Below are 71,858 nucleotides of genomic sequence, written 5' to 3'. Positions count from 1 at the left end.
AAGGTCAGGTGTACATACCCAGTAGAAACACCAGGATAGGCATTGAGCATGCACCAAATCAAGATCCCTTCCACCATCTCAGGAGTGGGGCTCCTGGATACACAAGCTAAACACATACTTGTTGCTGGGGCACTCTGGCAAGGGAGATAAGAGGGATAATAGTACAGGATAGCAGAGGGAGAGAGAGGAAGCAGGGAAGCAGAAGGGACAAGATGATGTAACCAAGCAATAAAGCTTCTCTAACTGCATAAGTGGTGTCAGACTACTCTGATATCCAGAGACATCGGAGTATTGTAACCAAATCCTAGAATTAACAGGCCAAGGAGAAAATACTACAAGTAGCCAGAAAGAAACAGTTCAAATATCAAGGAGCCACAGTTAGGACTATATAGGATTTAACATACTCTACATTAAAGGATCATAGGGCTTAGGATATAATATTCTGGAATGCAAAAGATCTACCAAAAATTGACTACCCAGCAAAAATGACATAATGGGAAAAAATGACATGGGAGAAGAAGAAAGGAGGAGGCAGAATAGGATAAATTACTTTATATTGTTATGCCACACTCTCCTTGAGCGGATCTACCTCAGTTTCCCTGCACTAGTTTTCCCTTATTGTCCTGACTGAGTTTCCCTGAATTGTTCTGTCTCAGTTTCCTTAACTGTTCTGCCTCAATCCCCCTAAGTTGTAAAACCCTCTGGTTCATTAAGACTGAGGACCATTTGCTCTAAGGTTATAAATTGTCAATGGGAGAATGAGGAGCAGATCAGACATCCTGGCTCCTAGCTCCCTCTGCCTCCAAACAATTTGTGACACTGTCTCTCTAAAATATTCCAAGATATAAGACCATCCCGGATACTTCAATTGACATCCTTACTTCTTTTTATTCAAACATCCTGATTCTGGTTTTCAGTAAGACTTTATTGCCTCTCCCCATGCGGACAGAACCAAAAGGTTCTGTAAGAACTTTTCCCGCTCTTCTTTTCTTTGTTTGAAAGATATAAAAGTTTTTGTCATTCTCCCATTCATCGCTGGATATTTTGAGACGAGAATCCTGTCCAGTCAATTAAACTCTCCAATTAATAAAATATTAAAAATTCTCTAATCTCTATCTTGCCTCAGTTTCTCCAGCATTACAATATGAAGAGGCACAAAAGACCTATTAGAGTAAAAGAAGGGAGAGAATGATCATTATTTGAAGCTTTCTCATCAGATTCAAAAAGGAAATAACATACACTTAGGTGGATATAGAAATTTATCTTGCCTTTTAGGGAAGTAGAAGGGAAAAGAGGAAAGAAAAGCTGATTGAAAGAGGGCAGATTGAGAGAGGTGGTGGTCAGAAGTAAAACAATGTTGAAAGAAAGGGGAAAAGAAAGAAAAGTAATAAAAGGGAGAGGGAAAGAGATAGAATGAAGGAAAATAGTAATCATCATGATGAGGACGAAAATGAGGCTTTAAGAAGATGGGTCAGTCCTTCCTGGCTGTCTGTCTGATTACCTCTCTCCCTCCTCCTTCCCAAAGTACCAAGGGCCAAGTTCATTTAGCAAATGAATTCACTACTCAATACTGTATTAAAACAAAATCTTTATTGATTAGTAAAAGGATAGACAGGCAATTGGCCTCCAAGGAGAAAGGCCAGACTGCCTGAAAGGGGATGGTGCAGCAAAGTTGGCGGGCAAAAGGCAGAGAAAAGCCTAGTGCAAGGAATAGAATTTTGGAGATTCATTTTATAAATGAAACAGGATCATAAACAAAGTTTGTATTTGAAAAGGACTTTTCTGCTTCCTTCGGATATAGAGATGTTTGTATATCAAAGAGGTTCCTGAGAGACTTGTAAATAAGACAGGAATTTCTCTTAAGGATGTAAAATTCTATTAATCATTTGTGTCTCAGGTTATCGCCTTTAACCTCGTCTAAGACAGGAATTTCTCTGTTAATCATTTGTGTCTTGGGCTATCTCTTTTGACTTCTTCAATCATTGGATGAACTCTTCCATAAAATGGAAGCAGATAGCAGAGTGAATTACTAAAATCCTACAATATGTTATTTGCAAGAAATACATTTGAAGCATAGAGATACATACAGAGTAAAGATAAAAGACTGAAGCAGAATATATTATGATTTTTCTGAAGTAGAAAAAGCAGGAATAGCAATCTTGATCTCAGACAAAGAAAAAGTAAAAATAGATTTAATTTTAAAAGATAAGGAAATTACAACTTGTTAAAAGGTATTATAGAGAATGAATAAATATCAATACTAAATATATATGCACCAAGTGGTATAGCATCCAAATTCTTAGAAGAGAAGTTAAGTGAGTTACAAGAAGAAATAGCAAAACTATGCTAGTGGGGATCTTAATCTCCCCCTCAGAACTAGATAAATTAACTACAAAATAAAAAAGTTAAGAAAGTGAATAGAATTTTAGAAAAGTTAGATGTGATAGATCTATGGAGAAAACTAAAAGGGCATAGAAAGGAATATACTTTTTTTTTTTTTTCTGAGCAGTACATGGCACCTACATAAAAACTGGCCATGTATTAAATGGACATGAAAAATCTCAATCAAATGCAGAAAAACAGAAATACTAAATTCATTCTTTCCAATCATGATGCAATAAAAATATGTGAAATAATGGACCCTGGAAAGATATTTTAAAGACTAATTGAAAACTAAATAATCTAATCTTAAAAAATGATTGAGTCAAACAACAAATCATAGAAACAATTGAAAATTTCATCAAAGAGAACAACAATAATGAGGCATTACCAGAATTTATTGGATGCAATCAAAACAATACTTAGGAGAAATTTTATCTTGGAATGCTTACAATGAACAAACCATAGAAGGAGGAAATCAGGGGCAGCTAGGTGGTGCAGTGGATAGAACACCAGCCCTGAACCCCAATTGCCTAGCAAAAGAAAAGAAAAGAAAAGGAGAAAAAAAAGAAAAAGAAGATCAATGAATTGGGCATGCAACTAAGAAAGCTAGAAAAAGAACAAATTTAAGACTTTCACTTAAATACCAAATTAGAAGTTCTGAAAATCTGAATTAAAAGGAAAGTAAAAAAAACCAAAAAAAAAAAAAAAAACAAAACCAAAAAAACACTACAGACTAATAAACAAAACTGAGAGCTAGTTTTATGGGGGAAAAACAATCCAGTAAAATACATAAAACTTTGGTTAATTTGATTAGAAAAAAAAGAAGAAAACCAAATTAGCAGTATCAAAAATGAAAAAGGTGAGTTCACCACCAATGAAGGGGAAATTAAAGCAATCATTAGAAGTTATTTTGCCCAACAATATACCAATAAATCTGACAATCTAAGTGAAATGGATGATTATTTACAAAAATATAAATTGCCCAGATTAAAAGAAGAGCAAATGGGATTAAATATTTTATTTCCTTTTTTGTTAATGAACTCTAAGAAAAAATCTCCAGGGTCAGATGGATTTATAAGTGGGTTTTTCCAAACATTTAAAGAACAATTAAATTTCAATACTACACAAACTACTGGAAAAATAGGTGGAGTTCTACAAAATTTCTTTTTATGACACAAATATAATACTGATATCCATAGCAGAGTACTCAAAACAGAGAAAGAAAATTATAGACCAATTTCCTTGATGAATAGTAATGCAAAAAAATTAAATAAAATATTAGCAAAGATATATTACAGCAATTTATCACTAGAATAATACACTATTATCAGATGAGATTTATACCAGGAATGCAGGACTGGTTCAATAGTAGGAAAACTATCAGCATAATTGACCACATCAATAGCAAAACTACAGAAATCATATGATTATCTCAATGGATTCAAAAGCTTTTGACAAAATACAGCACCCATTCGAGTATAGGAATAAATGGAATTTTCGTTAAAATGAAAAGCAGTATCTAAAACTATTACCAAACATTATGAGTAATTGGGATAAGCTAGAAGCATTTCCAGTAAGATCAAAAATGAAGAAGGATGCCCATTTTCACTATTGTTATTTAATATTGTGCTGGAAATGTTAGCTTTAGCAATAAGAGAAGAAAAAGAAATTGAGGGAATTAAAATAGGCAACAAGGAAACACAACTATCACTCTTTGCAGATGATATGATGGTATACTTAGGGAATCAGCTAAAAAACTACTTGAAGCAATTAAACAACTTTAGCAAAGTTGCAGGATATACAATAAACCCACTTGAATAACTGAGATTTCTCAAAATGGATAATTTTGATTACATTAAATTAAGAAGATTTTGCATAAACAAAACTGATACAGCTAAGATTAGAAGGGAATTAGAAAACTGGGAAACACTTTTATAGCCAGTGTTTCTGATAAAGACCTCATATTTTTATAAAAATGTCATTCCCCAATTGGATATCCCCAAAGAATATGAACACATTTTCTCTCTTTCCCTCTCTCTTCCCCCCCCCCCCTTCTCTCTCTGTCTCCTCTCTCTCTGTTTCTCTCTGTCTCTCTCTGTCTCTCTCTCTCTCTCTCTCTCTGTCTCTCTCTCTCTCTCTCTCTCTCTCTCTCTCTCTCTCTCTCTCTCCTGAGGCAATTGGGGTTAAGTGACTTGCCCAGAGTCACACAGCCAGGAAGTGTCTGAGGCCAAATTTGAACACTAAGTCCTCCCGACTTCAGGGCTGGTGCTCTATCCACTGCACCACCCAGCTGTCCCCAAATATGAACAATTTTAAAATGAAGAAATTAAAGTCATTTATAATCAAAAGACTCTAAATCATTATTGATTAGAGAAATGCAAATTAAGACAACTGTGAGGTACTATTTCATGCCAATCAGATTGACTAAGATGACAGAAAAATATAATGACAAATGTTGAGAGGGATGTGGGAAAAACTAGATCACTAAAGTGGTGGAGTTGGGAAATGATCGAGCTTTTGATTCATCCATCCCCGAATTTCACATGATGTATTCTGCATATAGGGGCAAGGACCTTGGAATCAGGAAGATGAGTTTTTCTGAATTCAAATCTGACCTCTGACACTTACTAGCGAGGTGACCTTGGGCTAATCACTTAATCCTGCTTACCTCAGTAAGGAAAGAAATGGCAAACTACTTCAGGATCTCTTCCAAGAAAATACCAAATGGGTTCACAGGGAGTCAGATATGGCTGGAACAATTCAACAACAATTTTACATTTAAATTAAATAAGGGACAGTGTACAGCCTAATCCTACTTCTTTTCCAATCTAAATTCAATCAGTTGTTCCATGTTTGGTTCCAACTATTGTTTCTTGGCCCACATTTACTTCCTCAGGAGACAAGTATCATACTCTGGTCCTCCCAGCCCATCTTCAAACTTCCAGTCTATTATTTTGCTCACTCTGCAGCTAGGTGGTGCAATGGGCAGGGCACCAGATTTGTACATGAGAAAAGCTGAGCCCAGCTCTGAGGCTTCCTCCCTTGACTGTGGTCAGGTCACTGAAACCTTTCTGATTAGACTTATCTGTGAAATAGAGATAGCCTTCGCACCTGCTTCCCAGGCTATTGTGAGGTTAAAATGAAAGAAGGCCCACAAAGTCCTTTGTAAACTTAAAGAGCTGTGTACAATGCTAGCTATTATTAACAAATACTTGTATCCAGATTTTACTCTGGGTTCTTAATTTTTTGTAGCTAATTGAAGATTCAAGCACTTGAGCTCAGTACTACTTGTTTGCAGTCCAGCCAGCATCTGTCTAACCCAGAAGGTTAGGGCAGAGATTTTCTTTCAAAGTCTAATATCAACAACAAAATACACAATAGTAGTTCATAGCATCCATACAGATTGATTTTTGCATTTTCCTTTTAAAAAAGGTGCGCCAGTGCTCTTTGTTTCATAGGTTATACAAAGACAGGGGTGGAGATGGGGTGGCATCCTGGGTACTTCACAGGTGTCCTCTCAATGTCAGGAGAAATTGAGAAAGGTCTCCCCCATGGCGAACTTATGGGAGATCATGGACAGGGAATGGGCAGTAAGCTATATGGTTGGAGAAGCATTCACCTTGATGGGCTCATGGAATGCTTGAGTATATGAGTGATAGTGTTCTTGGCTGCCCCTTGGGATCTGGAGTCACTTCATCCTGCTGCTTTGCACACCTTAGGTGCAGGTTAGAATAAGATCCAAATCCTGGGAGGTAATAGATCTCTCTTTCCTTAACTCTCTAAGAACCAAGTCCTGCTGAACTGGTTTTCATGATAAACAGTGATAACTTCCAGTCCTAGCCCCAGCCCAGCTCCAATCTTTGTCATTTGCACAAATGGAAGTTGCCAAATACTTACACAATGTGATTTGAGAATTCCCTCTCACAAATCACATCTCTAAGTAAGCCTCTATTCCTTTCTACCTAACATACTATTTGCAAAATTTGTTTTTTAAGTGATCTTTGTTACCAAACTTGAGTATTTCAATATACAAAGAATAAAAAAGAAGTTTGAGTATGTTACACTGACATTTTGGGGTTTTGAAGAATATTGAAAATTCAACATGAATGTAACACAAGTGTCCTGGTTCTTTGTGTCCCCTTCTGAACTTTCTTCTCTGTACTTTTAAAAAATGTTTCATTGATTTTTTTCTTTTCTTGTTTTATCTGTACTACTCTCATTATGTACCCCTCCCTCCAGAAGCCTGTCCCATTCTTGTGGAAAAGTAAAAGTACGGGCATGGTTTCCAGAAGCCCTACCTGTCTCACAGAAATTGTTTCTCTTATATCTTAAGATGACATCAAGTTTTGAAATGTGAAAGTGCTCTACAAGTTTAAGGAATTATTTGATTGTAAGAATATTGGGGTATAGAAGTTTGGCATGATGGATATAAGGAAAGAAGGAAACAAGCATTTAAAAAATATTTTATTTTTCCAAATACATGCAAAGATATTTTTCAGCATTCACTTTAGCTAAACCTTGTGTTCCAAGTTTTCCCCCTACCAAAATAGCAAGCAATCTGATATAGATTAAATATATATAATTCTTCTAAACATATTACCATATTCATCATGTAAGAAATCAGAAAAAATCAGATTAAAAGGGAAAAAATGAGAAAGAAATAAAAAACAAGAACAACAAAAAGGTGAAAATACTATGCTTTGATCCACATTCAGTCTACATAGTTCTCTCTCTGGATGCAGATGACATGTTCTATCATGTCTATTGTACCTGCCTCATTGTTGAAAAGAGCCAAGTCCATCACAGAGAAACAAGCATTTATTAAGAGCCTACTATGTGTCAGGCACTGTGTTAAGCACTTTACAAATATTGCCTATCTCATTTGATCCTCATAACAATCTTGGGACATAGGTCCTTTTATTATCTCCATATTATAGTTGAGGAAACTGAGATGTAGAGATTGTGACTTGTCCAGTGTCACAGAGCTAGAAACTGTCTGAAGACAAATTTTTGGGAGATTTTGAATTCCAAATTTCCTTCCTTTTCCCTTTCCTCCCTCTCAATGACAGCAAACAATCTGATTTAGGTTATACATATGTAATCATGGAAAAAACATTTTCACATTAGTCATATTGTGAAAGAAGAAACAGAATAGAAGGGAAAAACCTCAAAAAACCAAAAAAAGTGAAAATAATGTGGCTTGATTTGCATTCAGACTTCATAGTTTTTCTCTGAATGTGAGTAGCATTTTTTTCCATGAATCTTTTGGAATTGCTTTGCATCATTGAATTGCTGAGAAGAGCAAAGTCAGTCCTAGTTGATCATGGCACAGTTACTCTTAGTGGGTACGATGCTCTTCTCGTTCTGCTCACTTCACTCAACATTAAATAGCACGTCATACTCCTATTTTGCAAGCGAAAGGGACACAACTGCAACAACAAAGGAAGCTGGCAGTCTAGTGATGACGAGGGAAGCAAAGGCCTGGTTAGGCTGGCTCCCCAAACTCCTAAGCCAGCAGTTTGTGGTTACATTGTGTAAGAGCAGACTTATTCCCCTCAGTAACTCCAGGTCATTACTGGCCTTTGCTTCCCAATTCTAAATGCTATATAAATGTCTTCTATTTATTATTATTATCATTATGATAGCTGACTATCATGATCAATGTCCAAAGTGATCCTATTAAATAAAAAACCCTAAAATCCATTTGTTTTTCTCTGCATAGAATAAGGAAATAAAAAAAAAAAAACTATTTTACAAAAATTTTTATTAACAGTTAAAATTGATTATTTTTTTTGAACATTCAAAAGAACAACTTCTAGGCATTTGGAAATTAAATGCTGTAAAATATATCATTCATATCATTGGTTCATATGTTTTGAATTTGAAGGGACCTTCAAAACTACCTAGTCCAATCTAATCATTACAGAAGAGGAAACTGAGTTAAGTGACACACGCAGGTCAAACGACAGTAAAAGGCAGAGGGAAGACTGAATGTAGATCCTTTGACTTTAAATCCATTGCTCTTTCCATTCTAATATACTCCCTGTGTGGCTCCTGGGGACAAGAAACCAAAGGGAACATTTCAATATGAAAAGCCAACAGGCCTATGGAGGAAGTATGATGTTCAGGGAGACTCAGACTGCTTGCCTATGGGTCCCTCAGAAAAGACTTCCCAGGATCAAGGCCTCTGTAAGTTTGTCTCCCTACAAAACTGCAGCTCCTGCCTGTGTGTTTACTAGTCAGCTGTAAGACAACATTATCTTAAAGCAGAAGACCTCGAAGAAATTGGGTGGAAAGAAAAGTAGCAACACACCTGGGGCCCACTCTCCCACCAATACACATGACCGACCCTCTGTACTGTAATCTCTCAAGAGGCTTGGGGTGAGCAAGATCGAACAAATAAAACAAATGAACCCATTCGTTATAAGAAAACGTACACCTCCTTTTTAAAAAAAATTTTTAATTTTTAAATTTTTTAAATTTATTTTTTAATTTTATAATTATATATTTTTTGACAGTATATATACATGAGTAATTTTTTTTATAACATTATCCCTTGTATTCATTTTTCCAAATTTTCCCCTCCCTCCCTCTACTCCCTCCCTTAGATTACAGGCAATCCCATACATTTTACATATGTTACAGTAAAACCTAGATATAATATATGTGTGCAAATACCATTTTCTTGTTGCACATTAAGTATTAGATTCCGAAGGTATAAGTAACCTGGGTAGATAGACAGTGGTGCTAATATTTTACATTCACTTCCCAGTGTTCCTTCTCTGGGTGTAGTTGTTTCTGTCCATCATTGATCAACTGGAAATGAGTTGGATCTTCTCTATGTTGAAGATTTCCACTTCCATCAGAATACGTCTTCATACAGTATTGTTGTTGAAGTGTACAGTGATCTTCTGGTTCTGCTCATTTCACTCAGCATCAGTTCATGTAAGTCTCTCCAAACCTCTCTGTATTCCTCCTGTTGGTCATTTCTTACAGAGCAATGATATTCCATAATATTCATATACCATAATTTACCCAACCATTCTCCAATTGATGGACATCCATTCATTTTCCAGTTTCTAGCCACTACGAAAAGAGCTGCCACAAACATTTTGGCACATACAGGTCCCTTTTCCCCTCTTTAGTATTTCCTTGGGATATAGGCCCAATAGCAGCACTGCTGGATCAAAGGGTATACACATTTTGATAACTTTTTGGGCATAGTTCCAAATTGCTCTCCAGAATGGCGGGATTCTTTCACAACTCCACCAACAATGTATTAGTGTCCCAGTTTTCCCACAGCCCCTCCCACATTCATCATTATTTGTTCCTGTCATCTTAGCCAATCTGACAGGTGAAACATACACCTCCTTGAAAACCTGTATTCCACCACCTCTCTTCGAGAAGGAGGAAGCATGTTTCACTATCAGTCCTCTGAAATCATAGTTGCTCCATTAAACAAAGTTCTGAAATTTTTCATAGTTGTTTTCCTCCTATACATGATTGTGGTGACCATATAAATCACTCTTAATTCATTCTACATAATTTCATATAAGTCTTTCTATGTGTCTTTGAATTCTTTGTAGCTGTTGTTATTTTATGACATAATAACACATCATTACATTTATTTACCATCATTTGTTCTATCATTCCCCATTTGGTGAAAACTCACTTTCTGGTTCTTTGCTTTGACAAAAAGTACAGTTATAAAATTTGTTTTTTTTCATATTTGGGATCTTTCCTTCTGTCTCTGACAGTGTTCGAATATATGCCTAAAAGCAATAATAGTATTCCTGAGTCAGAGTACATATAGGATAATAATTTTTTAGTAGAATTTGTTAGTACAACATGCTTCAGGGACCTGAGATTTATTCACTGAGAAACTATTTATAAATTATAGTGTTGGAGAGTTGCTGAAGACTCAGAGAAGAGGTGACTTGCTTATGGTCACACAGAGGTGTCATAGGCAGAATTTCAATTCAGTCCTTTTTGACTTCAAGTCCAGGATTTTATCCATTAAGCCACATTATCTTTTAGTACAATATGAATGATAGAAAAAGGAAATATATTTTTCTTACAAAACAATGCTTTACTAATCTATCAAAGAAGATAGGTGTACAAATATGCAACCTGTTCCTATTCTACCTGCAAATTCCACATCACTCAGATATGAAATTAGGCTCAATAATGTTGATATGGGGGCAACTAGATGGCACAGTGGATAGAGCACCAGCCCTGAAGTCAGGAGGACCTGAGTTCAAATCTGGTCTCAGACACTTAACACTTCCTGGGCAAGTCACTTAACCCCAATGGCCTCAGCAAACAAACAAACAAACAAACAAACATAATAATGTTAGTATCTTTTGACAACAAAGATCATAGAATAGAGAAGTAGATCAGCAAGAACCATGAAACATATTTGACACATTGAGCAACTGAATCAATTGTAAATTGATGTCTGGGATGGATGGTTTTCCCCTAAAGAGGATGGGGGGTGGGGTGGGAGGAGGGTGTGAAACCTTGATTATTGCTTAATTTTATCTAGCAAATGCTAGATGAGACATTGCTGCTTCAGTAAAATTGTAAGGACCTGCTTTGGCTACCTTATTCATGAAACTGTGGTCAATTAATTTTTTACCGAAGAATATCTTCATCGAGTTCTTAAAATGGTTTCAGACAGTTTTATATAATTTGGTGTTTATTTCTAATTGGAGACAAAAAACTAGATTAGTTTTTTTTTTTAAGCTCCAAACATGTTTTGAATGTAATCTCTGAGCATTACAAGACAAGGTACTCTGCCAATTTAAGAGAGCCCAATGGTACAATAATAAGGATCAGGAGTTAGAATTTACTAGGGGAAAAAAGGAGAGCTGGTTATCATTGATCTTAGACAAAATCAAACTTAAATATTCAATTAAAAGAGAAATTGACATTATATGTCAGCCATATTAATATTGTTTTAGATGCATGTCTGTATGTGTAAATGTGTATGTATGTAGGTGTATGTGTGGGTATACATGCAGGTATGCATATACATATATATGAACATATGTATATATGTATAGTTAAGCACAGATATATTTATGTATGTACATATCATACAACTACTAACCTTCTTTGTTTCAAAATTTTTGCTGCTATGAAAAATACAGCTATAAATGTTTTATTATATAAGAATACAAATAATGTATGATATGTGGGGTATATAAATATATATATACATACTCTCCCTCCCTTTGGATATAAGCCCAAGAATGAGATCTCTGTAATCAGTAGCCTCTCTTCCCTCTCTGGTGGGCCCTTCTCAGACCACCTCGTCTCCTGGACTCTCCTGAGAGGGAAGAAAGATCAGGGCACTTCTGGACAGATAACCTCTTTCCCTCAGAACTAGTCGCCTGGTCCACCTAACTCATGGGAAAGTTGAGAGCAGTCAGTGCTTTTTGTCCCCCCACTCTGCAGTGGAGAAGAATCCATACAGTGATGATTTTCAACAAAGAGAATGTGAAGAATCTAGGTCAGTGAGTTTGATTTCAGTTCCTGGCCAAATTCTAGAATGTTTTTTATTAAAAGAAGTGAACTTGTAGGAAAGGAAATTATGATGACAAAGCACCAATTCTGTATTCAAACGATAGGTCATATAAGACAATAGTCCCCCCCCACCACTTTTTTTTTTTTTTTGACAATTCTGACCATGTTTAATCATGTCTGACTCTTTGTGACCCCACTTGGGGTTTTCCCGGCTGAGATACTGGATGGTTTGCCATTTCCTTCTCTAATCCGTTTTACAGAGAAAGAGACTGATGGAAGCATAGTTCGTGTTTGAGGCTAGGTTTGAACTCAAGTCCTTCTAACATCAGGTTTGGCACTCTATTCTCTGTCACCTACCTGTCCGACTACATAGACTCCCATGATTCTCTGCTACCTCCAGGATCAATTATGAAACTCTGCTTTTGACTTAAAATCTTCCATAATCTGGGCCCCTCCCATCCTTCCAGTCTTCTTTCATTTTGCTCCTCTCTGTACTCTATGTTCCAACAAAACTGGCTTCCTGCAGGTTTCCCTGTGGAATGTGAAGCTTTTCACTAACTGCCCCAAGTCTGGAATATTCTCCCTCTTCAAGCCTTTTTGATCTCCCTCCCTTTCAGAAATCACCTCTAGTTTACCTGCATATATTTGGTAGGCACAGAGTGTTTGTATGTTGTCTCCCCAGTTTGCATGTGAGCTCTCTGAGGGTAGGGACTGCGTTTTTGCCCTTCTTTGTGTCCCCAATCCAGGGCTTTGCACATAGTAAGTATTTAATAAATTTATTATTATTGATTTGGCTTGACAGTTTTAAAAGTTTGATGGATTGGAGAAATGTGGTGGATATGGTTTACATAGCTTTTATTTAAACATTTGATAAAATCTCTCACCCTGTTCTTGTAGAAAGATGAACAGGTATAGGATAGATTATACTATCAACCAACCCAATCAATAAGTATTTATTAAGCACGATGCTGGGTGTTAGAGATGTAAACACAAAGAAGGAAACGCTCCCTTCCTGAAATGAGATTGTGTTATAAGGATAAACAAGAAGTATGTATATAAAATTATTTACAGCATAAGTATGTTAACACATACACAAAGTAGATAAATACAAAGTGTTTTGGGAGGGACAGCACTAACAGTTGGGGATTCAGGAAAGACTTTTGGTGGAATTTGATTCTTGTTTCATCCTTTTAAAAATTTATTTAAAACTTAAATAGAAAAAAAATAGAAAAAGAAAAAAACATTGTCATGTATACAGCAGAATATAACATTTCAAAATATCTTACTATAAATTTCCATTTCATGAAAGTATATATAATAGAACACATTGTATTCAGAACTGTTTACTTTTTCTTTGCTTCCTTGTAATTTTTCTCTTTTTTTTGCTTCCCTCCCACTTTCTACCTCTCTCCCCTTATTTCCCCTAAGCAGGCTAATATTAAACATGAATATATTTATGTTTACATATGTGTGTGGGTGTGGGTATGTATACACACATATATTTGCATTATTTCTTATTTCCTATCTTTGTTAACTCTTCTACTTCTTTCGACTAGCTTGTTTTATTATTATTTAATCTTCTCTCTCCCCCTTGATCTCCAAGAATCCATCCTATGCTCCCTCACCATTCTTTCCTTCCTTCTTTGCCTCTTTCCCATTATTCTGCATACCTTATTCCATGCCCATTAATTCAAATATTCTTTTATACCCACTATATTTTATTCTATTCTCTCCCCCTCTTATTTTTTTATAAATAAATTTTGGAGGGTGTTATGTACATACATACATACATAATACATGTATATATATAGTTCCCTTTTTAACTCATTCTAATGTGAATAGGATTTCCGAACCCCCAGCCCTCTTGCCCCCTGTAATTCCTGTCTGTTATTGTTCTTGCACCTCATTTGCATAGCATAATTACTGTTTTTACCTTTTCCTACATAGTTTTGCTTTTTAGAATTACATCATGCTCAGCTCTACCCCAATCTTTTCCACTAGCACCTGAGTTTCTTGGATGGGAGAATCCCTAGTCACAGTAATCAGGGTTGGAAATGGGAACATTCCCTTCTAGGTGAGATTCTCAAAGTCCCTTTCCCCTAAGAGGTTTTTATAGTCTGAGAACAAATAAGGCACTACAGTAAGCATTCTCATTTGATATGTAACTCTTGAGACAAAGCAGCCTTCCATGTGCAGGGTGCTTTATCTTGAGGTATCCTCCGAAGAGAATATTTGTTTATTCCTTTAGGATAACTACATTTACTCAGGGAATTAGCCAGATTTCCAAGGCAAACACAAGTCACCAAAAAAGGAAATTTATTAATCAATGCACAGGGAGGGTAGCTTTCCCTTCCTATGCTTCCTGGCATTCCATTAGATAATTGCAAGCATGTCCTCATGTTATCACTAAAAATTATATATGGGAAATGGCTGAGACTCACTAGGATTCCTTATACCAATTACTAATGATAATCTTAGACATATGGTTTACATTTTCACATATAAAAAATATAAACAGTTTGTCCTTATTGAGACCCTTGAAATCAGTCTTTCATGTTGGCTTTTATATGTCAAATTTTCTTTTGAGTTCACATATGTTTGTACATATATGATATATTTCCAAATATAGATTTGTTTGCAACAAAATCCTGACAGTCTGACAGCTATTGAATGTCCATTTCTTTTTTCATTCAATATTATATTTAATTTTGCTGGATATAATATTTTTGGCTACAACCACAGTTCTATTGTCAACCTGTATTATAGCATAATTATATTCCACGAGCTATTGTCCTTTATCGTAGCCACTTGATAGGTTGTGTATGATTCTAATTGTAGCTCCAGCATATTTGAATTAAAAAAAATTTGGTTGTTGTTATTACTTATAAAATTTTCTCTTTGATCTGGGGACTTCAAAATTTAGCAATGATGTTCTTGTGTGTTTTCCTGGTAGGATCTCTTTCAGTTGGTGGTTGGTGGATTTTTTTCCCCCTAATTCTACTTTCCCCTCTTGTTTTATCACTACAGGACAATTTTCTTTTCTTTTTTCCCCTCAAAATAATAACTTTTTACTTTTCAAAATACATGCAAAGACAGTTTTCAACATTCACCTTTAAAAACCTTTTTTTTCTAATTTTTTCTTCTCCTTTCTCCCCCTTCCCCTCCCTTAGACAGCAAGTAATACAATATAGGTTAAGTATGTGCAATTCTTCTAAACATATTTCCACATTTATCATGCTGCACAAGAAAAATCAGCTCAAAAGGGAAAAAAAAACTGAGAAAGAAAAAAGCAAGCAAGAAGTTATAACAACAAGAAAAATGGTGAAAATACTGTGCTGTGATCTGCATTCAATGTCCATAGTTCTCTTTCTGGTTGTGGGTGGCTCTTTCCATCACAAGTCTATTAGAATCACCTCATTGTTATAAAGAGCCAAGACTTTCATAATTGATCATCTCATAATCTTGCTGTTGCTGTGTATAACATTCTTTTAGTTCTACTCACTTCACTTAGCATCAGTTCATATGAGTTTTTCTGAATTGACCTGCTCATCATTTCTTGTAGAACAATAATATTCTATCACATTTATATACCACAACTTATTCAGCCATTCCCCAAATGATGGGCATCCACAGTTTCCAGTTCCTTGCCATTATGAAAGGGGTTGATAACAAACATTTTTGTACATATATTCTTTCCCCTTTTTTATGATCTCTTTGGGATATAGACCTGGTAGTAGCGCTGCAGGATCAAAGGTTGAACAATTTTATAACCCTTTGGGCATAGCTTCAAACTGCTCTCCCAATGGTTGGATCCTTTCACAACTCCACCAACCATGTATTAGTGCAGGACAATTTTCTTAAATTCTCTCTTATATTATAGTATCAAGCCAATTTTGGGGGGGGACATAGCTTTCAGATAGTCCAATTATTCTTATGTTTTCTCTTCTTGAAATGTTCTCCAGATCTGTTGTTTGTCTTATGACATATCTTTTTTTCTTTTAATAGTTTTTATTTACCAGATATATGCATGGGAAATTTTACAACATTGACAATTGCCAAACCTTTTGTTCTAATTTCCTCCCCCCCCCCAGATGGCAGGTTGACCAATACATTTTAAATATGTTAAAGCTTATGACATATCTCGCATTCTCTTCTACTGTTTTCATTCTTTACATTTTGTTTTATTTCTTGGTCTCTTATAACTTTATTGATTTCCCCTTGCCCAATCCTAATTTCAAAGAGCCTTTCTTAATATTCTGAATTTCTTTTTCTAGTTGATTGATTTTTTTTCCCCCATAATCTTCTTGAAGGTTTTTCCTAGACTTTTGTTATTTTTAAAAAGTTTTTCCTCAGGCTCCCTAATTTGATTTTTTAAATCATTTTTGAGTTCTTATATAAATTCTTTTTGGGCAGTTAGCCATTTAACATTACTTTTTGAATTAGGAAAGACTTTTTTTTTTTTTTTTTTTTTTACTTCATATCTTCCTCTGATAAGGAATCCATGTTTTCCCTATTCCCATAATAATTTTCTATAGTTGGGTTCTTTCAACTTTGTCTACTTATTTATGAATTTATTTTTTAAAAATAAGAGTTTGTCAGTGTAATCACTTCAAGACCTAGAGTAGGGGGTGGGAGGAATTTTGCCTCTGGCTTCAGATCTTTCTTCAGTTCTCCCCCTCTGGCCTGAAACCCCAAACCACTCCACTCTCCTGTAAGTGGTTGCTGTCCCAGCTTCCCTGCCCCATGGCTTCTGCATTCACCAGACGTCAGCTGGTTCCTTTTGCACGGGGCCATGTGTCAGCTGCACCGCTGGGCCTGATGTTCCATATCAACAGAGGTTCCCTCAGGCTTCCTGGATTCACAGACTTCCCACACTGTCCGGGAAGTGAAAGTTCCCATTTCTGGGGCTGAGGCTACCTTGCAAGCCAGGGGTCTACGCCTGTTTCTGAGGAGCTACCCTGGGGATGTTTACATAGTACAGGTCAAATCTCATCCTCTCAGGCAGTTAGTCCCAGGAGGACTACTGTTCTGCTCCTACTCACTTGTTTTGCTTCATTCTATGTTCACCCTGAGGAATGATTGTATTTTGTTTTTGGGGAAAATCTGGAGAGCTTGCAATTTTCTGTCTTACTCTTCCCAGAATCTTCTCACTTAAATTTCAGTTTTAAAGGAAGTGAAGAAGACCCTTTTGTCTCTCTGAGGTTGGAGGATAGAGAGAGTATGTTCCAGGCAGGGGAGACAGTGAAGAGGCAAGGAGGCTGGAGATGGAGAATCACTTGGGAAGATCAGAAAGAAGGCCAGTTGGACTGCCTTGTAGAGTATGAAAAGTAAAATAATGTCCAACAAAGCTGGAAAATAGGCTGTCAGACTGTAGGACTTTAAAAACTAGAGAGGCAACAGGAAGTCACTAGAGTTGGAGCCACATGAATCTGCTTTTAGAGAAATTGCTTTTGGCAGCAGTAAATGGGAGGAACAGGAGTGGGAAACATGTGACGCAGGGAGACCACTTAGAAAGATGGTGCAATAATGTAGGCAGGAGGTGATGAGATCCTTTCCTGAGGTAGTAGCTGTATGAATGGAAAGAAAAGATTGGATGCAAGTCATGTTGTGAAGGTAGAAACAGCAAGCTTTGACATTTGATGGGAGAGGTGGGGTGAAGGAGAATGAGGAGTCAGTCCAGTTTAATGCTGAGATTACACTCCTGCAGTCTTGGAGGGATGGCAGTGCCTTTGAGAGAAATAGGGATATCTGAAGAAGGTGAAGGTTTAAGGAGGAGGAGGATGAAATTGATTTCAGACATGATGAGCCTAAAGCATCTCTGAGACATCTGGTTTGAAATGTCCAAAAGACAACTGGTGATCTGACCCTGAAACTTAGGGAAGAGCCTGAGGCTGAATATATATGTATATATTATATTTGTCTGCACAAAGGTGATAATTAAACCAATGTCAGCTGATGAGAGAATAAAAGGGAGCAGGGAAAAAACAGTAAAAACCCCCAAGAACACATGATCCAGCAAAGAGGACTGAGGAATGGCCAAGCGAATAAGAGGTGAAGCTAGAGAAAATAATGTCAGGAAACTCAGAAAGGAGAGATTTCTAGGAGGAGAGGTGGTAACAGTGTCAGAAGCAGCAGACAGGTTGAACAGGATTAAAACAGGGAAAAGATCATCAGATTCACTAATCAAGAGTCACTGGCAATTCTGGAATAGTTTTAATTAAGTGATAATGTCAAAAATCAGATTACAAAAAAAAGTCAGTAAAAAAAGAGGTTTGAATTGAGGTTCTCTTGACTCTAGGGCCAGTTGCATCGTTTATCTGCCCTGTAAACATTTTTTTTTCAAGGAATTTGACTGAAAAAGAGGAGAAATATAAGGCAATGTTCTAATAGTATGGTAGAGTTTGTTTTTAAAGTGATAGGAGATATTTGGGCATGTTGGAAAACAGTAAAGAAAGAATGATTTTGTAGGGGAGAAGTTGAAGATAAAAGTATAAGGTCCATGATTATGAAATCTGTGACATACAATTAGGAGAAACAATTAACAAATTGGGGAACAGAGTGAAGATCTAGAAAGAGCTTGAAAAATTAGAGTGATCCATTAGTTTGTGAAGTGCCTCTTTTTGTATTCTTAGAATTTAGCAAAGTGTTTGGTACGCCATTAATTTATTTTGCTTAATTGATAACATGAAATTGGGTGAAAAAAATCTGGATGAGAGAAATAGAGAGCAGATGTTTTGGGAAAAATCTCATGGGATTTTAGTAGACTGCAAGCTTAAAATGAGCTTGTAATGTGATATGGCAGCTGCAAAAGCTATGTTTCCATTGAGAGGCATAATATTTAGAATGAAGGAAGTGACAAGTCCTGTACTCTGGTTGGACCATTTCTGGACTGCTTCCTTTTATACATTTCTTCTACTAACAGCATTTATCTCAATTTCTAGCAAATTAAATTATTTACTTTGTTTTAAATAATATTTTATTTTACCTCTTTAATTATATGTAAAATAATTTTAAACATTCTTAAAAAATTTTTTTTTCATATCCAAATTCTTTCCCTGCCTTTCTTTTCTCCCCTAAACAGACAGCAATTTGATATAGGGCAGATGTGTGCAATGTGATTCATAAAGAAAAGGAACAAAATGTATTTTCTTTTATCTAGATGATCAGTTTGGGGTGCCACATTTTAGGAAGAACAAGCTGGAGATTTTCCAGAGGAGGGCCAGCAAGATAGCTGAAGACCTTGAGATAATGCTTTGTGAGGGTTAATGAAGGAAAGGGGAATTCTTTAGGTTGAAGAAGAGAAGATTTAAGAGGAAATGATAGCTATCTTTAAGAACTGGAAGGATGTTATAGCTGGAAGGGATTAGATGAGGTCTTGGGTGCAGCAGACTAAACTAGGAAAATGAAAGGATAGTGCAAAGAAGCAAATTTAATATTATTGAAAAGAGAAACTCTTTAACTTCCACAAAAATAGAGTGGACCACTAATTGTTAGAGGTCTTCAAACATAGGCTGTGTGACCAGTTGGGCATATTACACAGGGTGTTATTGTTTATAGTTTAGACTTTATGACTTCATAGGTTTTCTAATTACCTAATTCTATTATTTTACCACATTCTCTGGTACTACTGGTGGGGTCAACATCATGGTGAGAGAAGCAGGAATGTATTCAAACATAAGAGAATGGTGGAATCTTTGGGTGAATCGCTTTGTAGTTTTCTCTACTGAGATATGAGGGACCTCAAAACTCCCCTCTTAGGAGTCTATTCAGACTAGCCTTCAACTGATTTAAAGAATTTTAGGGTTGGAATGGTCATCTGGTTTAAGCCAAATTGCTAAAAAGAATTCTCATACAAGTTCCACTTGGAAATCTCTAGCAAGGGAATCCTTCCCTACTTCTAGAAGTAGCCCCTTGAACTCGTGGATGGTTTTGATAATTTGGGAGGTTCTCTTGGACTCAAGTCTGAGTCTGCCTCACTTCTAGGGCTTTATAGAACAAGTCTAGTCCTTTCACAAGATGGCCCTTCAAATATTTATTGCTATCAATACTAACTCCTCTAAGTTTTCTCTTATTATGTCTAAACTTCCCCAGTTCTGCCTGATCCTTATCTGACACAGACCTTAAGGTCCATCCTGGTCAGGTAGCTAGTGGTGTAGGAGACAGAGAACTGGGTTTGGATCAGAAGAATTGAGTTCAAATCCAGCCTCAGACATATACTAATTGTACGACTTTGGCCAATGTCTTGCTTCAATTTCCTCAACTGTAAAATGTGGATCTTAATAGCACCTATCTCACCTTGTAGGAATCAAATGAGATATGTCAACTTCTTAATGCAGTGACTGGTACATAATAAGATATTAATGCTTGTTTTTCTTTCTATATTGGCCTTTTCTAGTTGATTTCCAAAGTCTTCCCAAGGGATGATTTGAATGCCCAGAATTGAATCCAATTCTGAGATATCATTTGACCAGGGTAGGTAGGGTAGAGAAGGAAGATTAAGCTTGATAAAACTTCTCTCTCAATGTGTAAAAAAAACCCACTGACTTTTCTAGGTGTTCATTACCTATCACTCTTTAGTAATTCAATGTAGAATTTTTTCCAGGAATCTAAATTAAGCTCACTGGTTTATAGTTTTCATTTTATTTCCTTCCTTTTTTTTGAGAAGTGAATCAACATTTCTCCTTCAGTCCTCCGGTGGCTCTTTTATTTGTCACATTCTCTCAGGTATCAATGCTTGTGTTTCAATAATCACATGAGCCAGTTCATTCAGTACAAGACTAAACCAGATAACTTGAATCTATTAAGGACAGCTACGTGCACTCTTAGAATTTCCTTATTTATATGCAAATATTAACTCCCTATTTCTTATTGTGTTCTTCTTGGCAGAGAAAATAGACTGGAATTTAGAACTGAGCAGCTCTGCTTTCTTTGGTGTCTGTTATCATCATCCTCTTTGCTCCAAACAGCAGTCTTCTCTTTTCTTTGATTCTCTGGATTTTCCCCAAGATAGCTTTAAATGCAACAAAGAACCCAACTCTTTTGTTGATCTTTTTCTTATCAGTCAACTTATCTGAGTATTAGCACTCTTGAGACATTTTTTTTTTAAATAGGAGAGTGATATACTTTAGCAATCTCTTTTTCTTCCCTGTCCTAGCTTCCATCTACTTTTTTTATCTTTTTCAAATCTAAATTGCTTGGTGAATTCTTTGTGAAAATGCCAACTTTTCCTCCTCCGCCTCAGAATTGTTTTCCTTTGTGTCTGCAGAATTTCATTCTTATAAGTTTCCTATACTCATGAGCTGGTTTCCTCTATAGAATTTTATTCTATATATCTTATTTATTTGTTGCATTTAGTCTATGGAATCCTACCTATCTTTTCTCTGAACTCAATTCATCCTCCTCAAACCTAGGGTGTACATAAGATCATCCCTGTCTTTCACCTCTTCTCTTACACTAACAAAGAAATAGTGCTCACTTCTTCCCCAAAGTTCCCATCATTTCTGCCTCAGAAACCAGTTCCCTTTTTTAAGTGAGAATCAGAAGCAGGAAGAAGTTTCCCCTTGTTGGTTCCTCTCCCTCAGCAGTTCCCTTCCATTCCCCACCTTAGCCCAATTTTCATAAAATATGCATTATGTGCAGGATTGTGGGGTTATACAAGAATAAATAGCATAAGGTCTCTATCCTTGGAGAGGCTGCAATCTACTAGGGGAATAGGACATATAAGTAAATACTGATGATGTATTAAAATGTGTAAGAGAAACACAAAGTATTTTTTACATCTAAGCAAGAAGAAACTGACTGAATAGGTTATGGAAGGATTAGTAGAGGTATCGGTGTTCAAACTCAGTCATAATTTTACAAAGTAGATGTGGGGGAGAACATTCTGGGAATAGAGAATGATGTCAGTCAGTAAAAGGGCAGAAACAGGAGATGTGTTGGGGACATTCAGGAGTATGAGTTAACCAGAGCAAAGAGCATACGGCATGTAGAGGGTACTTAATGTTTGCTGAATTATGTAGGGGAATCAAGGGAGATGAAGCTGGGAAAGCAAGATGACTCTGCTGGGGGGTGGCCTTGAATTCCAGGTTAAGGAGTGTGTTGCCAAGGGCTGCTAAGGCATAGGAACAGAGCCAGGGCCTCGTAGCGGGTGAATTTCTGCCACCCCTGAATTAAATGAGACAAGGTTTTAGATTAGGCTGGAGCTTCATTCATTGCTGCCAGTACTCCATCAAGCTGGGCTTTCAGAAGATTCATGGCAAAATCAGGGTGTGGGAGAAAGAAGGGTCTCATGAGGGTCAGGAAAGCCAGAAGCCAATTAACGGATGTGGTCTGGATTTTTGTTTTTTATCCTTTTTTGGGTGTTTGAAGTGGCTGCCACCAGAAGGTCTCACAGTGTGTCATCCACCTTGTCCTTTCCCTGCCAGGGAGGGCCGAGAGCATATGCTGCTCCGGGACCACTCTCTGTCCCTCGTACACGTCCTGTGCATTTTTACCACTGAACATACAATGGCAATGATGGTATGTCTGGAGGATCTGACAATGTAAAAGCAGCTAGCATTTATTTATATAGCCCTTTAAGGTTTGTGTATATTATCTTGTTTGATCTTCACAATTGTGTAAGGTGGATGTTGATATTACCCCACTTACTGATGAGAAAACTCATTAATAAATGAGGAGGTTCATTGATTTGCTCAGTCACCCAAATAGTAAAATTTGAATTCAGTTCTTTTTGGTGCTAAATGTAGTGTTCTGTCCCAGCTTACATTCAGTCCTTTGTTATCTGAAGAGTGCCAAACAGTGAGCATTTTTCTTGAGAAGTGAATGGGGGTTCAAACCCCTTTAAGTATTTGGGGAAAGGGGGTTACATTATATCTATTCATGCCATAGATTAATTTGAAAGTGGTATGAAGACAGTATTGAATGGGGAGGGGAGACAAGGACCATTTAGGAGACTACCGTAATAGTGGTAGATAAGGACAAACTAGACTAGGGTGGTAGTAGTGGCAAAATAGGGGTGGCAGTTTCAAGAGATGCCAGAGGCAAAACTGATTTTGTGTTATTGGATCTGACTTTTTGTGACCTCATTTGCAGTTTACTTACAAAGATAACAGATGGGTTTGCCATTTCCTTTTTTAGTTCATTTTACAGATGGGGAACCGGAGGCAAACAGGGTGAACTGACTTCCCCAGAGTCACATAGCTATTAACTGTCTGAGACTGGATTTGAACTCAAGTCTTCCTGACTCTGGGCCTGGCATTTTGTCCACTGTGTGGGCCCCACTTAGCTGACCCCAAATTGGTAGGTTGTGACAACTGGATGTGGGAAGTGGGAGAAGGAAGAACTAAAGAGAACACCAAATACTCAAACACTGGTGACTAAGTACACAATAGGGTAGCCAGCATAAATAGGGAATTAGAAATGAGCTTTGGGCAAAAGATCACCATTTTAGACAAGGTCGGTTTGAAGTGCTGGTGGGAAATCCAGGTGTGTTTGGAGCCATGCAGATAGTCAGGACCGAAGATTCCCCAGGAGGACGCATTTGACGTGCACATTTCCAAAGCAGCAAGGCCAGTTGAGAAAAGCCCCTGAAGCCGATGGCAGCAGAAGCATATCCTTGATTGATAGTGACTCTTTTCTGAGCATGGACAAGTGGTTGGTTCTTGATAAACTTCATGGGAGTCACTTGGCCACAGCCAGGACAACTTAGAGCTGTTTTCAGGAGCCTTGAATGTCAGTTTGGGTAGCTTGGATTTTATTCTTGTGAACAATGGAGCACCTTTGGTGATATCTGATTAGGAGTGTGATGGATTACAAATAGTGTATTTTAAGGAGGTTAATCTGATGGAGACAACAGGAGGGATTGGGTAGAGGAGAGATAAAGACAGAGAGACCAGTTATGTTCATATTGTCATAATCTGGATATAAGGGTGTGATGGAGCCAGCTTGAACCAATTTACAAGATCTAACTGTTAAATTTTCTGGGTGAACATTTATACCTTGGAAATCTGCAAATGCTACAATCAGGGCTTGCTTTGTTTTGTTGTTTATTGACTTAAGAAAGTAATGGATGAAATGTTAATAATCTATATTAAAATTAAGTGTTATACATGCTTCTCCCCCCCCCCCCGGGGCTAGATGCTAAACATTTGCCAACAAATCCTATCTATCTAAACATGAGATAATGAAGGCATGGACCAGTATTGGGCAATGGGAATGGGGATAGAAAAGGGAATAAATAACATAGGCATTGTTACAAGGGAGAAAATTGTTAGAACTTGGTGACTCAATATCCCAGAAATGAAGCAGATGGGAGCTTTACACATAATGATCAAATAATAAATCTTTTTTGAATAAATGAAGGTCAAAGATGACATCAGGGTAGTGAGTCTACTGATCCAGAAGACTGTAGATAAAGGAGATATCAGGTGAAATGCTCTGAGAATATTTGAAAAGGGAGAAATAATTACAATTGCAGGAGAGTATCCACATAAGCACTTGAAATGGGCCAAGATAGAAGAAAAGGCAGGATGTACCAAAGTGGAGATGAGGAAAGAGTACATTTAGACAGGGGAGATGCTTTATTTACTTAAGATGCACACAGATAAGAAATGGCTGTCATGAAACAATGATTCTGTTTGCTTGAAACAGAGTTTGTGAGGAGGTAAGAATAAGGAAACCGAAGCCCAGAAAGGCTAATTGAATTGCCCTTGCCCAAAGTCACACTGGGAGAGTGACTGTAGTGATGCAATAAGCGTATACTCCTTTATTTTGTTTACATCATTGTTTTCATTATACTGGGTTTTTATTTCTTGATTTTACTATTTTAATTACGTGGATGAATTTTTTTTCAATTCTCAAGTCACTAAGGGGTATATTTTCTACTCATACATTTTTTACCTCAAGAAATTTTTCCCAAGTGGTTTTATGCTGTTTTTTTTTCTAGATTGAAACTGAACAAAAATGAACATTAAACATCTTTAACTCATCCACTCCTTCACAACCTTCTTTTAAAACAAGTTTAAAATAGCCTTGTTCCTTCTTACAAGCCAGAAAATATCCTCGGTACAATGAAGACTCAAATTGCATCTTATTGTGCCCTATAACCTTCTTTTGGTAGAATATATAATCACTTCTTGCAGCTGCAATATGATTTGGAACAGCACCTTCCTATGGAGAAAGAAAAAAAAAAGTTATACCCTACACTAGGCTCCAGATAGCCTCAATGTGTATAACTTATATATAAACACCATACTGATTCAGAGTTAAGAAAGCGTATCTACTATAGAGAAAAACTATTTCTGTTCACAAAAAGTACAACTGTTTTTAAGATACCCTCTCACCAATTTATTCTTCATAGAGCTGTCAAACTGATATTCTTCAAGCATAGGTCTGACCATGTCACTGTCTTCCTCAAAAAATTCCATTGACTTTCTTTTCCTCTAGTATAAAATACAAACTTCTCTGGCTTTTAAGATCTGTCACAATGTTTCTTTCCAGACTTATTTCACATTGATCTTTTTAATATACTTTCTGTTCTAGCTAAACTGGCCAATTTGCAATTCCCTATTTGTGACATTTTATCTTATGTCTCCATCCTGTGGCACATGATTTTCTCTTTCTTTTGGGACATACTCCCTCCTAATCTCCATAGAATTTCTGACTTATTTTTTGTCTGAGGCAATTGGAATTAAGTGACTTGCCCAGGATCACACAGTGTTAAGTATCTGAGGCCACATTTGAACTTAGGTCCTCCTGACTTCAAGGCTGGTGCTCCATCCACTATACCACTCAGCTGCCCCTATTTCTGACTTCTTTCAAAGCTCATCTCACTCTCCCACACCCTCATGAGTTGCTTGTACTTCGTATCTTGTTATTTATATCCAGTATTTGTTAACATTTCATTTTTTCCTGTACACATGTGTGTTATTTCCTCATTAGAATGTAAGCTTCTTGGGGGGTGGGACTATTTTATGTTTGTCTTTGTATCTTGTAGCACTTAGTAGGGTGCCTAGACTAGAACTGCTTCTTCTTAATTCCAAACCTTATTTGCTAGTTTACATCCTTTCTTTCCTCGCAATGGGAATACCTTTCAGTCTCCAAGTTTACCTTGATTTAGGCCTAGGACATTCTCAAACCTAGCTAAATTTGCATCTCCTCTGATACCCAGACAAATTCACATCTGTTCAGGAGGAGAGAGAATCCCAGCAAGCGTGACAGAGGCTTGGGTTAAATAAGCTCTGTGTCTTGCAGACTGTAATGCCAATCCCTCTCAGCAGCAGTTCAGGTGACCATGAAGGTATATAGACCTCTTCCTTGCCTTTCCCCTCTCCATATGCCATGTTTATGATCTAGCATCTTAGCCAGAAGCAGATATGTTTGCCAGGTAAGAGAAAGTGCAAGAAACATGTTTCATTAACTGTTCTTTTATCCGAAAGTCCTGGGAAGTTTGGGAAGGCATATTCTTAATATTAGTCTATAACTACAAGTGACTGTTGGTTAGCTAGGGAAGAAGAGAAATAGGGTGGATATTTTAAGAAAATAAGGTTAGGCTCAATTCCTAGAAATATTTTATGTTTCTTTTATGGCAGAATTTCCGTGCTAACTATCTTTTACTTAATATTAAAATGAATAAATACATGCCAACTAAAATCTAGGAAGGTTGATTAGAAGTAAGGTTGGGAGTAATAAGATAGTTTGGAGGTTTATGTGATATTGTGGATAATTCATAAAATAGACTATTCCTATGGGAAAATAGTCAGAAGTGTACTTGTAAATATTCAACAACCAGAAGAAAAATGCACATGCTACAAATTTAAAAATAGTCTGCATTATAAATATTTTCTCCATTACTGTATTGTCTAGATATCAGTAAAACAATAAACAAATCCCATCTTGTAGCTTTTGCTGATATCTAAGATGTTAAATACTTCCATTGAAAATTTAATAAGTGGTTCTCGAGAATTGGTTTAATCTAGCTCCAGTGCAAACCTGGAGATAATTAAGAATTGACTGTATAAAGAACAGGATTCCTTCCTGGAAAAGACATATTCCAGACTTAGTATAACATGGTAGCTCATTGTATGCTTTATACCTTATTCAGCAGTACTGTATGCTTTATATCTTATATCAACATATCAACATATACCAGGCTGCACTGAAGTCCACAAAACTCCTGAGTGCTTTCTGAACCAAATTAAAATGTATTTGGGAAATATTTAAAACAATATGTAACTATATTATAAAACATAGATAATGTTAATATATGATTTTCTAAGTCAATATGCAAACCATAGAGATCTTTATGTATGGGTTGGTGGTCCCATTTTTCTTTGACTTGGACACCGCTAATATACAGTATTATTGGATGCAGCCACAAACAATGCACTTGTTAGACTTAGGAGTTCATGGCATTTAGATTTGGAAAGGGATCTTAGAGCTCATCTTGTCTGGCTCCTCATTTTACAGAAAAGGAAACTGAGGCCCCCTAAAATCAAATGACTCACTCAGCATCACACAAGGAGTAAACAGCAGGATTGGGAATCAAATCCAGGTTTACTGACTCAAAATTTAATTTTTTTCTCCATACAACATTAAATCACTGAACTGTGCTGGAGCCATCTCTAACCAGCTGCCAATTGTGAAATTTTCAATGTATTTATTCAGAAATCTCTACAAAGCAGAGCTTAATTTATTGTTCTGTTGATTATCTAGATTTTAAAAAGTAATGGAGAAAATGTTAATAATGCACATTAAACTTAAATGTTTGTGTATACATTCTACCTTCCATCCCCTCAAGAGAGTACATTTGTTAAACATTTACAACTATATGTTGCTCTATAAACATTGCTTGAGCTCAGCAAGAACAGCAGGAGGTCAAGAAAATGAAGTCTATCACTAGATTGGAGGCTTTATGACTGTATACTAAATATAATAAAAACAACAATATTAATAATCTCATTTAAGCTTTATGACGTCCTTGTTCTCTACTATTAGGCTCTCTGCCTCCTGTTATTTCTTTACTTGGTATTAGGTTAGGATTCTTGAACATTTTTGTTCATAATTTATCATAATTTTCCATCAATAAAACAAGTGTAAGAGGCCCAGTCTTACCTTAAATCGAACTTCTTTATTCTGGCAGGATAGACTATAAATCTGGTTTTTATTCTTCACCAAGATGGCTACTGCCAAAGCGTAGGGTACAGTCTCTTTATAAGCTTGTATTATGAATGTAGTTTGGGATGCATTTGCTGAGGACAAGTATTTATATATAAATTAGAATCCTATTTAGAAAAAACTGTTTTTAACCAAATCCTTAAGGGAAATTCCTACAAAAACCCTTTTCCAATCTTATATTATCTTATTTCAGCAACCAGTATGTAGTTAGTCAGAGATATAAAATGTATTTTGCAATAATTTTTGTGAAAGATTTGTCCCCAACTTGAAGAATATGACTGTAGCCTTCAGGTAGGCCATGGTTTCATTTCCAAACTCAGAACTACTCTGCAAGTCTCAGTGTTACTTCGTACTGGATCTCTGAGGGACAAACTATTGCATAGGTTGGGAAAAATCATTGTATCCATCAGCTCTTTCTGAAATTCCCAGATGAATGGAAAAAATAGGAAGCTTACTTCAGTTTATGAGGAAAATTAGGCTCCAGTTAAAAATAAAATTATCTGAAATGTTGCTGTACTTTGATTTTATTTTATAGCCACTTTAACCCAAGGGGCCTACTTATTTATGGAGGTTTACTGTCTAAAGACCAAATATGATGGGAAAGGCATTAAGAAATAAGTTCTACTATTCAGGTAAAATCTCATTGCAATGAATAGCATTATAAAGAAAGGCTCAGCATGCTAAAAAAAGTCTAATAAGAGCAATTTTTGTTCTAGCTTTTATAATTTTGTTACTAGCTAAACTTTATAATAGGTAAGATAAGTAATGACCTGAGCCTACTACATTTTGACATGAAGATTCAATACTTTGCTCAATCCAATAAAACTGGACAACAACCCAAAATTGAATTTCTGGAGAAGTTTATCACTAATACATGTAACTTATTTTCCATTATTTTTAGTGAAAGTGTCAATCTAAGAAAAGCTTAAGTAGTGAAATAGAGCAGGAAGAACCAAGGCAGTGATGATAGTAATAATAATTTTTAAAAAAGGTACCTTGAATCTCATGATCAGTCATGGACTCCAACACCGCTATGTCCATCCCACTTTTTTTCATGACAACTTGATTGTTCACGTTTCTTAAAATTACATTTTTGGGCTCTTCCAACTTATGGAAATCATCTGATTCCAAGTAATCTACAACATGCATTGAATACCCATCATAGAAATGTGAAAAATTTTTTACAGCTTCTTATAATAATCATCAGTAATGATGTCACTTATTGTTTCAATTGCTCTAAACAAGAGACCTAAATATAGAAAGAAGTTCAGTCTTTAAGAACTGCAAAGGACGAGTACAGAAATACAAGTGAGGAGAAAATTTTCCCATAGATTGTGATTCTCTTTGGCATGTGGTATAGAGAGTGTGGATGTCTAAAGCACAGAGGGCCACTGCTTCTGTGATGAAGGTGATAAAAGTACTCCAAACTGCCGATTGGGCACCGCTTGTGGAGCTGGGCATGTATTCTGGCTTCTTTCTATGAGGGTCTGTCCCCTTGCTGATAGTTCAAGAAAGAGGAATCAAAAGAAAGCAAAAGAGATTTTTTCCTTGTTATACACTACAGAGTGGGCGGCTTCGTCTGATTCAGTGGCCAGCTGTCTTGGTTGCAGCCAGCATCACTGGTGATCAGTCATTCTAGAGCCAGCGCACAGCACACACACATTTCACAGAAAGAGGTCAGAACTCTTGCCTCGAGCTAGGAGAGGCAGCCCAGTGCCAGAAGTTGGGGAGTTTCGCCCTCTTAAATTACTTTTAGAAAAAGGAATCTGGTCCATCAGTTGGGAATGGTTGAGTAAGTTATGGTATATGAATGTAATGGAATATTGTTGTTCTATAAGAAACAATCAGCAGGATGATTTCAGAGAGGCCTGGAGAGACTTACATGAACTGATGCAAAGAGGAATGAGTAGGATCTAGAGAACATTGTACACAGTAACAATAATATTATGTGATGATCAACTGTGATGGATGTGGTTCTTTTCAACACTGAGGTGATTTCAAGGCAATTTCAATAGTCTTGTGATGGAGAGAGCCATGTCCAAGCAGAGAGAAGACTATGGAGACTGAATGTGGATCACAACATAGTATTTTCACTTTTTTGTTGTTTGCATGCTTTTTTTCTTTTTGATCTGATTTTTCTTGTGCCACATGATAAATGTAGAAATATGTTTAGAAGAATTGCACATTTAACCTACATTGGATTACTTAATGTCTAGGGGAGGAGAGTGGGAGGGGAAAGAAGAGAGAAAAATTTGGAACATAAGGTTTTGCAAGGGTGAATGTTGAAAACTATCTGTATATATTTTGAAAATAAAAGAGCTATTATAAAAAATGTAAAAGAAAAAAGGAATCTGAAAAATCAATGTCTAGTTGGAGAACTAGAAATAGGGGAATTGTCCTTTGCTTTAACCCAAGGGGCCTACTTATTTATGGAGGTTTACTGTCTAAAGACCAAAAACCCAGCAATATAAGTCTGGTTTTTTGTCTCCGTTAGGCTACTCTCCTTGAGGCACCACTGAGGATGGAGATAGAAGCAGCAGCATGGAGAATCTTACTTTCTTGTATTTTAGATGTCCACACATTCCTCCATGGTGCCCTGCCCTTTTCCCCAAGAGTGGCTCTAATATCCCTTACTCCATTTTCATGTGCTCTCCAGTTGGATTAATCATTGCTTAATGATATATATTATTTTTGCATATAATGTTTTTTTAAGGAATTGTAGAATTTCCAAAGCATCAGAGGACACTTAGAAGTAGTCCTGTCTTTTTCACTTTATGGGAAAAATATTGCACCTATACAGAATACACCCATTTCAGAAAGAATATTGGTTTTCCAAACCAAATCTGAACAATGTCAAGTCCATCTCTTTCCATGCCGAGCATGTTGGTAAAGATGGTATATGTAGGTAAGCATTCTCAAAGAACTCCCTGTAGATATGATCCAAAGCAGAGAAACAGTCATACGTTACCATCATCTTCAGCTTAAGGAAAAAAGAGACAGAGAGGAAAAAAAATGTCATTACATTTTGCTTCAAAGGAAAAATTATTTTTATTTTCACATAGAATTTACTTGATCTGTTCATTCCAAATTTACTTATTCTGTTTATTCATTTCTCTCTTTCCCCATTCTCAGTTGCCACTGGGAAATGTAGATCGTCAAAAATATTATACAAAATAAGGTATTTTATACTGGCATCTTAGAAAATAGAAATATAAAAATTTAAAAATAGATTTTGTAAGTTCAAAACCTCAGATTTCTTGCAGTCAAATGGAAATGTCCTTAAAATAATTATGTTTACTATTAAGGTAAAGATATCTTACTGCACACATGGAATTAAAAAGCTTCCCTTAGTGTCTGCAATAAAAATGTTGTTTTTTTACAACTAAGAAGAACACTTATACATGTAGTCCTTCCTTTGCTAAAATTACTGAGAATTTAAAACTTAAGGGATTCATGCTATATGCTGCAAATTTACTAAATTTGGCATTCTATATATTCTATTCATCCAGCTTAGATGCTCCCATTCTCTAAAAAGCCTTTCCCAAATTTCCCTTCATTTTTCACCAACCTACTGGAAGTGATCTCTCTCACCTTGAGCTCCACCAGCATTTTGTAACTTTCTTACTGTCCAGATGAAAAATTTTAATTTTAATTACTTGTGCACCTATCTTATCTCTTCTTTTTAATGGAAGTGATTGTATCTTTACCTTCGTATCTCCCTTAGCACCTGGAGAGTACCTTTCACATAGCACTTAATAAATGTTTATTGAAAGGAACTTGACAGCATATATACTTATACTGTATGTTTTAGAGGGAATCTAAAGATGCCAACTGTTTTTTATTTAATAAAGTAAACATTTTCAAATATTATAATGGAAGTTAAAGAGGAGACGGAATTTACTCAGTGAGATACCTCACAGTAACTTTTTTGGATGAGCACATGATGAACCTAATGCAGATTTACCTTTGAAGTAAAGTGAACCATCTCGAAACTCTATCTCCACGAGGTCGAAAGCATTGTCATCCATATCACAGTACATTTCACTAGCCATCTTTCTACCTACTGGAAGCATAGAACAGATTATTGAGAGACAATTGCAGTGTCTGTACATTTTGTAGGACCTCTCTATCAGAAGCCAGAAAAATATATTAAGGAGCATACTAGCTGAGGCTATGAGTAGGTAATCAAGTTCCTTAACTTCCATTGTTAGTTCATAAACTAATCTATCATTGTTATTGGTTAGTAGTTTGTGAGAGAGGAAGAGCATTTTTGGATAAATCAGGAAGAACTGAGAAAATTGAGAGAAAAGAAAAAAAAACACAAGAAAAAAAACTCCAAAAGCAATGGGGTTCCCATTGAAAAAAAGGTCATAAAGATTTTTTGTTTTTGTTTTAACTCAGAGAAGAGAGGAAGAACTAATAGCTTCTGTCAGTAATTTTTTATGTGGTCCAGAATCACATTTTCATAGGCATAGGGAATTCACGATGTGAATCCTACAACCAATTCAGATCAGACCTTATAGTATTAGAGAGTCAACACTAATGGGTTAAAGGATGTGCCTAGAATAACACAGGCCTTGTGTCAGAGATGGATCTTGAATCCACATCTTTTTGGCCTTCAAGCTAATATTCCATGCAGCTTCTCTATTATGAGAAAGTGATGGAAAACCTTGTTAACACCTCAAAGCTCAAAGATCTTGCCTGTGGTTCTTTCTGGAAGAAATCACAGGCAGAAGAGTAGAAGAAAGGTTTAGAAATAACCCTCTATCAAAGGATATGAACAAACAATTTTTAGATGATGAAATTAAAGCCATTTTTATAGTCATTTGGGGAAATGCCCCAAGTCACTATTGATTATAGAAATGTAAATTAAAACAACTCTGAGGAACTACCTCACACCTCTTAGATTTGCTAAGATAACAGGAAAAGATAATGATGAATGTTGGAGGAAATGTGGGAAAACTGAAACACGAATGCATTGTTGATGGAGTTGTGAAGTGATCCAACCATTCTAGGAGAGCAATTTGGAACTATGTCCTAAGGGCTATCAAACTGTGCTGACCCTTTAATCCAGCAGTGTTGGGTCTGTATCCCAAGGAAATCATAAAGATGGGAAAAGTATTCACATGCACCAAAATGTTTGTAGCAATTTTTCTGTGGTGGCAAAGTATTGGAAAATGAGTAGAAGCTCATCAATTGAGGAATGGCTGAATAAGTAATGGTATAAAAATAATGGAATATTATTGTTCTATAAAAATGATGAACAAGCTGATTTTAGTGAAGTGATGCTGAAACAAGCAGAAACAAGTGTACAATACATTGTACACTGTAACAGCAAGACTGTGCGATAATCAATTATGAAAAACTTGGTTTTTCTCAGTGATTCAGTGATTCAAGGCAATCCCAATAAAATTTGGGTAGAAAACCTCATCTGCATCCAGAAAGAGATCTATGGAGATTGAATATAAATCAACATGCTATGTTCACTTGTTTTTTTTTCTCCTGTTGTGGTTTTTCTTTTTTGTTCTCATTTTTCTCTCCTAACATTATGCATAAAGAAATGTGTATTAAATAGTTAATGTACATGTATACAAAAAAAACCCAATAATAATAAAAATAAAAAATAAATAGCTCTCTAAACAAAGATCTCTTGGTACTCTTTGGTGTTAGCTGGATTGAAAAATGTGATGAAATAGCTAATTAACTTCTCCATATAGGTAATAGTGTTAAATTGCTACACCAAAACCATCTCTTTGTTTTATAATTAGTTTCTAGCCTAAATAGGCTAGTTGGAATTTTGTAAGAGAAAAGCAATGGTTTCTAGTAGCCTATTTAATTTATAGCTGATGAGTCACCAATAGTGAGTGCCCTTATCCCACTGAGAATTTGTTGTATTGTGCTTCAAAGTAGCTTGTTACTGAAAGGTTAAGTCCATTTGATCTAGAGGGATTACTAACATACTAAATTAGATGCTTACTAAATATGGATAACTAGCTGCTATTTTTGATTTCCTTGAATTAGGAAATTCAGCAGATTACAAAGATGTAACATGAACACAGATGCCCTGTGAAACTATAGAAATTCCTGTAGAGCCAGAAAATCAAGCTGTGTCACAAGGAGTGGCCCCTGTGCTAAGAAAATAGGACAAAGTGAGAAGAGCACCCTCTGTAATTTTCCTCACAGAATTAGTGTGATAGCAAAAAGAGTTCTAAGTTTAGATTGGAAGGAGGGGGGTTCAAATCCTTGTCCCTGGACAAATTAAGTAGCCTCGATTTCCTCAGCTATATGAGACTTAAACTTGTTGACCTCTAAGGTTTCATCTAGCTCCATATTTATGATTATCTAAGCTAACTTTTAAACCAAAGTATAATACTTTATATTTATCTCTGTTAAATTTGTAAACTATGTTGTATAATTGGAAAATTGCCTTAATATGGTGTGTGTGTGTGCATATATAGAAACATAGATATATTTTTCCATGGTTTTTGAGTGGGAAAATAGGCAGCAGTATGCTGGGGAAAGTCTAACAATATCTTCTGTGCAATCCCTTCACTCCACATATAGTTTAAAAAGTATAAATGAGGAAGTGGTTCAAACTGTGAAGAACTCATGAGGCATTTATCACAGCTACAAAAGATGCCATTTATTACATGAAACAACTCAGGGGCTGAATCAGCTATGATTAAGCACACAGTGAGAAGAGCGGTGGGATGCTTTTCAGATATGCTAACAAGACAGTCTGAGGAATTTGGCCTACTTCTGTGTAAGACCTAGGGAACAGGATGGGATTAAGTTCTGACATGGGGCTGATTCAAATTCTGGGTCTATATTACCCTCCCCGCTCTAGGTCAGGCTGCCATTGCTTCTAACCTGGATGAACGCAATAATCTCCTATTTAGGTCTTTAGGTTTTTCTCCACTTCAATATACTCACTCAACTAACAAAATCTTTCCTATGGCACAGGAAAGGTTTAAATGGTGCTAATAAAATCTAATTTATAGCTAAAAAGGAAAGGATTAGATTCCATCTCTATGTAAGAATAAATACCAGATTTGTAATCAAGAAACTTGGGTTCAGATCCTAGCTCAAATACCTGCTAGCTATGTGATGACTGGCAAGTCACTTATTTGATTTTCATTTTCTTTATCTACAAATTGGATAATAATGTTTATATTACCTCAAGGAGTTGTTGTAGGGAAGATGCTTTGTAAATATTAAAGGTCTGTGTAAATGTAAATTATGATAATAATTATGATTAACTTCCAGATAAAGTTAAAAAAAATTAGTTTCAGTTAGCCTTTTGGGACATTCAATAGTATTATGGCCATAAATCTGATAATAAAGATAAGCATTAATATATGAGCAAAATAAATTTTATGTAAGTGCTGTGGGGTCTGTTAAAGTTTTTATTAATGTTCTAATTTACCAAAAATCTTATTTCTTTAAAGTATGTTAACAACAACAATTACATTTGAATATACAGTGTGCTGGTGGGCCTTATGCCACATATAAAAAGTAAAAAATGAAAGTGTTCTTCCCCTTAGGGAGTTAATTCTACTGTTTCCAAATTCCTTTAGATCTGATCCTTTAGGAATGTATTAATTTTCACTATATGAAATGACTCAAATCCTCACCACAATTTGAATCCCTCTTCTGCTTTAGAAAATAAGACACTTGGGCCCTAATGAACTATATAACCAAATTACACTTGTGTCAGAGACTCACCCATGATTCCGAAGGACCTGAGTGAAATTTGGGTGATCTTTCTCACTTTCTAGATCAGTGTCCAAGAACTGCCTGTGTTGAAGCCAATCCCAACCTTTAGTGATTGTTAAACTTTCGTTGTGAACATTTAAACCTCAACAAATCAGAACTTGATGTATTGTTTTGTTGATTGTCTAAACATAAAAAAGTGATGGAGAAAATATTTATAATGTAAATTATAATTAGGTGTGTGTCAAGAATACATGTTTCCCTCCCAGAGCCTGTTAGACTTTCCCCAGCATACTGCTGCCTATCTTTCTTAACCTGCCTATCTTTCTTAACCTGCCTATCTTTCTTAACCTGCCTATCTTAACCTGCCTATCTTTCTTAACCTCTTTGCAGCATTTGACACTATTAACCCATCCTGATGGGTTAATGATATGCCTAAAACCAAGGTCTGGATATTTTATTCTCCTGCTAAATAAATGTAGGGGCTTTTACACATAGAATCAAATCCAAAGTCTTCAACTTCATATATGTACTTACTCCCTGCTTCCTCTCTGTCGCCTTTCTGCTATTCCTGGACCGTGCCTTTTCACTTCCAGTCTCAATGCCTTTGCATTCTCTGCTCCCTCACTCCCAAGTATAAAAAGTACTCCCTACTCCTCTTTGGCTTTCAGCATCCCAAACGCCTTCAAAGTACAGACAAATGCCAGCTCCTCTGTGAGCTCTCACCTGATCATGTGTGCTTCCAGACCACCTGAAATTACCTTGCACTGATTAAGTATGCACTGTATGTGCTCCTTGTGGAAGAGACTCATTTTTGTTCTACACCCCAGCATATAGTGCACTGCTTGGGACATAGAAAATGGTTAAGAAAGGCTTTTTGAGTGAAAGAATTTACAGGTTTGGATTCCAGCAGTATTTTTCTGGCCCCAACTTGATTTTATCACATTCAACAAAGATAATTTATTACTCAACTATTATATATTCAAAACATATAAGCCAGACTTTGGGTGAAATTCCTCTGACCCCATTCATGGACTTTACATTCTAGCAACTGGAAAGCCTTCAACTCAACATATACATTTAAAATCTAATCATCATCTTTGTTACCTGAACAATCGCAATAGCCCCTAACTCCTCTTGTCTCTCCTGCCTCCAGTCCCCCCTGCCACCCACATCTCCCACCACAATTCGGAGAGAAACCAGCGCTCTATTGTTCGCATTTGGCAGAGGGTGCTCAGAGAGGTCGGCGACAGCTGGGTCCCAGAGGTACTAATGTGTACGAGAGCACAGAACTCAGCCCCTGACCCCAGTTCTAGGCCCCAGCGCTTCGTTGTCAGAAGACGTCAGGGAGGGGGATGCGGGACGGGCTAGCTGAACTAGAAACACCTGCTGAGAGTACAAGGCCAGTTTTTGTATAAAACAGATTTTTTTATGCTTATTTTTCTAATGACTCTGGATTACAGAAAGTCCTGCTTCTTAAAGGCAAACTCTAAGGACTTGGGAAAAAAAAAAAAAACAAAAAACTTAAAGGAAACCTTTAGGGATTTTAACAGCGGTTTACACACACACACACACACACACACACACACACACACACACACACACACACACACGCAGGTACACTCTTCAGTCACACAACCAGCATTTCCAGCTGGTCCAAGAGGGGGCGGGGCAGCAGGGTAACAGAGGGGAGCCCAGGGAAGAAGCCGGGCCCCGGCCGGCTCGCGCCGAGGTGCTCCGCCGCCGAAGCGAAGTCGGGAGGAAGGCCGTAGTGCTGCAGGTCAGAGACTGCTCGGGCCGCGGACAGGTGCGCTCCCTCCCGCCCTCCCGTCTCCATCCGCCCCCCCTCCACTGCCCGAGAAAGGAGCGGCTCCTACCTTCCGTCTGACAGGTCGGCACTCCAGTCACTAACTGGTCTCCCCCAGCATCTGGGCAGGGAGGGCGGGGAGGAGAGAGGGGGAGGAGAAAGTGGTGTCCGGAAATGATTGCCCTTTCCTAACCCCTTACTGGGCCCGGTCCTTCCCGGACGGTTCGTTGGCAGCGAGCCCGAGACGGCGCTTCCCTTTCTAAGAGTGCGGGGAATTTCTCGAGATAAAGACATCTTGGCAAGAAAGTTCTCTCGTTTAATCGCACATTTTTAGAAATTGATCCATACTCAGATCATAATTAACTCGTAAATTTATTCATCCAGTTATTCCACAAGGATTTAAAAATAGAGACAAAGCTCTACTTTTGTTTAAAAACATTGTCATAAATATTGTTTATTCTGGGGAGAGGGAAGGAGGCGGCCATCCGGGGAGCGGGACTTTAAAATAAGCGTTAACGCTCCTCAGGAACGCCGGAGGAGAAAACGTGCGGCTGCCCGCGCTGCCCTCAGTGCTCCCGGCGCACGTATACCAGAAGGACACACAGCCTCCCCGAACCCAAAAGGAGATGCCGGAGCAGGGACAGGCAGGGGGGCGCGGAGGAGCGGGGAGGGGGGGCAGGGCCCGGGAGTCACGGCGGGAAGTTCTGCCACAGCGAGGCGAGCTCAGGAGCAGGAGAGGAGAACGTTAAGAGATAGAGATGTGGTTCAGGAGCCAAATTTGTTAGAAAAAAAGTACAGCTAGTGTAGTAGTCATTGACCTTAGACAAGCTTGGAGACTCAAGTAAGAGAGAAATTTACGTTACATGTCAGCCGAGCTAAGACTGTTTTTAGATGCACATGTACATACGGACGTGTTTGAGTGTATGTAGATATGTATGCATGTTCTTTATATGTGTGTGAGGCTGTCGGTGGGTGTGTGTATGTGTGTATGTGTATATCTGAATGTGTGTGTATGTATTTCTATTAAATACAGCTGTGCTTAACTGTAGCCTGCTTGGGGGAAGTGGAGGAGATGAAAGGGAAAAAAGTTTAAAAAATGCACAGTAGAGAACAACAAAAAAAAAATCTTTTTTTTTTTTTTTAAAAGCTTTTTATTTTCAAAACATATGCAGCAATAATTTGACAACATTGAACTTTGGATAGCCTTGTGTTTCAGATTTTCTCCTCTTTCCCCCACCTCCACCCCTAGTTGGCAAGCAATTCAAAATATGTTAGTCATGTTAAAATATGTTAAATCGAATATGTAGAAACATTTATACAATTCTCTTGCTGCACAAAGGGAATCAAATAAAAAAGGAAAGTAAATGAGAAAGAAAACAAAATGCAAGAGAACAACAACAAAAAGAGTGAGATTGTTATTCTGTGGTCTGCATTCAGTTCCCATAGTCCTCTCTGGGTGCAGATGGTTCTTTTCATCACAAGATCATTGGAACTGGTCTGAATCATCTCATTGCTGAGGGTAGCCATGTCCATCAGAATTGATCCTCATATAGTATTCTTGTTGCCGTGTACAATGATCTCCTGGTCCTGCTCATTTCACTCAACATCAGTTGATGTAAGTCTCTCCAGGCCTTTCTGAAGTCATCCTGCTGGTCATTTCTTGCAGAACAATAATATTCCATAATACTTATATACCACAATTTATTCAGCCAATCTCCAATTGATGGGCATCCATCCAGTTTACAATTTCTAGCCACTACATAAAGGGCTGCCACACTCTTGCACACACAGGTCCCTTTCTCTTCTTTAAGATCTCTTTGGTGTATAGGCCCAGTAGTAACACTGCTGGATCAAAGAGTATGTACAATTTGATAGTCCTTTGGGCATAATTCCAAATTTCTCTCCAGAATGTCTGGATGTATTCACAACTCCACCAACAATGTATCAGTGTCCCAGTTTTCCCACATCCCCTCCAACATCGTTCCCTGTCATTCTAGCCAATCTGACAGGTGTGTAGTGGTATCTCAGAGTTGTCTTAATTTGCATTTCTCTGATCAACAGTGATTTAGAGCACTTTTTCATAAGCCTAGAAATGGTTTTAATTTCTTCATCTGAAAATTGTCTGTTCAGATTCTTTGACCATTTATCAATTGGAGAATGGTTTGGATTCTTATAAATTTGAATCAATTCTCTATATATTTTAGAAATGAGGCCTTTATCAGAACTTTTGAATGTAAAAATGTTTTCCCAGTTAATTGTTGCCTCGGGAAGGGGTGAGAATGGAGGGAGAAAATCTGGAGCTCAAAAATCTTTACAAAGATGCATGTTGAAAACAATTTTTACATGTGATTGAAAAAATAATTACTATTAAATAAAAATATGTGAATTTTTTTAAAACAAGAATTGCTCTTGATTTCTTAAACTTTACTGGAATATCTTTTGAATAGTTTTTCTTGAATATATATCCATTTACCCTCAGATTTCTTATCTATTAAATGAGGAGATGCAATTCTCAAATAAAGTATTCTTAAACTCTCAAAGTACTTGAGAGTTAGAGACATGTTTAAGAATACTCGAGTATATTAATCCTTAAAATGTGTAGTTACTTCCAAAATATAATCAAAAGTGAAGGTGGGAATGATCTTTACAGATTTTTGAATTATTCATTCATTCATTTAATTATGCCTTTAGCAAGCATTTATATGTATCTAAATGACTACAAAAGGCAAAGTGGGATAGTAGATAGAAGCATCTTGGGAGTTAAAAAGGTCTTAGATTCAAGTCTTGTCTCATATCTTCTGTGGGACTCTGACAAATTACTTAATGTCTCAGTGCCTCAGACTACTCACAAGACTTTCTCTAAAAGAAGAAGGTAGAACAAAGTGGTCATCTGAGATCCCTTCTTTTTCAAGCTTTATGATCCTAAGGAGCAGAACAAATTGCAGAGCTTCCTTAGGAGAAGCAGCTTCACACAGAAATCCATTCACCAATGAAATCACAGATAGGACAATGTCAATGAATGATTATGCTATTGTAAATTTCCACTGGCTGTATGGGGTGTGCAGGGAAGACGGGCCCCTCTGGTGTGAGGGTTGACTTTTTCAGGACTACTAGTTCACTTTTGTGTCCGCCTTTCATTCTGCTCTCACCTGTGGCTCCTGTAGCACAGGAAGCAGCCACAACTGGTAAACTGTTCTTACAGATAGGCTAGATTGGGTTGAAGGTAATCAATACTTTTATGCATGGGTAATTTTTCAACATTGTCCCTTGCACTCACTTCTGTTCCAACTTTTCCCCTCCCTCCCTCCACCCCTTCCCCTAGATGGCAGGCAGTCCCATACATGTTAAATGTGTTAAAGTATATCTTAAATACAATATATGTGTACATATTTGTACAGTTTTCTTGTTGCACAAGGAAAATCGAATTCAGAAAGGTAAAAGTAAACTGGGAAGAAAAACAAAAATTCAAGCAGTCCACATTCATTTCCAGTGTTCTTTCTCTGGGTGTAGCTGGTTCTGTTTATCACTGATCAATTGGAACTGAATTGGATCTTCTCATTATTGGAGAGGGCCACGTCCATCAGAATTGATCATCATACCGTAGTTGTTGAAGTGTATAGCGATCTCCTAGTTCTGCTCATTTCACTCAGCATCTGTTCATGTAAGTCTCTCTAGGCCTCTCTGAAATCTTCCTGCTGGTCATTTCTTACAGAACAATAATATTCCATAACCTTCATATACAATAATTTATTCAGCTATTTCTCCAATTGAGGGGCATCCACTCACTTTCCAGTTTCTGGCCACTACAAAAAGGGCTGCCACAAACATTTTGGCACATACGGGTCTCTTTCCCTTCTTTAGTATTTCTTTGGGATACAAGCCCAGTAGTAGCACTGTTGGATCAAAGGGTATGCACAGTTTGATAACTTTTTGAGCATAGTTCCAAATTGTTGAATCCATTCACAGCTCCACCAACAATGTATCAGTGTCCCAGTTTTCCACATCCCCTCCTGATTTCCTCACTATTTTTCCCTGTCATTCTAGCCAACCTGACAGGTATGTAGTGGTATCTCAGAGTTGTCTTAATTTTCCTAATCAATACTTTTCAAACCCGTTGCTGATTTAGGAGGAAGTCTATGTGAAGTAGACCGGTTGGGTAAGAACAATTCTTCCAGTCACCCCGCAGTGGGCTGTGCTTTGTGGTCCTTAGAGCTCTCCTTCTTAGAGACTTTGGTCATTCACAGAAGCGGATGAAATTCATTGCATCCCAGATCATCTGCATCATCTTAACTTTTGTTTTGCCCTCGGATTTTGATGACTGGAAGAGAAAGTAACTTTTGTTTTGCCCTCGGATTTTGATGACTCTGGAAGAGAAAGTGAGGCCAGGGACTTTGTGCACTGTCTTCTTAAATCCAATTTCAGGTGCAAGTCTGACGTCAATCACGAGTGTCATTGGTCCTCTTCCAGATATTACGAGGTGTCAGGTGGGCACTTGGGTGTTGAAGAGGACAGAGTGCTGGGCCTGGAGTCAGGAAGACAAGTTCAAATCCAACTTCAGACACTAGCTAGTTGTGTGGCCCTGGACCTCACCCTCCTCTATAAAATGAAATGGAGTAGGAAATGTATCTACTAAGGAAACCCCAAACGGGGCCATTAACAGTCGGATTCGACTAAAACGTCTCAACCAAAAACTCCACAGTTCACCACCATTCATTTAGGCCCACAAATCTCACAGACATCTCCATCTCCCGGATAGGGTGGAAAAAAAGTAGGGAGGAACGGTAGTGGCCATTTTCGGTCACATGATCACGCTGGCTGTTACGTAGGGAGGGCGGGGCCGCACTGAGCAAGCCCCTCTCCTAGGCTTCCCAGGGGTGACCTGAGCGCGGCACGCTGGCCCCGCCCCTCCTCGACCCGCCCTGCCACGTGCCAGCGTGGCCCGTGCTGGAGCTGAGAAGAGGGCGAGTTCAGGCCGAGGCTGGAGCCCGAGGGTGAGCGGGAAGAGGGGAGAGAGTATGGCGTCCGAGACCCTCGTTCCTGGGAGGACTGCGGAGCTGTGTCCTAAAGGCCATCCTGGGGGGAGAGGGGAGGGAAGCGCCGAGGGTTTGGGATTGTTTCAGGTGTGGTGCCAGCTTAGGCCTCAGCTGCCCACCCAGGGTGGAGAAAGGGCCCGGCGGGGTGGGGGCGAGTAAGAAATGGGAGGACCAGGGGAGGAGGAGGAGGAGAAGGGTCTTAGGGGAGGATTTAGGTGGGAAATGGATGAAGACGTCTTCTGGCCGGACAATCCGATGCCTAATAATGAAGGGCACCATGTTGTGGACACGAGAACACATTACTAGAAGGGGGAAAAAAGGGGAAGCGTTCCAGAGAGAAGAGGGAAAGGCAGACAGTGGTGAGATGACGGGATGCTAGAGGTTTTTACAGATGAGGAAACAGCCACTCACCTGCGGTGACTGGTGACTCAGTGTCAGCTAAGTTATCTCAGAAGAGGAACTTGGAGTAAAGCAGCTTGTTCAGGCTCGGCCTCGGGCCCTTTTCTTTTAGAAACTGTTTTTTGTTATTTCCTTCTTCCTCAGCAGCCTAAGAGTGAGCGCATAAAACGGGTGAAATTCTGCCCCAGACTTTAAGGGACGGTCAAACCCAAACCTCGGTACGAAAAGCTGTGGGTGGGCGTTTTCCTTCAGACCAACCTCAAGTTGTACCTACTTTGGTATGATTCTTAAAGAAATGTGCGCTGTATCTAGTTCCGATGGAACTGTTTTCGTCTCTAAAGGATACCAGACCGTAGAGTTAGACCTGGAAAGGGACCTCAGGCCATTTAAGCCAAAGCCTCATGAAAAAGCTCAGCCCCTTTCTTGTTTTGTTTTTTTTTTTAATCGTCAGAAGTGGGATTTGAACCCAGATCTTCTGGAGACCACTTGTTGCTTCAGTTGTAAAGCTCTCAGTGACCTCTGGGACTCTGGCCATGGGATTTTCTTGGCGAAGATAACTGGAGCAGTTTACTCTTTTTTTTTTTCCTGCAGCATACAGAAGTTCTAACTTGCCCAAGGTTTTACAAAGTTGTAAGTCTCTGAGACTGGACTCGCGTTTGGATCTTTCTGACTTCAAGCACAGTTTTGTCCATTGAACCACCTAGCTGACCCCAGAACTTTGTGAATTTCCTTGTATGCCTCAGAGTTACTACCATAATAAGCGGGGTGAATTTGGAATTTTTTTTTTTTGGCCACTCTAAGTCTAGCAACTATGAACATTTTCTTAGAGTTTCTTTTCCTGTTTTTAATGGCAGTTACCTTTCCAGTGCACCACTTTGCCCACCCAGGAAGGGGAAGGGAGGGTAAATATAGGAAATGGAAAAAGACAGACTGTTTTGGGAAAGAAAAGTAAGCCCCAACTTTTTGGGGCTTAGACTCAGTGACTTAATGTTTCTTGGCACCAAATACCACAAATTATTCTGAGGGCAAATGTATGAATCTTAGTTTGCCTCCCAGCAGAAGCTGCTTAATTTTTCTTTTTTTTCCTTCCTCCCTCCCTCCCTTCCTCCCTCCCTCCTTCCTTTCTTCCTTCTTGTCAGAGCAAGGAAACAATGTCTAAAAGAACAAATAGTAATTGAGTGCTATGTTGAATATTATGAATCTTATCTATTTTTATATTTAAGAATATCAAATATAAACAACCTAGTCTGCTTAAGAAAAGTGAAAAGACAGATTTTAAAGTGTCTCAGATCTGAAATGTGGTGAGGTATAATGGGTAGGGTCTGAAAATTGGAGGACTTGGCTCTTACCAATTTTTGTTGTGACAATGGGCAAATCAGTTAATATCTGTACTTCAGTTTTCTCACTGCAGGATAAGGGAGCATAATTAGTTGTTTTCTAAGATTCTTCTTAGCTCTAAAGCTAAGAATCTGTGATCTCCCAATAGGTAAATACATAAATTGAGGGCATGGCTGTGTTGTAAATACATTACCAGGAGAAATAAATTAGCACCTTTGTGTGGAGAAGAAACTTCAAAATTGCAGGAGAAAATTCATCTTTAATTAAAAAAAATAAAGCTCTTTGAAAGTAGTTGTGGAAATAGCATTCAATGAGGTAAGGAGACTTGTTTTTAATTTTAGCTGTCACTGGATTAACTAGCTTTGTGGCCTTGTCCAGATCATTTAACTTTAGCTTTTTAATTTAAAATTGAGGAGTTTGTTTGCATTTTTGTTTTTCTTCCCAGGTTATTTTTACCTTCTGAACCCAATTCTTGCTGTGCAACAAGAAATTCGGTTCTGCACACATATATTGTATCTAGGATATAACACATTTAACATGTATGGGACTGCCTGTCATCTAGGGGAGGGGGTGGAGGGAAGGAGGGAAAATTCAGAATAGATGTGAGTGCAAGGGATAATGTTGTAAAAAATTACCCAGGCATATGTACTGTCAAAAAAAAGTTATAATTATAAAATTAATTTTAAAAATGTAAAAAAAATTGAGGAGTTTGTAGTAGAAAATCACCTCTAAGATTTTTTCATTTTTAAGATTCTTTGATTCTCAGAATATAAGAGATTTGTATAAGCCACTCTTGAAACAAGACAAAAATGATTTTTTAAAACATCAGTATTGTGATATCAAATTTCTTATAACATATTTTGGTACCGTATGTGCCTAGTCCTTTGTTACAGCTAAAAGTGTAGAGTTTTAAAAATATTTCTATTTTCAGATTTTTTCTAGTAAGGACCTTCATATATCAGTGGTCTAAGCTTTGGTATAATTTGCACCTAAATTGGGCATTACTTTTGATTTTACAGAAATTGTGTATGAGAGAGATACTATGGCAAGTCAACTAGTGAAATCTGCAGAGAATAAAAGTTGTAAGCGCCCAAGAGAGATGGAGGTGAGTACAGTTAATCATATGGGTTTTTTTTTAGGAGTACCATTTTTCTTTTTCTTTCTTCCTTTTTTTTTTTCCTCCATTGATCATTGATCCATTGAGATTTTTTTTTTTTTTTTTTTGCTGCTGAGGCAGTTGAGGTTAAATGACTTGCCTACTGTCACACAGCTAGGAAATGTTAAGTGTCTGAGGTCAAATTTGAACTCAGATCCTCCTGACTTCAGAGCTGGTGCTCTATCTGCTGTACCACCTAGCTGCCCCCATTGAAATATTTGTTATATTGAAAAGATTTATTTTTGTGTTTACAAGATGTACTATTAGTATGTCATGCTTCATTACCTGTTCTTCATAAATTAATAACTAAGATATATAGTGTGTGATCGTGCAATTTCTGGGGTTAGGAATTAAAAGAGACTCTTGGTGTCATTCTTCAATGAAAGAATGAATCTGAACAAGTGATCTAATCTTTTTAGGTCTTAAATGTCTTATCTGTAAAATGAAAGGGTTAGACTAGATAATATTTAAGGTCTCATACTTTTGAATCTTTGATTTTTATAAGTATGAGAAATCTCAGTATTTCTCAGAAACACTCTGAAATTTCTGTGTCTTTCTGTCTTTGTTTTCCTTTCTTTGTGTCCCTCTGTCTCTGTCAACTTTGCCTGTCTCTTTCCTGTCTCTGCCTTTCTATCCTTCTCTCAGTCATTAATACTGCCATTCTCCTATTGTCCAGGTTTAAAGTCTTGAATTCTTAACTTCACATTCTTCTTTGGTTTCTCAAACCTATAAACCTTCTTATTCTTTCTTTAAAATATCGTTTGGATATGTCTCTTCTTTTCCACTTTTACTCTTACTTTTGAAATACTGAATCATGTATATGACCTTACTTTCTTCAGCAGCTTCCTAATTCTTCTATCATCCAATATACATCTAGTCTAATATGTGAATTTTTTTTTTTTTAGGTTGTGGTAAATTTTTTTGATTATTTTTTTTAAATTTTCAAAACATATGCATGGATAACTTTTCAACATTAATCCTTGCAAAACCTTGAGGGAGCACCATTTTTCACATTTCATTTACTTAGATTTCTTCCTATAAATAAATTTAAATTGATATCTAGATTTTGATAACTTTACATTAAAAAACTAAGCTCCTCAAGAGCATGTTTTATAGATTAGAGGGCTGGACTTGAAGTCAAGAAGACCTTGTTCAAATCCTGCTCCAGGCATGAATTGTGTTACCCTGACAAACCATTTAACCAAATCTCTCGAGCTATATTGTTCTCCTCACTAAAAAGAGAGTGTTGAACCTTGACCTTGAAGACCTCTTTTGAGTCTGAATTTATGATTTCCCAAACCCTAATTTCTTATGTAAATTTTTACTGTTTTCTAAGCACTAGCATGATCCAAAGCCACAATTTAGTTCTTCAGTAGAGCAATGATCTCATCTTTTTGGGAACTCCTCAAACATATTACTCAATGTGTATTACTCATGTGTATCCTGTAAAATTTTTATTTATGTTGTCATTCATTCATAGAAGATTAAACCACTTTGATGTTTTAATATAGGTATAAATACCACATTCATACTATAGAGTCTAATGCCTCTCACTCTTAACAGCATTACTTGCCCACATCCCTTTTCACTCACATTTAGTGTGATCTCTTTTGTCATTTCTTTTGCAAGTAGTTGTTGGTTATTTGATGTAGCCTACTTAAACCCAAAATATGTCCTTTCATTGTCCTTTATATTATTGTCTGTAGTTTTTATTGTGATATTCCACATTTCACAGTTGTACACCATTATGGGAGAATATGGGGAAAAGTTGGCTTTCAATGTCAAGTTGCAAATTACTTAATAAGAATTACACTTACAAATTACATTGAAAGTACCACTGACTTTAGCAAAGACAATCCAATCTTCATTCTTCCACTTATTCAATTCTGGGCTTACCTTATAACTTGTTTGCAATATCTGTTCCAGATTTGTACTGATAGACCCAGATAAGGGACTACCCAACCAACCACATCATAGTTTCAGTCATAGGTTTTCCTCATTTACTTTTCTTGGATTTGTTAGGTTGAACATTTTTAAGTGATTATAGATTTAATCTATTAGGCCCTGCAGTATTCTGGGGTTTGATGCATTCAACAATTTCATCTGCAAACAAACATCTAGACAAAGAATAGAGTCAGTATCTGAAAACCTTTTAGGATTTGAGCTGTGGGACATTAACTCATCCAAATAATAATTTTAAAATATATTGAAAATAATAATCCAAATGGTTTTTGAGGAAGGTTTTTGGGGAACTTTTTGCCATTGTAAAAATTGTAGGATGTATATTACAGTAAGTCTCTACAAGTACAATAGGTTTATAAATGACTATTGGTATTGCAATGCTGTGGAACTAACCATACATTTTATCATAGATTTTTATATTTGTTTACTTGAAAAAAAATTGTAAAGCTAAATACCAGATACCAAAAACTTAAATATAAATGAATATATAGAGCTTTAATCTTCCTGTTATTTAAAGTTTTCCATGATTGTAAATTAGGGAATTTTCAAGTTACTAGAATAAAGGGATTAAATTAAGGTCTGTTTCAGTTCTAATCCTTTGAACCCAATAGAGTGGTATTGTATTGCAGAAAAAATTTGTTGTCCTCAGTTATTTTTTCATAGTTTGTTTTATATGTACAGATGGTAATTCTAGGAATCTTACTGTCTCTCTATTTTCTTTATTTCTTTTAATAGAATGAAACTTTAACGAGTCCACAATTGTCTTCCCTTCCAAAATCAGATTCTACTTTTTCTGAAAATGCTATGCCATCATTTTATAAAGCTGAAGTTCTGGAGAAAGTTTTAAATGGTGATGTAAAAATACCTATATTTCTCAAAAATAGAACGAAAGAGCAATTTATGTACAAAGGTGTAATTTCAAAACTTTGCCTTTTTAATTAGCAGATATGAACAAGGAGATTAATCTACTGTTGACTAAATATGCACAGATTTTAAGGCAAGTACATGTAATATATAAATTCATAAATTGGAAAAGCCTTTGTCTAAAAATGCATGTTGATTTAATAACTAAGTTTAAAGCTTTATTTTGAAAAATTAATAGAAATAACTGATACATTGACTGGGGATTTATTTTTATCATAAGGATTTGGAGGCCTTAGGTCTATCATACCTTTTCTTTGTGGGAAGTTAATGATGTTCAGAGATTATATGTTTTTAAGGACATTATTGGAATGTGGACGATTAAAGTGCCTGCTGGAGGGAGACATATCCTTTCCAACTAATGCATTAACATCAATATTCTTTTTAGTTAGTAATCCAAATAGCCTATGGGTTTGATCTGTGGAAACAACAGGATGGAAAACAAAATATAGTAGTGAAAAGAGCTTTAATTGAATGAATTACAGCTTGGGTTTCCAGCATGAGGCCGTGGAGAATCTCACAAAAATCCTGCTAAATGGCCCCCATAGGGGAACTTTCAGCATCATTGCAATGATAGACACATGATTGATGGAAACTTTGGGCCTCAAGAAGAATCCTGATATTCCTGGGACTTCAGTTCCGAAGACTGTGTGTTTTGGGCCTTAGGATGATTGCATTTGGACAGTAACTGAATCTTTGTGGGAAGAAATTGTCATTTTAATTGGCCAGAAAGGGGAACAATAGGATATATCTTTTTGCCAGCTTCCATAACATTGAAGAATACTGAATGAGAAAGATGATTCCTTGCTACACCTGGTAATGTGAAGAGTTACAGATGCTTTTGAGATTCAGCTTTTATATGAGTGGATCTTTCCAGACTTCTGGTACAGCCATGCCAGAGAATGATATTGAGGAGATATATTTTTTTTCATTATTTGGGCATGATACCCAGGTGTGTGCACTGACATTGGTTTCTCTATTCTTTTATTGTTTTAGTGCCAATTAAATTTAAAAAATGCATATATTTTTTGAAAATTCACCTCTTACATTACATATCAGAGATTTTCAGCTAAGTTGGAATTGTGGATGGTGGCTTGAACCAAAGGAGGTACTATTATTTAAAATACTACCAATTTGAAACTAGTTTTCTATGTGAATTCAGATTGAGTAGCCTTTGGCTATCCTTCATTTGGTGCCATTGTTAACAATGCTACTTAATTGGATTGAATCTTTGATCATGAAATTATAGAGCTTTAGTACTTCAGAGGTCATCAGATCAGACCCCTTATTTTATTCTTGAAGAACCAAAGTTCAGAGATTTAGTAACTTGATCAAAGTCACATGATAAGTGATAGAAACTGGAATTTTGATCCATCTTGAACTAGTTTAGTGTTGAATAGAATTATTTTTGGTTTTCTTATATGTAGGTATTTCTAAGAACAATACTTTTTAATTGTCATAGATATTTACAGTTTTTAAAATTTTAAATATTTAAAAATGTATTCAGAAAAATTCAATAGTACTTTAATAATCTGGTATCAAATACAGGGTAACCAAAACTATCAAACAACATGTCAACTATTTGTTTATGTGAATGTGTAAAACGAATATTAATATTGCAGTTATAAATATAGAGTTTATGCTTATTAAAGTGTCAACAAAACAGTAACTTTTATGGAATTGTCTATCACAAAGATATTTGAAAGAAATGTGTAAGCAACATGTTAAATAAAAAAATCCATCAAAATTGATTATGATTGGGTTTTATAATATTTTAATTTTAGGTTTGTTTTCCTTAATAGTGAGAGAGCAGCAGTGGATGCTTCTTACATTGAAGAGTTTGATGCAATCTTCAAAGAAGCCACTACTTTAGAAAATCTTCTGAAACAAAAAAGAGAAAGTCTGAGGCAAAGATTCACAATGATTGCAAATACTCTGCAAAGCTAAAATGAAATGTATATGCAAAATAACATGAAATACCAAGCTCTTTGTACACCATATCTGTTGTATATTTAAAATGTTAATATGTGCTTTGAAAATGTAATATTCATCCCCTAAAATTAGTAGTTATAGAAAATGTATATAATTAATTTATAAAAAGGAATATTCAAGAATTTTTGTTGGATTTGATAGAGCTTTTAAGCTAGATTTCACTTTCAAATATGTGGTTTTTATCTTGAAGTGTTAATAACTGACATATTTTGATAAAAATGTAAAATTTTGTTAGCCTAATCACATGTGGGTAATTTTCTGTTTGTCTTAAAACTTCTATCATTTTAAAGAGGACTTCTCAGGATAATGAACACAAACCACTTTGAAAGTGAATCTGATAATCTTTCATCATATTTGTGTAGTTCTTTCAACTTGCATCATTTTCTTGACAGTTTTCTTGGGACAGTTTTACAGATGTGTTTTATTTTCTTGTTACTACTTTATTAGAAAGTTGATCCAAAGTACACATTAAAATTGAGTTCCATATGTTATTTAGGAACACTCTTTGCTTTCATTAGTAATGTACATGACTTAGCAAAGATGCTTTTAAATTCATGTGTTTTACTGAAATAATTCTCATAAAATCATAATCTTCCATAAAGATAGAATGAATATTAGAGGTCATCTACTATGGTTTTCTCTACAGTATTCCTGACATATGTTTGATTATTTGATTTCTTCTTGAAAAGTGAATATGATAGTTCTGAGAAAATTCATTCTATTTTTGGACAAATATTATGCATTCTTCTACCCTGAAAAGATTACTGGTTTAAGTTCTGGTTCTGGCACAAGTTGTGTGATCTTTGGCACATCACTTGGGATTTGAAACCCATTTTTTGTGTCTGCTGTGCTATGTTGGCTCTTGATTAAACAACAACAAAAAAAGAAACTTTTTTTTTTTTTTTTAATATATCCCTACATATGTGATATAATTGTGTGGAAGAACCAATATCAGCTAATTAGATCTGTTTATTCTCAATGCCAGAAATGTTGGGTTTGCAGGAATTTTAGAAAAAGTGTGGTATTATTTGGACTTATTTGGACCTTTATCTCTTCTGTTAGAATCTGGAACTATTTGCCAAGAAGAAGGGCAGGAAGTTAAAACTCCATCATTATTATAGAGCCTTTAATACTCTGACCAGTTATGCTCTGGTTTTTAGTGAAAGGCCCAAACCTTTTACCCTTGATAGCTCACTGACTCTACCAACTTTTGGGGCAGTTATATTAACCACATGTGACTTTTGGGCATTAATATGAAAGTATAATTTTGATATGCGATAATGAATAGAAAATGATCTCTTAGACTGTCTTGTGTTTGGGGTTTGTGCAGTATTATTGTAGATTTTCAGAGGTTCATGAACTTTTTTTTCAGGAGTTGCAACACTCAAACAGTGATAATTATCCTTATTTATTCCATATACTTTGGGGAAAATACTGTAATACTGGTGTCCTAGTACTGTACTCGATTGACTGGTTAGCTTTTCATCTAGAGGTATCAGAAGTAATTATGAGGCAGTCAGAGTTATACTTTCATACAAGATTTATTTTAAGAAAACAAAAGATAACCACATTACCTGGGCTCCATACTCTGTGACTTTCAGTACACATTTCTATGACTTTCTTCATATGGTACTGCCCTGCTCTTGTCATATACTTTTTCAAAAGAAATAAAGGTGATGGTCACTTAGGGTAGGAATTATGTCAGAATGGGACTCTTGACTTGCAGAGGGATTTTGGCAGGGGTTACAGCGATCTTGTTCATTAGATTATTAGCCCTAGCGTATGTTTCAAAGGACTTGACATGCTAGTAGTCTAGAATGATTGCATATGAGGTTTTGAATAGACCTCTGTGAACCTGCCATTAAGCTATCGTGGCAAAGTTAGGATATTTCCCATTGAACTTTAATGGAAAAACCTACAGGTAAGAATAAAGGTATAGGAACCCATTTAGACACTGACTCCTTTAAGCATGCCTTCGTAGAGTGCAGATGACCGAGTTTGTATGTTGGCATTTTACAAATCTGTTGCTGGTAGATCAGATCTAATAGACCTAGTTGAAGTTGAATGATGACAGAATTTAATTCATAAGGTGGGTGGTTAATCCATTAGGTGAATGAATTGATGATCTTGAGGGCCTTAGCCTTTTGATTTTGATATTCTGGAATGTAGACAATGGTGCAGTCGAATCTATTAAAAAATAATGCCTGAGAGATTAAGCATTATTTTTACTGATAATGTTCTGGAGGTACAACAAAGTTTTTATGATTGAAAGGCATGATAATGGGTTGTATGATTTTTCAAGAATTCCTTGCCATAGATGAAGCCTTTTCTGTAAATACTCCTCCTCAGTTTCCTTCCTGATGAACTCTTCATCACTCAAGTCTGCTTCTTTCAATTTGTGGGAGAGATTCACCAAGGACAAGCATGTTGCAGGGAGGGCCGAGTGGTCTTTTGACACTTCATTCCACATGGTGACATTATTTATTGTTTTTAAAGGGGCAGGTAGAATAAGATAGAGGTTGAAGTAAACTGGATCTTGAGATTGAGTGCATCTTTATCTCTACTATCTCAATAGGTTATTAAGAGGTGCAAAGTTAGCGATTACCTTGTGGAAATATTTCACAAAATTGAGGAACTATTAAAGGATTTTTACTGATGTAGTGGTTCTTGTACTGTAGTATTTTCTCGCTTACACGGATTCTTAGATATTCCCACTTATCCTGTTACCCACTAAATCTCCATTGTTTAATTTTTTGCCTTTTACCTGCAGCATCTGAGTAGGAAGGAAGGAAACAAGTATTTATAAAGTGCTTACCATGTGTCTAAACTTAAGAGTGTTAAACTCTGGGGATATAAATACAAGCAAAACGAGCCCAATGAGCTTACATTCCATAAGAGGGAGAAAGCACACAAAAGGAACTGAAAAGGCAGGGAGATGGAAGAGTAGAGAGATGAAGGGGCTTGGATGTTTTTGAAGTTTGAAGTACCCAACCCAGGAAGGGAATAGGACTGGGCAGTGTTTTGGACCCCTTAGAAAGTAGATGCTCCAGAAAGAATTCACCAATAGAAGGGGAACGTACTTTGTGGAAGGAGATTACAGGTTGAGAAGACTGCAGGAGTGGTTGTGTGTTCTAGGGGAGAGGAGGCCTTAGGCATTAAGGAAAGTTTCAGCAGGAGACAATGGCAGAAACAAGTTTTTGAAGTCTAGAAGTGAAGAGCCAGAGCCAGGAGGGCAGTGAAAGCTGACTTGGGCCAAGTACTATGTAAACACTTTTTTTTTAAAAAATGTATCATTTGAGCTTCACAGCAAACCCTGTATTATCATCCCAGTTTTACAGTTGAGGAAGCTGAGGCATATAGTGGTTAAGAGACTTGCCCAGCGTTATACATCTAGTAAATGTCTGAGACTGGATTTGAATTCAGGTCTTTCTGACTCCAGGTCCAGAGCTGTAGCAGCTGTACCACTTAATTTCCATGTACATTGTAAGCATTTGTTAAATGCTAATTGATGTACTGATTTAAGGATACATTTCCTTTACCTTGTTCTGGGTATTACAATTGCTAAGGCTCTGATTTTAATAGTAGTTTGCTGGAGATAATGCTCACTCTTTGTTACCAGGTAAAGATATTTGTCTTGAAGCTGATCACAAAAAGATTGATTACCCAGTATTGATTTTTTTTTTTTGGCCACAACATATGATGAAGACTGTCTTTTTACATGTGAGAAAGATTGCATGCTGAGGAAATAATTGATTTTAAAAATAAGTCCTTCAAGAAATATTATCTTCTCTTTGTAGGACACTGTATTAAGTACTATGAGGAATACAAAAAAAAGAAGACATTGTCTCTGTTCTCAAAGTTTATAAGCTAGCAAGGAAATAAGAAATGTGAAATAATTAGCCGCAGATCATAAAATGATAAATACATCCTAACTTATTACAAGCTAGAAATCCAATCTCTGTAGATGAGTATTAAAGTCCTTACATAATTAGCACCTGACTTGTCTCCTTAGGTTTATCATTTGTAACTTCCATTACTAATCAAAAAGTTCACATATAAGGGCCAAATAAAGTATAGGCAATATGAGCTACAGGATTTTAAAGAAAGTAATCAATTTGGACTGGGCAGTCAGGATGGATAAAAGTTGGAACAGGATAAAAATTAGGCCTTGAAAGAATGAAAATTTAAAAGGCATAGAGTAGTGGAATAGCATTTCCCTAGGAATGAATGAAATTCCTAGGAAGAATGAAATAAACATATATTGACATACTGAAGTATAAGTGTTTCAGAAAAAAGTGATAGAATAGGTTAGCTGGAGTTTAAGGATCAGGTGAAGAACTATGTTGGGCCCTGAGTGTGAAATGTCTTGAATACCAAATTAAGGAGTCTGAATTTTCTTTTCTAGGCAAGAAGAGCAGAGGAATGGCATGATATAAATTTGTTAAAATTCTGTGAACAGAAATAAAATCAGGAGTAGACTGATTTAGGAAAAGTGAGGTCAGTTTTAGACATGCTGAGTTAGAGATGGTAATGGAAAAGTGAAGTAGAAAACTCTAGCAGGCAGTTGGGAATGTGGGCCTGAAATTGAGAGGGATCAGATTCAGAGATTTACATTTACAATTACCTATATAGTCAACATGTCCAGTCAACATGTATTTGTCAAGTGTCTTTTATGTTCCAGGACACTGCTAAGCAGAGATGCAAAGAAAGGCAAAAACAATCCCTGTTCCTAAGGCCTTTTGAGGGGGACAGTCTAGAGAATGAAGAGCTAATTACTAGGTGCTTAGTCTTGGGAAGGAGCATGCATTGTACAGTGGAAAAAGAATTGGTTCTGTAGTCAGAGAACTTGGGTAGGAATCTTATCATTGATACTTACTACCTAATCTCTTCCATCCCTAGTGTTGCTCAAAGCAAGAAAAAACAGATTTAACAGGACTGAAGCAGCAGAAAAGCCATGTGTGCTGGCTTTAAGTCATTTCAGTGAGGAGAGGGCACTAGTTTCCAGAGACATAAAATATCCTTCCTTCTTCACCTGGCATAGACAGCCAGGGTGAAGAACTAGATGAGTTAGAGGCTTTTGTATGTAGGCTCAGAAGGCATTTCTGAAAAGCCTTGTCTCACTGTTGGGTAACTTTTAAAGGTTAACTGCATAGATTACCAGACATCCACAAACTTCCAGGACTGAGCCCTATTGGCCAGTTCTTTTCCATTCCTCTTCTCCCCAAATACTATAATTTTATCCCATCAATCTTCCCTTCTGGAAGGTAGGTGATGTGATTATAGCTATATTATAAATGAGGAAACTGAAGCAAAATTAGATTAAATGATTTCCCTAGGGTTGCTCATCTAATAAGTATTTGAGTCAACTTTTTCTAAATCTGAATATCATTTTATTCAGTATTTCTTCTAGGTAGCAGCTGTATGTGCACTAGAGTGAGGTGTGATACATTTTGAAATCTCTTGTTCTTAAGAAGCTCAGAGATAATTTATCTTAGCACTTAGCAAGAATAAGTAGTTAAAACAGAAAGCTACCAATTGGTAGGTCTAAATGGCTTGGACTCCAGGGCAATTACTTTACTAGTAAATTCCAGGGGGAAATACTATTTATGCCTCCTAGGGAGCAGTCTCTCCAACAAAGGCCTCTGGGTGTTTCAGGATTTTTAAAAATAGGATTTTCTGACATAGGGTCTCTCATTTTACACAAATAAATTTATATAAATAAATTTATTTATTACTTCTATTCTTTTTATATCTTAACTTATTTTTCCTGGCTTCCTTCAAGACTCAATTCAGATCCCATCTTCTGAGAGAAAAGAGACTCTCTTACCTTCTATCTACTACTTACTGTCTGTATCTTGTATGTACATATTTTTTATTCCCCTTATTAGAATATATAATTCTCCAGGGCAGGAACTACCATTCTTTTTTATCACCAGTACTTATCTTAGTGCTTTATTTATTTACTTTTTTAAACTGGCACTTACTAAATGCCCTGTGCTAAATTTGATTCTCACAACAACTCGTGGGAAGTAGGTACCATAATTATCCCCATTTTATAGTTAAGGAAATTGAGAAAGAGAGTTTGTGTTCTGCCTGGTCATACAACTAGTAAAGGTCTGAGGCCTGATTTCCTGCATCAGTTAGTGCCTGATATACAGTAAGCACATGATAAATGTTGATTGACTTAGTTACTTAGTTACATTTTCTGTACCTTGTCCTAGGCACCAAAATTGTTAAGACTTTGATTTTAATAGCAGCCTTCTGGAAACAATGCTTTGGCCTTTTTTTTTTTTTTTTTTTTTTTAAATGAAGATATTTGTTCAGTTTTATAGCTTGATATTTTCCCTTTGCCTTTCTATTTGTTTGGTCCATGATAACTTTTTCAAAAGTGCTGACTGATTTTTAAAGTTATTTGTTGCAAATTACTTATTTTGTGGTTGTTCTTGTATTTGTTGACTCACTTTACAATGAAAAGTAAATATATATTGGAAGAGTAATGAGTAGAAATAATAGGCTCTAATCCTTATTATTTCACGATAATATTTTTACAGAATTATAATTGATGTGCATAGCATATCTGCTTTTTCTACTTTTTGTCATCGCTTCATATTTCTGCATTTCTGTGTCAGCTTTCTTTCTATTTGTCATTCTTAATAGCAATGGAGCACAAAAACAGAGATGTGCTCCATTGCTTCAATGCTTGCTTAGATCTGTTAATAAAAATCATTGGTTGATTTTTGAAACCTTAACTTGTTATCCAATTAACTGATTGGGAAAATTATATTTTCTACCATGCTATTTAAAGTATTTCTCCAGAATCACAGAATTTTTTTATTAAAGTTTTTTATTTTCAAAATATACATATGGATAATATTTCAACATTGACCCTTGCAAAATCTTGTATTCCAAATTTCCCCTCCTTCCCCCACCTCCTCTCCTAGATGGCAAGTAATCCAATATATGTTAAACATGTTAAAAATACATGTTAAATCCAATATATGTATACATATTTATACAATTACTGCAGAATCACAGAATTTTAGATGAGAAATGGACCTCAATGACCGTCTATTTCAACCCATATCCGAAAAAATCCTATAACATCCACAAGAAGTGAGCATTTAGTTTCAAGGAGGGAAAATCCATTCAGCAGCCCATTCATTTTATGCTGGACAGCTTTCACTGTCAGGAAGTGTTTGTAGCCATCAAGCCAAAATTGGCCTTTTTGCAACTTCCACCTCATTGCTCCTGTTTGCCTTCCCAAGGCAGATAGAGCAAGTCTAATTCTCATTCCACTTGACAGCCTTTCCAATACTTGCACACAGCTACCCTAAACTCTTTAATCTTTTTAGACCAAATACCACCAATTTCTTTATTTGAGCTTTATATGATACAGGTTGAAGGTCCTTTCTCTGGTTATATTGCAACTTTTCAATGCCCTTCCTAAAGTGTGAAGTCCAGAATTGATATGTTGCCTTATCAGGGTATACTCTGATGACAGCTTCTTCCTATAAGCCATGAGTTTCATAATGTAGCCCAAGATCAAATTAGCTTCTTGGACTGTCACGTTGTTGACACATATGAAGTCCAATGACACATCCAGACCTTTTCCAAACAAAACTCCTATTTGATTACGCCTTCTCCATTTTAAAAACTAAAGTGTATGATTTTACATTTTTCCCTATCAATTTTGTTTCCTCAGTTTGCACTGATGTTAGACTAGCCAGTCAGGATCTCTTTGGATAGTGTTAGCTATTCAGCTTTTTGTCATTTGTAGATTTGATAAGCATGCCATTTAGGCCATTATCCAAGTAGTTGATAAAAACCTAAAACATCAAAAGTCCAGGTACAGATTCCTGGAACTCTCCACTGGAGATTGCCTTCTACTGGGATCCTCTTCCAAGTTGACACCATCATTTAATGATTTTTAATCTGACCATTTAACCAATAATGATTTATCCCATTTAAAAAATCAGTTACTTCAATTACCAATCATTTACCCCCATATTTCCAACTTTTCTGAATCATTATAGCATGAAATGTTTTATTGCTTTGCCACACTTTGAATTCAGATTTATAAAATGACAGAAGAGCTTTAAGAAAAATTAGTACTCAATTTTATAATTTTATAATTCAAAAAGCATGATGCAACTAAAGTAAGCATAATAGTGAATAAATTGTAACTGATAATTGGGAAACAAAATTTAAGTCATTACCTTCTGTGTGCCAGATATTATACTAAACTCTAGGAATACAAACAAAAACAAAAACAACTCTTCAGGGGTTTAGAGTCTAATCTGGAGACATGTTTTTAATCAAGTTCAATATAGACTAGTTTGACAATACTCTTAGAGGAAAGGCTAGTATTAAGGAAGAGGGAAAAGCTTGAAGAAGTTGAGATTTTAACAGCCTCCTAGAAAACTAAGAAATAGAGAAAAAATATTTTTACTAATGAAACACAATTATAAAATTTTTTTTATAAGAGCAGTATTTACCTGATTTTTAATATTTTCAGAACATTCTTATACTGATATAAGCCAATACATTTTAAATTTCTAATCTAGGTTTTGGGGGTTGGATGGCATCCCTTACAGAACAGAATGATGAGGCTTCTTGAGTAGAGAAGCACCACAGTTTGAATATCTTTGCTCAGACAAGGGCCAGATGCCAGGTATCACACCAGGGGTCAGTTATGACACAGAATGACAGAAGAAGACAGCATTAAGAGGGCATAAAATACAACTCTTTTCCTATTCAGCTCTCATAAAAAGATGTCTTTTAAAAAGGTTCAATAAACAGTGGCCTCGGTGACTGAATTGAAGCAAATTTCAGCTGCTAATTGAAAAGGACCTTTTTGATTCCAAAATGACTGTAGTTGATAAAAACTTAAAACATCAAAAGTCCAGGTACAGATTCCTGGAACTCTCCACTGGAGATTGCCTTTTACTGGGATCAAAATTTTACTGGCAAAAACCTGTCCTTGCTTTCAAGGAGTTCATAATCTAATGGGGAAGACCACATGTAAATAAGGTTAGGAACAGATTGCAGAGAGTCCAGTAGGAGGAAATTTGACCTAGTCTGTACTGAAGGAAGGACTTTCCAGGGTCAGTTATGGCACGGAGTATAAAGGTGATCTGGAGCTGTCTGTTAGAGCAAGGCTTGGTTCTCAGACCAAGATTTCTAATGGATCAAAGCTTAAAATTTAGATACATAACCAAGGATTTAATAGACCCAAGGAAAGTCCAATACAACTCATTTCGAGGCTTCTGAATATGGCAAAAAGTCACTTAAAATGAGAGAAAAAGGCATCCTCTTTCTCTTTTTGTCAAGTGAGATAAGACAAAGTTTAGATCAGATGAATGATTTCATTGCATAAGTACTTTGAAGTCAAAATTATAAAGGTTGTAGAACATTTAGTGTTAAAATATCTTTTAACTAAATATTAATTTTTAAGTAATTGGATAAATATTTAAGTGTTTATGGGTAGGTAGAGCCAATATGATAAAAAAGAAAAAACAGTTCTGCTTAAACTTATCTTCTCATTCAATGTCATTCCAACTAAATTACCAAAAAATTATTTTATTGAACTACCAAAAAATAGTAACAATTCATTTGGAAGAACAAAAGTTCAAGAATACCAAAGAAATTAATGAAAAAATGTAAAGAGATTTACAACATATTGTAAGATAGTAATTCTCAAAACTATCTGGTACTAAAAAAATAAAAAGGTGGATCAATAGAACAGAAAAAAACACAACAGAAAATAATTTTAGTAACCTTCTGTTTGACAAACATAATAGTTTAAGCTTTTGGGATAAGAATTCACTATTTAGTAAAAAATGTTGGGAAAACACTCTGGCAGAAATTGGACATAGACCAACATCTGACACCATTTACCAAGATAAGGTCAAAATGGATATGTACCATAGATAAAAGAGAGATAAGAAAATTAGAACTTAGAAGATTTTACCTATCAGACTTATGAATAGAATAATTTATGATTAAATGAGATAGCATTTGTGATATATAAAATGGATACTTTTAGTTATATTAAATGAAAAAGACTTTGTGCAAATAAAACTAGTATAGCCAAGGTTGGCAGGAAATAGAAAACGGGGCGGGGGGGATAATTTTTGTAGTCAGTTTGTCAGATAAAGGTCTTTTATCTCAAATATATGGAAAACTTTGTCAAATTTAAAAATGAGTCATTCCCCAGTTGCCAAATGGTTAAAGGATACGAGAAATTTTTTGATGAAGGGATCAAAACTATGTTTTGATAAAACATAAAAATGTTCTAAATGAAAATGTTCTAAATAAAAATGTTCTAAAGCATTATTGATTAGAAAAATACAAATTAAAGCAATTTTGAAATAGCATCTCATGTCTATCACAAATTGCTTAAAATGAAAGTGAAAATGACAAATGTTGGAGGAGATGTGAAAAAATTGGGACATTACTTTTTTGGAGAGCAACTAGAATTATGCCCAGTTATAAAACTGTATATACTCTTTGACCCAGCAATAATACTATTGGATCTCTTTCTACATATACCATAATTTACCCTACCATTCTCCAATTGATGGACATCCATTCATCTTCCAGTTTCTAGCCACTATGAAAAGAGCGGCCACAAACATTTTGGCACATACAGGTCCCTTTCCTTTCTTTAGTATTTCTTTGGGATATAAGCCCAATAGCAGCAATGCTGGATCAAAGGGTATACACATTTTGATAACTTTTTGGGCATAGTTCCAAATTGCTCTCCAGAACTGCCGGATTCTTTCACAGCTCCACCAACAGTGTATTAGCGTCCCAGTTTTCCCACATCCCCTCCAACATTCATCATTATTGTTCCTGTCATCTTAGCCAATCTGACAGGTGTGTAGTGGTATCTCACAGTTGTCTTAATTTGCATTTCTCTGATCAGTAGTGATTTGGAACACTCTTTCATATGAGTGGAAATAGTTTTAATTTCATCATCTGAGAATTGTCTGTTCATATCCCTTGACCATTTATCAATGGGAGAATGGTTTGATTTCTTATAAATTAGGGTCAGTTCTCTATATATTATGGAAATGAGACCTTTATCAGAACCTTTAACTGTAAAAATATTTTCCCAATTTGTTACTTCCCTTCTAATCTTGTTTGCATTAGTATTGTTTGTACAGAAACATTTTAGTTTGATGTAATCAAAATCTTCTATTTTGTGATCAATAATGATCTCTAGTTCTCCTCTGGTCATAAATTCCTTCCTCTTCCACAGGTCTGAGAGGTAGACTATCCTCTGTTCCTCTAATCTATTTATGATCTCATTATTTATGCCTAAACCATGGACCCATTTTGATCGGATCTTGGTATATGGTGTTAAGTGTGGATCCATATCTAATTTCTGCCATACTAATTTCCAGTTTTCCTAAAAGTTTTTTTCAAATAATGAATTTTTATCCCAAATGTTGGTATCTTTGGGTTTGTCAAACACTAGATTGCTATAGATGTACCCTTTTTTGTCCTTTGTACCTAATCTGTTCCACTGATTGGTCTATTTCTTAGCCAATACCAAATGGTTTTGGTGACTGCTGCTATATAATATAGCTTTAGATCAGGCACACCTAGACCACCTTCATCTATCTTTTTTTTCATTAGTTCCCTTGAAATTCTCGACCTTTTATTCTTCCATATGAATTTTGTTGTTATTTTTTCTAGGTCATTAAAATAGTTTCTTAGGAGTCTGATTGGTATAGCACTAAATAAATAGATTAGTTTGGGGAGTATTGTCATCTTTATTATATTTGCTCGGCCTATCCAAGAGCACTGAATGTCTTTCCAATTATTTAAATCTGACTTTATATTTTGTGACGTAATTTTGCTCATATAATTCCCGACTTTTCTTTGGTAGATGGATTCCCAAATATTTTATACTCTCAACATTTTTTTGGAATGGAATTTCTCTTTGTATCTCTTGCTGTTGCATTTTGTTGGTGATGTATAAAAATGCTGAGGATTTATGTGGATTTATTTTGTATCCAGCAACTTTGCTAAAGTTGTGAATTATTTCTAATAACTTTTTAATAGAATCTCTGGGGTTTTCTAAGTATACCATCATATCATCTGCAAAGAGTGACAGTTTGATTTCCTCATTACCTACTCTTATTCCTTTAATCTCTTTCTCGACTCTTATTGCCGAGGCTAACATTTCTAATACAATATTGAATAGTAATGGTGATAGTGGGCAACCTTGTTTCACTCCTGATCTTACTGGGAAAGGTTCCAGTTTATATTATGCTTACTGACAGTCATATATATATATATATGCTCCTGATTATTCTAAGGAATAGTGTTGGATCTCTTTCTAAAATGATCAGGAAAAAAAGGAAAAAAAAAACCTGTATGTTCTAAAATATTTAATCACAGCTTTCTTTGTAGGAGGCAAGGAACTGGAAATTGAAGAGAATGCTCATCAATTGGGGAATGACTAAACAGGTTATGATATATCATTGTGATATAATATTACTGTGTTAAAAGAAATGATAAGCTGGTTGGTGTTAGAAAAACATGAAAGGATTTTCAATGAAGAATGAAATAAGTAGAACTAAGAGAATGTTGTATACAGTAACAACAATATTTCTTGGAGAAAAATTACATTGTTATTATACTCAAATCAACTTTAGAACATCTATGCAGAAAGATGCAATCCACCTCCAGAGAAAGAATGATAAATAAATTTTTAAAAAGCCATAGTATGGCTTTTTACATATGTTTATCACCATCTGTATCAAATAGTGAACTACTAATGTGGAGTGGGAAAGAGGAAAGGAGACAGTTTAGAACTTAAAATGTAACAATTACATTTAAATTTTAAGAAACTGAGGTACATCATAGTGGCTGGGAGCATTGATGGACAGATTAAGTGATATGCCCACTTAATGGGTTCCCAAAGTCAGTATGTCAGACATGAGACTTAAACCAATCCTTCCTGACTCAAGACCATGTCACATAGTCACAGAAGTATCAGACATAGAATAGAAAGATCAGTATTTGTAGGAGATCACGCTCAAGAAGGGATCTAGCAATAAAATGTGGGTAGAGAGAAGAATTCCAAAGAATGTGCAATTAAATGTGCTTAGACATCCTACAGCAAGGAGACATATTTGACTCTACAGGTGTGAATGAGACTTGGTGTAGGATGGGACCCCTGATGAGGGTGTACCTCATTCAATTGGAATAGAATAGATTTTTATCTATAGTTTAATAGGGACAATTTTACTTACTAAGATTTACTTAGTGAGGAAATGTAGGATGTGGGTAAGAGGGAAACATGGCAAAATTCAATAAAGGGTATAAAATACCAGTTGTTGGGAATTCCCCTTTTGTATACAGATTGGACAAGATTGCCCAACTCCTAAATTCTATCATTCCATAAGACACACAAGCAGCATATCACGATGACATAATACAGACCATTTGGAGAAGAGGATAAGACGGATGAGGAATTTAGGAAGCATCATAAACCTAATTTTCTCATGATAAGATAATGGTGGTTCTCTAGCCATTTCCAACAATTTAAGAAAAAGAGAGCTTTGTTAAATTCTTGACTTGTTAAAATGACTGTTTATTCTTTAAAAGATGGAGGAAGTGAAAATGGGAACTGCTACTTTGGATTTCACTAACAAGGAAAAAATGATTGCTGAAGTGGAAAATGATGGCAATTTCAGAGGGAAGTAACTGCTGTCTCTTAGAATTTGTAATGCTGGAAAAAGTTGAGCATAGGCTAAAATTTCACCCTTGTAAAACCTTGTGTTCCATATTTTTCTCTCTCCTTCCCCCCTCCTCTTCCCCTAGACAGCAAGCAATCCAATATAGGTTAAACATGTTATGTCCCAGATTTTGGGAGAATGGATATCAAAGGGTTCAAGGAAAAGATGGAGGATTCTGTGGGCTAAAATCATGTAGGAAAGTCAGCCAAAAGAGATGGGAAACTTTCAAGAGTGAGGAATTTATGACACAAATGCAAACTATTCTGGTGAGAAATAAAAAGGAGAAGCTAGCTAAAGGCTGACCTGCATGAGCCATCCCAGAAAGGAAGGAGGATAAGGGATTCAAAGTAAACTTTGAACCATAGGATTAAAACTAAAGGAGGGAGGCCATCATGGGGCTAGTAGTCTGGGAAAAGAGGAAGGGGTGGAGAGACTAAAGGGCATAGTGAATAAAAATAAGCTTGAGGAGAGTAGTACAAAAAGACTGAGAAAGATAGAAGGGTCATTCTGGGTGACCTCCTTGGTCAGAGAGGAATTTTGGCCTTGTGGAACGCAGAGATGGGTGGAGGTCAGTTTAAGGGTATCTTATATGATGAGTTGGAATAAAGATGGCACTCAGGAGGACTTAGAAGGTTGATAACCTGGGAGTCTAGGGAGCTGAATAGAAATTGCCCTAAGGTACACAAGAGACAGCCATCCTGGAAGATGGCTTCAGACCCAGAATTTTCCAATGACTGCTTCCCATGTTGTGGGGAGCCATGGATGTTGCTAAGACTATTTCTTCCCTTTTCATTATTGACCATGAAAGTGGAACATGTGAGTGAGCTTTATTGAAAGGCCACTTGCATGGTTGAAGACTGGAAATGGGGGGAGTGAACATTTTACATTTTTCAGGAAATTTGAAAGGACCAAAAGTCAGAAAAGTGTATTTTTAAAATTCCAATTTCATTCAGTAATTGTATTCTAGACTACAATGTGAATGCGTGTTTTCCTTTTGGGTCATTTATTTTGGGAAGGAATAAAATACATAAAATGAATAGAACCTTGGACTTAGGATCAGGAAAAGCTTCATTTAAATTTGGACTTAGACACTGACTATGATTCTGGAAAAGTCACTTAACCTTTGTTTGACACAATTTCCTCATCTGTAAAATGGAGATAATAACAGTTCTTATCTCTTAGGATTGTTTCAAGGGTCAGATAATACTTATAAAGTGCTTAGCAGTGTCTGGCACACAATAAAGACCATATAACTGTGCTATTATCATTATCAATGTCTGGCATATAGTAGGTGCTTAATAAATGCTTGTTTAAAAAAAAAAAGATCAGTGAGAAATAGGGGCTAATTCTGATAGATCAATGAGACCTTTGTACAATGATGATTTCACTTTTTAAATTCCAGATTGTGCAATTAGAAGCAAGCCAAGGCAGTAGGAGGCAGGGGTTCAGATGTGCTCTTGGGTCTTGGTAAGCCCAGCCACTTGTGTCTCCTATTCCTGGGCTCACATCGGGGATAGGTAGCAAAAAGTTTCCCATACTTGGCCACACTAGCAATTCCCCTTTCACTTGGTGATTCCTAACACCTTCCACATCATGATCCTTAAAAAAAATAATTTCTGTGAATATAATATAGGATGCCACTGTTTTTATTGTCTTTATAAGTTTCTAGTTGCCATTTTTCATTGGGATGGAAAATCCCAGAAGAGTAAATTCTCTACCAATGCCTATTTATAATTTGTATTGCCTAAGGTGCAATCTAGAGTCTTAAAGAATAGCCTAAGTGTTAAGTGGTTGTGTGACTCTGAGCAAGCCAATTAAAAAGGGACTGGCCAGCTCTCCTGTCCTTCCTCCCTGAGTAATTTGTTGTTCGGTCGTATCTGACTCATCGTGACCCCACTTGGGGTTTTCTTGGCAAAGATTTGGAGTGGCTTGCCATTTCTTTCTCCAGTTCATTTAACAGATGAGGAAACTGAGGCAAACAGGGTTAAGTGACTTGTCCAGGGTCACACAGCTACTGAGGGCAGATTTCTGGTCCAGCATTCTATACCCTGAGATGCCTAGCTGCCCTCTCCTGCATAATAGATGTTTAGTAAATGTTTGTTGGATTGAATTGAATTGAATTTTGGTGCCTTCTGTACCTAGAAGTTAGAAATTAGCCCATTTTCCTTATCTGTTTTTTCAGGCTACGTTGTAACTTACAAGTCAGAACAGGGAAAAACTTTATTTATCTTTGTCTGGAGAAAAGAGATCCAGGGTCCACAGATGAAAACTCATGTTGGAGGGCTGAAAATCCATATTTTGAAGCACTCCTTAGTGTCTCCTCAGACATATATACCGTGTTTCCCCGATAATAAGACCTATCCTGAAAATAAGACACCCACATACTCTTTAATATTCTGCTAAAATAAGCCCTCCCCCGAAAATAAGCCCTATCGAACTTACTATGAAAACGGTCATCATGGTGATCCCCTGCGCTATATGCTGCGTAGCGGTACCTTCAGTAAGCAGCGCCGCCCTCCCCTCCCGGGTGAAACGCACGTCGCGCTCCGAGCTGCATCCAATCAGAGCTGCAGCAGTGAGCGCGTCATCCTCTTCTTCCCTGGTGATTTGCTTGCTGGCGCTACTGAGAGCAGCGCCGCGGAGTAGAGCTGAGACAGGACCATCTAAAAACTCGGTAAGTTCAGTAAGCGATGGAGAATAAAATAAGCACTCAGGGGGCATGATGGAGGCTAAAAGGGGCATGATGGAGGCTAAAATGGGCATGATGGAGGATAAAAGGGGCATGATGGAGGCTAAAATGGGCATGATGGAGGATAAAAGGGGCATGATGGAGGATAAAATAAGCCCTCCCCTGAAAATAAGCCCTCTGGTGTTTTTTAGTCCCAAAAAAATAATAAGACAGTGTCTTATTATCGGGGAAACACGGTAACACTTCATTTCTACCATACTTTTTACTCACAGATGCATCATGTTGTTCCTGGGTCATTCTGTGGATACATAAGTCTCCAGGAATTCCAGGAAAAGATTGTTGTTTTCAATTTATTTCATATTTCTTTCTCCCCCACCCCAACAAATTCCCCCACTCACCCACTAGTTACTCAACTTGGCATTTCTTTTTGAAGGAATAGTCAGATGATAATTTTATTTGAAAGGAACTATTCAAATCACATGGTTTTCAGTAAACTATTTCAGGATGACTGCCAAGAAAATCCCAAATGGGTCACGAAGAGTTGGACACAACTGAAAAATAACTGAATACATTTTTAATCAAGAGCTCTAGCACAGTTTATAAAGTGTTGTTCTTTGTAAGGTCTGATTGTCCTCCTTGCTATGCTTGATTTTTTTTTTTTACCTATTTTAAACATTATTTTTTAACATTCCTTTTTAAAAAAAATTGAGATCCAAATTTTTGGAATTCTTCAGCTTCTCTTTTATCCATTGAGAAGGCAAGCAATATGATAGCAATTATACATGTAGAATCATGTAATTATACCTGAAGAATTCCATTTCAAACTGATTTTTAAAGAAAGATTGTCAACATGTAATTGATTTACAAAATTCAGTGTCTAAACTTGTAAGGAAATAGGCCCAAAGAATCCTTCAGTGTTAGAGTTTGAACAAATATTTTTGTTTATTGATATTCTTATCTAAAAGTCAATTAACAACAAAATGAACAATAAGTAGAAAAAGCTTAGTACCTGGTGAAATCAAATAGTAGAAGAAAGGAATGATATTTTTATCATACCTCTAGGAAAATTGAATCACAATATATATATATGAGCCTCTAAGAATAAGAAATTCTTGTTAGAATTAATTATAGTAGAAGTCTAACAATGATTATTGTAAAAGGAAATAGGAAAGGAGAAAGTGAGGGTAATATTGAATATTAGGATGTGATGAAATCTAACACTCATGGCATGGGAAGCATGCAAAGAGCATTTGGGTAAAGAACAACAGAGATAGGAATAATGAAGATGATGATGACAACTAGCATTTATTTAGCATTTTAAGTTTTATCAAGTACTTGATCTCATGAGCCTCAGAACAATCCTGTGAGAAGAGTTAGACAAGTATCATTCACTTCATTTATAGATGGGGAAACATATTCAGTTAATTTAAATGACTTGGCCAGAGTCATCTAATAGTAAAAATTAAGATTTGAACTCACAATTAATTCTCAATGCACAATGCCTTGCAAACTACTGAATGAATTTATAGATATGACTCACTCCAGAGTTGTCAGTGTTCTAAGTAATCACAAGGAAACTGAGAAGTATTTTAGAACTGAAAATATGCAGTTTCCTAAACTTTCAACAGAGACATTGTTTCATCATCAATTTACTTCTTCCAATTTTGTATTTGTATTGGAGATTCATAAAAATCTAGGTTAATGAAGTTGCCATCAATCTCTGGCAAAATTCTAGGATAGATTTTTTCTTTATTTTCTCCAGTTATTTATATTATACATGCACATTCATTTTTTTTTACATATTTCCATATAAGTCATATTGGGAGAGAAGAATCAGAACAAAAGGGAAAGCTCATGAGAAAAAAAAAACAAGGAAAAAAAGATGTAAATCTGCTTTCAGTTTCCATAGTTCTCTCTCTCTCTCTCTCTCTCTCTCTCTCTCTCTCTCTCTCTCTCTCTCTCTCTCTCTCTCTCTCTTTCTTTCTCTCTCTCTCTCTCTCTCTCTCTTTCTTTCTCTCTCTCTCTCTCTTTATATATATATATATATATATATATATATATATATATATATATATATATATATATATATATATATATACATAGATGGCATTTTCCATTCAAAGTTTATTGGAATTACCAAGGTAATTTGCTAAGCAAAGTCCAGTCTATAGGACAAACTTTTAAAAAGATGATTTGTGGGCACTTAAAAGGAAAGCATTGATTCCTAGGAGACTATATATGAGCATCAAGAACTGTCAGTTATGATAAGACTGATCTCAGTTCTTTTTTTTTTTTTGGACATTATAAGACTGCTAGATCAGAGAAATAACTATAAACATAGCATACTTAGATTTTAGCTAGCTATTGGATAAAAATACTCAAAATATTTATGTGGTTGGAATCAGATGGAGACACGTAGGCTGAATTATTTTTTAATTGGGTAGATTCAGAAGTGGTTGAATGACTACTTGATAAATGGATTGACATCAGCCTAGAGAGAGATTTACTCCTGTGCAACCTTTTTTTTTTCAGTGTTCTTTATTAAGTCACATAAGGCATACTTATTAAATTTACAGGTGACATAAAGCTGGGATTTCCAATGCATCAATTGACAGGATTTAATATGTTCTTCAATGGACTAGAATGAAGGTCTGAATATAATAGAATGTAATTCTAGCTCCAAAGCCATTGCTATGAAATGCTCTTTTCACGCTCTTTTCACTGGTGGAAATCAATGACCGTGTCTGCAGGAGGAGCAGAGTGGAATTGGTGAGAGCAAGATAGAAGAGAGATCCTGAGTTCTTCAGTCTTCCAGCTTTGATGGAGATATTGCTAACCTCTTCAGGTTACTGAAGCAAGAGAAAGATTCTAGGAAGAAAGTGAGAGGAGCCTCTCAGTTTGTATCATATCTTTCTTCAGCTTACTATATTAGAGATGTAGGTAAGGTTTGGGACTTTGTCTTTTGTTCTGAGATAATTTGTAGAGTGACAACATTGTAAAGGAAAAATAACTTTGAAAGACTTAAGAGCTCTGATCAATTCAATGACAAATCGAAATGCTACAGGACATAAGATGAAGCTCTTGACTGCCCACATCTTGACAGAAAGGTGATAGACTCAAAATGCATTATGAGATATACATTTTTGGACATAGTAAGGAAATTTGCTTTGCTTGACAATCCCTATTTGTTATGAAGCTTTTTTCCTCTGTTTTTTTCCCCCTTTCAGTGGGCAGAGTTGAGTGTGAAATATGAAAAGGAAAAAAATCAGAAGTGTTTGGTAGACTATTAATAGTGCCAAACTCAAAGAGAAACAAATCCTTACCTTTGGCATATTGTATGAGAAAAAACAAATTAACATTATGTTTAGTGTATTTTTATTTATTTTGTTAAACATTCTCCAATTACATTTTAATCTGATTTCTTAACACTCTAGTTTTGTTGAGGGATGCCTTTGGAAGACAATGCTTGACTTTCCTGAGCTTATCTGTCATCTGTCATCCGTCAGTACATCTAAAGTGTACTAATTCTTCCCTTTTAAGGTTTCTGCCATTTGTTTATATTTTGGCAACTGGTTCCTTATTAATGGTCATAATCTGCTCCAGAATTTTTTCCTCCAACTTAAAAAAAAAATTAATCATTAAGGTAAGTAAAAATTACTTGCAATTCTGCTTTTTCACAGAGAAAGCTCTAATAGGAACTATCTGGATTGTTTAAATCCCATTACCTAATTTTGTTTGGATCCTTACAAGGTGCTAAGTCACTGGAATTGATAGAGACAATGATTATGTACTTAATACTTACTATAATTCCACAAGAGGAGGTTTCAGGGCCAGGACAAGGACAAACCCACTAAAGGACAAGCCCATTCTTGGAGGTAGAGACAGATTCATTCCATTTTCCACCTTTGTGCTTGCTGGAGGCTGAAGTACAAACCTTTGGATTCAGAGACATTCAGAGAGAACTAGACACTTCAGAAGCTGGCAGAAGCAAAGGACTAGAGGTAAGATCCAGAAGTCCTCCAGAAAACTAACCAGGCCTCAAGTGAGGGAGATAAGATTTTGAAGGAGACAATAAAGGATTTGGACTTTAACTCCTGGTGCATTAGAGGTGATTACTCTGAATTGAAACTAAAGCTGCTCCCAGAAGCCCCCCCCGCCAAGAAACCTGCCAGAGAACATTACACTTTAGAGAACAGAACATCACATTTTGGTGCCCAAATGTGGGACAGACGTGATCCTGATTTCAGTGGAAAAGTCTCCTTGACACAGAAATTAGGGTGAGTACAGAAATAGACAAGGAAACTTTGTTAAAGAGCTAAAGTAGAATTTCAGCTGAAATAGGACAGATGTTCAGAAAACAGCCTTCTGTTTCTCTTCAAGGAAAATGTAGAGAACATTGTCAGACTTATGAAAAGCCAAGGTTTGATTGTAATTTGGGAGCAGATCACTGAATTTTTAGAAATTGTACAGTACACATCTCCTTGGTTCTCTATGGAAAAAGAATTTAATCTAGAGGGGTGGAAATTAGTAGGGGAGCAACTATGTCAGTTCTACAATAAAAATGGACCTGACTCAATTTCCAAGGATACACTTAATACATATAATTTAATACATCTGGCTTTAGGAAATTATATAAGTTATAGAATAAGGAAAAAGAAGAAAGAGCAGGAGGGGGAGGTGCCAAATAAACTAGGTGAAAAGGATGAAGAATCAGATAAGAATGGAGTTAAGTACAATTCTGAGTGTGGCACTTCACAGCAGAAGCATTTCCCATTCCTCGACCTACCTCCCTCAATTAACCCTTCATGAGTGGAGGGAGAAGGAGGAGGGGAAGAAGCAGTGACACTGTCAGTGTCACCTATGAAGCAGCCTATGACAAAATTACAAAAGTTACCGGTTAAGGCAAAAAATGAAGACAGGATGTATCTGATTTTAAAATAAATGCATACCCTGTGATTGAAGAACTTGACTCTTCAGGTCAAAAAAGGAGAAGATACACTCCTTTTGATCT

General features: G+C 36.4%; 2 protein-coding genes across 9 annotated transcripts; one reads left to right on the top strand and one right to left on the bottom strand.

Annotated features, from left to right (window-relative positions):
* Positions 1–24,469: 24,469 nt before the first annotated feature.
* LOC141563333 (interleukin-18-like) lies at positions 24,470–37,756 on the bottom strand. 4 transcript variants are annotated; one of them, XM_074304255.1, is made up of 6 exons: positions 37,674–37,756; positions 32,048–32,146; positions 31,052–31,063; positions 29,079–29,219; positions 28,021–28,157; positions 24,470–25,077 (listed from the first exon to the last, which is right to left on the bottom strand). In XM_074304255.1, the coding sequence occupies exons 2-6, from the start codon at positions 32,133–32,135 to the stop codon at positions 24,850–24,852; spliced, it is 606 nt and encodes a 201-aa protein (XP_074160356.1). In that variant the 5' UTR covers positions 32,136–32,146; positions 37,674–37,756; the 3' UTR covers positions 24,470–24,849. The 4 variants fall into 4 exon arrangements, with proteins under 4 accessions (XP_074160356.1, XP_074160353.1, XP_074160354.1 ...); XM_074304252.1 differs by lacking the exon at positions 37,674–37,756 and adding an exon at positions 35,809–35,827; XM_074304253.1 differs by lacking the exon at positions 31,052–31,063 and having other exon boundaries at positions 32,024–32,146.
* TEX12 (testis expressed 12) lies at positions 37,456–51,293 on the top strand. Of its 5 annotated transcripts, XM_074304258.1 has the most exons (6): positions 42,520–42,594; positions 43,180–43,253; positions 45,393–45,478; positions 48,227–48,341; positions 48,437–48,488; positions 50,215–51,293. In XM_074304258.1, the coding sequence occupies exons 3-6, from the start codon at positions 45,416–45,418 to the stop codon at positions 50,357–50,359; spliced, it is 375 nt and encodes a 124-aa protein (XP_074160359.1). In that variant the 5' UTR covers positions 42,520–42,594; positions 43,180–43,253; positions 45,393–45,415; the 3' UTR covers positions 50,360–51,293. The 5 variants fall into 5 exon arrangements, with proteins under 5 accessions (XP_074160360.1, XP_074160361.1, XP_074160357.1 ...); XM_074304259.1 differs by lacking the exons at positions 42,520–42,594; positions 43,180–43,253 and adding an exon at positions 37,456–37,767; XM_074304260.1 differs by lacking the exons at positions 42,520–42,594; positions 43,180–43,253 and adding an exon at positions 37,480–37,603.
* Positions 51,294–71,858: the final 20,565 nt, after the last annotated feature.

The sequence above is a fragment of the Sminthopsis crassicaudata genome, chromosome 3 (assembly GCF_048593235.1).
Source record: "Sminthopsis crassicaudata isolate SCR6 chromosome 3, ASM4859323v1, whole genome shotgun sequence".
NCBI lineage: Eukaryota > Metazoa > Chordata > Mammalia > Dasyuromorphia > Dasyuridae > Sminthopsis > Sminthopsis crassicaudata.
This window is presented reverse-complemented; position numbering and strand designations above follow the sequence as displayed.

Bases quoted from the DNA above. Each gene is read 5' to 3' on its own strand.
- TEX12 (XM_074304259.1), top strand. From the start codon at position 45,416: ATGGCAAGTCAACTAGTGAAATCTGCAGAGAATAAAAGTTGTAAGCGC. The intron at 45,479-48,226 runs GTGAGTACAGTT...TTCTTTTAATAG, and splicing joins AGCGCCCAAGAGAGATGGAG to AATGAAACTTTAACGAGTCC. The intron at 48,342-48,436 runs GTGATGTAAAAA...TTTAATTAGCAG, and splicing joins TCTGGAGAAAGTTTTAAATG to ATATGAACAAGGAGATTAAT.
- LOC141563333 (XM_074304252.1), bottom strand. The intron at 28,158-29,078 runs GTACCTTTTTTA...ACTTGTCCTCAG, and splicing joins GACTGATCATGAGATTCAAG to CAAATGCATCCCAAACTACA. The intron at 25,078-28,020 runs GTAAGACTGGGC...CTTTCTCCATAG, and splicing joins ATAAAGAAGTTCGATTTAAG to GAAGGTGCTGTTCCAAATCA.